Genomic DNA, 72,089 nt, shown 5'->3' on the forward strand with positions numbered 1-72,089 from the left:
TGGCTCCACCAGAGGGGTTATAGTTTTCCACATCCGTAGCAGGAACGTATTTGCTACAATGAACAAAGATATACAAATCGGAAAACAATGTACAAATTATACACCACCAAGTTAAAATTCACATTTGCTGTAACACCAAGCTTTGTCCACTAGGCTTTAAAAAAAGAAAAAAAAAAATCATAATAGCCCGTGCCCTTTGAGAACAATCATTTTATATATAAGATGGGTTTTCCACCTTTGGGTATAGTACAGAACCCTCTCCACTAGCTTGCAGATCATTACTAAAAGGAGGCACCTTGCTTTGACCTCTGCCAATAAGCTGTACTAGCCACGTTTCCTTGTATGACTCAACCTTAACTTCTGAATTGCACTGCTTTCACTGGGATTCAAAGGCCAGAGAGATATTGTGCCAGCCAAGCATGTCTGAGAGTCCTAACAGAAATAGCTTTCCAAATGGGTCAGTGTTTTCCACATTATAACTTAAGGTAGGAACCCACTTGAAACGTTAGTAAAAATGCACTGTATCTGTAAATGTAACAGGGAACACTAGCAGACGAATGTACTTGGCTTTGATGTTACCTTCTTCAAGCCAAAAGTGCATTTTCAACCTACTGTGGCTAGGGAGACTGACTCCAAGTACTGTATTAATATTTAATCTTGTTATGTTTTGAGGTTTTTAGCTATATTAATAAAAATGTACTGTAGAAGAAGGTAGTAGGTATAGTACATGCATTTTGATGGAGAGGAAATTAAAAAAGACAAGTAATATACAAATAAAAATGCAAGGTTCAAAGAAAGGAATGTAATACTGTACATACAGTACACAGCTACAACAGCTTACATAGATCCAACCATCATATACTGAACTAGAAACAAAGATAAAAAAAATACATTATGTAGATCTAATATGCAAATACAAGCAAATTATATGTGCAATATTTTTATACTACTTTTAGAAGATATACAGCATAAAAAAGATTTATGGGTTATGTATTCATTACTCAATTACCAATTGGGGATTTAATCTAGGATATAACATTTTTGTTACGTCATGCACATTACTAAATGGGAAGTAACCAACTGGGACATAATAAAAAGTAAAACACCAAGGATTGCATAAAGTTAATTCCTAGTCACCATTAGATATAAGAGTTCAATTATTATAAAAGATGAAAGGAAAAGTGGTGGTTATGCTTTCAACCTTTAACCTACACCAGATAAAAATTAAAGCTGGTGTCCTACTGGTTGTATAGGCCTTCCCTTCATTTCAATACATAAGCAACTGTGTCTATCAGTGTACTTTAATCAAATTAAAGGAGAACTCAAATATTATACACTAACTACATGCGCTTTTTACAAAGCTCAGCTTTTACTCATAGCTGATATTACAATTTTGATTGGGTGCTGGCAATTGAATCATACGCAAGCTTTTATATTTCTTCGGGACTCCATGATGAGATTCTCCAATCAACATTCAAGTCCAACTCAACAGTTGTAGCCTTTTAAAAGCCAAAGGATAATGGGGATCTCCCTTGATACATTCTAAATCCATGTGGAAGAGAGAGGGAGAGAAGGAGAGAGAGAGAAAAGGAAGGAGAGAGAGAAAGGGAATGAGAGCGAGCACTGTGTTTGGCTTTGGGGCTGAGGGCTTAGGCAACCTACAGGGAAGATAGATCTTCATTATTGTAGAGCTTCCAAGAGATACAAGAACCTGGTGCACAATTCAACCCAATAATGGCCACCAAAACTGAAACGGTCGTTAAAAGGTAAAGCTGGCCTAGAATAACAATAATAATAACATGATTTATAATAACTATGTTTGCAATAAATGAGTGAATGAATGAATGAATAAATAAATATATCTCTCATGATACTGTGGCAAGGGACATATTCTTGAGGTTTTACAGAGAAAGCAGCAGCAACTGTTTAAAACAACAAACATACACACACATTTTACACAGACCCTGTTTATTTCTAGAAGTAACAACTTAGTAGTAGTTTGTAAAGAGCTCAACTGACACACCATGATTACAAATTAACATTTATTGCAAAAAAATGCAAAGCTAACAGTTAAAACCAAAACTAAAACAAAATTCTAAAATGTATTTGGGCTGTCATACAACTTTAAAGTTAGAGAAACACGAGCTGACTCTTTTCATTGGGTGTGATAAACAAATCCAACTGAAATGGCATACTGGTTAGGAAACAAAGAAATTTCTACAGAAAGAGTTTGGCAACAGAAGTTAAAAATGTACCAACACCACAATAGCATCCTAAATAAACCTAAACTAAATTAAAGATAACCACGCAACCCTCAAACATTGGTCAAGTACTGGGGCTAGAAGGACTATGATTTGGTAGGATTAGAATAGCACCGCAAGGAAAAACTTACACAATATCACTAATGTTAACTGTTAAGTACATTTCCAAGTCACACAAATGTATATTTACAACATAATAAGCACCAAAATTACTAGCATGTTTGTGGGGTACCTTGTACTAAATTAGGCCTCAGATAGCACTACAATATAAGCATATATTGCTCCTCAGCCTGTTCCCTAATCCCCAAGAGGTGATAAGGTGGAAGATCACAAAAACCTCTTTAATTAAAGTACTGGCTTCAAATGCTGCCACTGGCCAAACTATCACCTCTGGTAACCATTTTCAGTCCATAGGAAACACTTGGACCACCTAACCTACAATTCCAAACTTGGCATGTTAAAATTTAAAGAAAATGCTCATTCCTTTAAACAAACACACTTCATAAGAATTATTATAGAACATCACATAAAAAAGCGGAGTAATCAAAATGATAAAATATTATTTCCATCCTCTATGAGAGCTGCAGCTCTCATACAGTGAATGGATTCTGTTGTTTACCCTCCCTTTCCTCTACCCTTGTCAGTTTACACTACGACTTGCATTCTGTGGACAACATACAAGGTATTCTGTGAAAGGAGAAGAGGAAAGGAGGGGTGGATTAAGACAGGATACCTTAATTGTATGCTCTCATTCCTGCAGTGCTGGAAGTACTGTACTTCCCAGCATGAGGAAAGGATATACATTTTTTTTTTTTACATACCACATAGCAAAAACCATTCTGCCTGGAATTCTGTTCTAAGGTATCCTATTTAACATATTTAAAAGATTTTAGATTTGCCTTTTAAGTAACGATCTGTTACCCCCACTGTCCCCTTGGAATGGTTTTGCAGATCAATGATTTTACTTGAACCAATTATTATAAAATTACTATATCTCACAAGTCACTTCCCATAGATAAAGTAAGCTGAGGGATGGGATCTATTATCCAGAATACCTGTATTTATGACTTTACTTGAAGCAATTATTATAAAACGACTATATCTTACAAGTCACTTCCGATTTATAAAGTAAGCTGGGGGATGGGATCCATTATCCAGAATACCTGTGCAAAATGTTGACAATCTTTCTCAAAAGTTCACCAAATCACACCAGGGGCTTATTTAGTAGAAAAGTAAAGAAAATGGAGAATACTTTCAGGGGCTTTGAAACATACATGCCTGTGAGCCCGTATTATTACCAATTAGCTTTTTCTATGCCTTGGACACTGTAATATTTAGATATTTCCAAAAGTGCCATATCAAAAGACATTATTCATTATCAGTTGATTTCCCATTTTTAATCTATGGAGCAATAAAGGTTTCCTACTTAAAGATATTAATGACCCTGTAGTTGGGATTCCATTTCTCATAATAAAAAACAAAAAACAAAAAAAAGAATGAGAGACAGAACAAGAGAGAGGATATGAGGGAACGAGAGGGAACAAGAAAACATATGAGAGTGCACGAATGAGAACATGCGCGAACGAGAACGCAAATGAGAGAGAGAGAGGAGAGAGAGAAGGAGCTAGAGAGAGAGAGAGAGAAGGAGCTAGAGAGAGAGAAGGAGAGAGAGAGAGAGAGAGAGAGAGGGAGCTAGAGAGAGAGAAGGAGAGAGAGAGAGAGAGAGAGAAGGAGAGAGAGAGAGAGAGAGAGAAGGAGAGAGAGAGAGAGAGAGAGGAGGTAGAGAGAGAGAAGGAGAGAGGAGGTAGAGAGAGAGAGAAGGAGAGAGGGGGGAGGTAGAGAGAGAGAGAAGGAGAGAGGGGGGAGAGAGAGAGAGAGAAGGAGAGAGGGGGGAGAGAGAGAGAGAGAAGGAGAGAGGGGGGAGAGAGGGAGGGAGAGAGGGAGGGAGAGAGGGAGGGAGAGAGGGAGGGAGAGAGGGAGGGAGAGAGGGAGGGAGGGAGGGAGAGAGGGAGGGAGAGAGGGAGGGAGGGAGAGAGGGAAGGAGAGAGGGAGGGAGAGAGGGAAGGAGAGAGGGAGGGAGAGAGGGAAGGAGGGAGAGAGGGAGGGAGAGAGGGAAGGAGGGAGAGAGGGAAGGAGAGAGAGAGGGAGAGAGGGAAGGAGAGAGAGAGGGAGAGAGGGAAGGAGAGAGAGAAGGGGAGAGAGAAGGGGAGAGAGAAGGGGAGAGAGAAGGGGAGAGAGAAGGGGAGAGAGAAGGGGAGAGAGAAGGGGGGAGAGAGAGAGAGAGAGAGAGAGAGAGAGAGAGAGAGAGAGAGAGAGAGAGAGAGAGAAGGAGCTAGAGAAGGAGCTAGAGAAGGAGCTAGAGAGGGAACGAGAGCAAACGAGAACATGAGACGAGAGAGAGAAAGAACGAGAACGAAAGAGACAGAAAGAACGAGAGAAAAAGAGAACGAGAGAGAGAGAGAAAAAGAGAACGAGAGAGAGAGAAAAAGAGAACGAGAGAGAGAGAGAGAAAAAGAGAACGAGAGAGAGAGAAAAAGAGAACGAGAGAGAGAGAGAAAAAGAGAACGAGAGAGAGAGAGAAGAAGAGAACGAGAGAGAGAGAGAAAAAGAGAACGAGAGAGAGAGAGAAAAAGAGAACGAGAGAGAGAAAAAGAGAACGAGAGAGAGAAAAAGAACAAGAGAGAGAATGAGATTTTACTTTTCCTACCTAACTAGCACCGCAATGCTAGTGCAGGTACTCAAAGCTTTCAATCCAAACCCTGTTACAAATTGAAACATCCCAGTAGCTATAAAAAAAAAAAAAGCCAAAAAGGTTGTGTAAAGAAGAACTCTGTATAAATCTATGAGGAGATTATAGAAGTACTTTACATTTTTTGTTTCATTTTTGTGTAGTAAGGACAGCTAATTATATTTTAAAACCCCTAATACAACATATTACACAAAAAGTAAATTAAACATAATATTTATATAGGACCATTTAAGGACCCCAGAAATTAGAAATACAAAGAATACCAAGCAATGCCTTATAAGGCCCCTTCACATGGGCTTTTTGATTGGGTCTGCCTGTCAGTGTATTGGACGGACCTAATTGGAAGCTCCATGCAGATATATGGACAGATGGATGTAAACGGACTTGTGTCCATTTATACCTACTTCCTAACCCATTCAGGTCCAGAAAAAAAAAAATAAAATAAAAAAGGATAAGCACTGCATCCTTTTTCATATTTCCAGACCTAAACATGACAGAACAAAGGTAGCCAGATGTAAACTGACACCAGAGTCCATTTATATCTGGCCACCCTTAGCTATCATGTGTCTGCTGGATACAGACAGATGTAAAAAAACTAACATCCACCCGAGGATCTGCTCACTGATCCCCTGCTCATCAGAAAGGATCTTGCTTCATGCTAAAAAGTCCTAAGTGTCCGTACTGGTATTCTAAACAAACAGGTCTGGTTGCATAGGGATTAGAATTGGCAAATCCTGCATACAGCTCACTGGCATGGGCTAGCAGAACTAGACAACTGAAGCAATATGCCTTACACCAGAAATTTCTGTCGAAATATGGTCCTGCATTTTTCTTTAATTGTTACGGTGTGCAAACATATACTGTATGCGTATCGTAAATTTAAGAGCTACAAATATCAACTGCATGTGGAATATATATATAAAATCTATCCACATGCAGTTGATATTTGTAGCTCTAAAATTTACGATACGCATACAGTATATGTCTGCACACCGTAACAAAGAAAAATACAGGACCATATTTCGACAGAAATTTCTGGTATAGGGCATATTGCTTCAGTTGTCGTGTGTGTGTGTCAGTTTTACTATTACTACTACGGCAAGTAAAAGTTTTTTTTAAATAAAAAAGGTAGATAAGGTCTTCAAGTCCCATATAAGTATATGGGACATTAGTGTGCAGGCAACCCAACTTATTTGAGGTAAGCACCTTGGGGTCAGCTTATGATAGTTAGGTGGGCAGGGGGTGGGGCATAAAATATTAAAAAAAAAAAAAAAAACTAAAAAGATATTCTAGACATTTGCTTTAATTAAAAGTTAATATTTCAGTCAGGTTTCTATTTTTGTCCCTAACCCCAGGGTGTGCAGTTGTCTCTGGGACAAGAAGGCACAGACAAAAAAACAAAAACCGGTCAGAAGTTACCTACTCCATTCCAAAAAAAAAAAATTGGTCTCCGCACTGGGAATAAAGTGATGGGGAATCTCCCTAACAGGGATACAGACCGCTATAAAAATCTAACCCTTCTCTGTTTTACGTAAAACATACCTTTCAGTTGGATTTCAGCTTTAGAATAAGCAAAGAATTTGTACATTCACTATCAGCCAAGCAAATCCCGGAAACATATTTTGTAAATCAGGTGCCAGACAACTAGGATATACAAACAGGAAAAACACAAGCTTTACCTTTTGTTAGCAGAAAAACGATTATGTGGTTTGAATTCAATTATGCTCCATTAGAAAACCTAGTTACCATCTAACATCAGATACATTAAAGCTTGCTTTTTATTTCTTGTCCTCAAATAACACCACTCTGCTCTCCTACAAATCAACAAACAAAAAAAATACTACAGCAGTTCTTACACCTTTTGATGTTTTCAGCTGAACCATTTTTAGGCCAGGATGCAAATCATACAATGGTTCTTTATCTTTACTCTGTGGGCTTTATTTACAAAAACTGGAGAGTGCAAAATCTGCTGTAGCTCTGCATAGAAACCAATCAGCTTGCATTTTTTTTGTCAAAGCTTAATTGAATAAACTGAAGTTAGAAACTGATTGGCTACCTTGCATAGTTGCACCAGATTCTGAGCACTCCAGTTTTAGTAAATCTCTCCCTATCTGTACCTCTCTTACACGTGCAAATGAATCACCATCTCACTTCTGCATTCGCAGGTGTTTGTTTTGTTAAAGCGTATATAAACCCCAATCTACAAAAGTAAATATATAGCAGCTTATTAGCCCTTGGTGCGGTAGCTGCGTTCATTTTCCCTTTTCAAGTTGCTTTTAATTTTCTCCTGGTAATTTTGCAAATAACATTTCTCTGGGTTGCTAAATTACTCCTCCACTGTATCTATGAAGGAAGCCATGGTTGTCACCCTAGGCGGATCTCCTAATATGGACTACAAACATGTCTGTACATCTTCAGTTCCATTACATGGGGAACATGGCATACAATGGTAATTTACAGAAGATACAGTAGCTAGAAAGAAAGATATTCTTTTGTGCAATTCACAGAAAATTATAAGGATGCTGAATTTCTGGCAAGATTACCAGGTATTTTCTATGCTTGCTGAAAAATTTCTTAGCTTAAAAAAAGAAAAACCAAGCTAGCCAGCTCATCTAAGGACTGTAAACTACATTATTTTGCATTGCTTGTCTTGGGTTTAGTTATCCGTTAATCCACACATTCATACTGGACACATTTGGAATGGGATAGGAGATACATTTTTTTTTTTTTAAATATTACAATAATTTCTTTTTTTTACCACACAGTAATGCCTAGTACACATGATGAGAATATCAGTTGAATGATCGTCCTTTTCTTGCATGCTAGTCTCATATCAAAAACGAATAGATTACTAAAGTTAAGAAAATTCTAGTAAAGACAGATTACAATTTCTAAAGTGATGTAATGTATTCTTTTGTTTCCAAGCATGTGCGGTCTTGGTCACTTTATTTTTTTGTACAAATACTATACTAATTACACGAAAATCATTAGTTCTGTTATCTTACAAGAAAAAATGTTGTGCTTGGATATTTTCGCATGAATGGTCGTGACCGGCTCTCAAATGCTGTGTACTAACAATTAGATTATCGGATGATCGCTCCGAAAGCTTTTTTTATTTTCGGCCAATTTCTCATCACGTGTACTAGGCATAAGTGAAACATTCTTACAACAGAACACAGTTTAAAAATGTTACTCCTAGAATTTTGGTCACTGTTGCTGGTGAAAATCAAAGCATGCAACGTGTATGCTGAAATGTTAGACAGTACTTTAACAGTGCTACATTTTATTTAAAATAAATTTCTGTGGAATCAAGGTCACAAAAAAGGTACAACTCACGTGTCCCAGCATTTAGTGTTGCTAAACGGCAAAGAGCACAAAGGAAAAACCTCTCCACGCTTTTTTGGATGTCATTTCAGCAACCACATATAACCGTTATGCATGGTCATGGCTACCCGCTATGTGAGGTGTGGGAGTGACCAATGATCCACCCTGTCAGAGGGACTTCGGTTCACCTCTTCCCAAAACCCCAGAGGAGATTGGCAAATGCCGGAAGCCGGAGTGCTCGGTCTTGCAAACCTGCTGGTATTAGTGCAAAGGAAGTATTCTACTGGTGTGTACCAGATAGTGCCTCTGGCCTAGTCTATAGCCATACATCTGTGACAAGCAGTAAAAGGCGCATACCCCCACTGGGGTCATATGAGTGCAGGTTTGTTTTAGTAGAAGTTTTGATTGCAATAGTGGTGCACTTTTCTTGTGTTCACTTTCTAGACTGCAATGAGAAAATCTATTTTAGGTTTCAGTGACATCAATTTTCAAATATATTTGGAACCTGTACTCAATAAGTAGTATCATTACAATTATTTTTACATTGTCCTGCCTCATGAGACAAAAAGCATGTAGTACCAGATGCTACCTAAAGTATTTATGAAATCCGACCTGCCTTCCTCCCCTTCCCCGAGTCCGTTTGGACAACAGCCAGGAAGGAGACAGATCCCTCATAATGGCAGCTTCACTCGGCTGAGAGCACTTTTCCCACACAAGCTGTGGCAAGAGGAATGCAGAGAGACAGGAGGCAAACACCTCCCTTCTCTCTCCTTCTGCATTCCTCCTGTCTCAGGAGACTGTCCAGACAAGCTGTCATTATGTTGCATTGATCCCTTTCCTAGCGGTTGTTGAACCAGCCACGCGGGAAAGAGAGGGGGCAGGTCAGACCTCATAACTAGACTTAGGAAACACCAAAACTACATGAGACTAAGTAATAAATGTACTTTACTTTGTCCCATGGGAGACAGAACACTGTATAAAATGTAATGACAATTCTTCTTTAAAGGTGCCTCTATGTCATATCATCTTTACCCAATTTAAAAAAATATTCAACCTGGGAAGTTGAAGCAATGGACATACGAAGATCAATATTATTTGGAGACCACCATACATCTACAAAACACAACCCTTACATCATTCTTGAGCCTGACATGAAAACAACCCCTATAACACAACCCTAAATCTTTATCCAAGATCAAACTAACTATACCTGTAAACCATAGCCTTACCCTAGCAATAATCCTAAGGTTTAACTTAGCCAAAACCCTTAATCTACTAATTCAACTTAGTCTTTGCAGAGCAAACTTCCTTTCAACAACACAAGTGAAAAAGTGGACCTGGAAAACATTGTGCAAGATCCTCAGCCCTCCTACATGAACCAGCCTGGCCTCAGGATAGGAAACCGTCTCTTCTTTCCAGAATCTGGTTAGAAGATCTGAAGCACACCAGCCAGATGGACATAGGGAACCATAGAGAACTGGGTATTTTATATACACCCAACGTGTATCGTCCTGGGGGGGGGTCTCTTTATGGCGGCGTCTCCTTACAGTAAAGCTGATGTGTGCTAGGTATGGAAAGACTACAAGGAATCATCAGATATTCTTGATCTGAACCGGAACGTGAAGGGTACCGAGACATGCACCAAGCGATACCCTCAATGTTCAAGTTCAGATCAAGAATATCTGATTATTTCTTGTAGTCTTTCCATACCCAGCACACATTGAACACTATCTGTCGTGATTGACACCATAAGTTTACAGATTCAGATTGGAAGGACTTTATTGTGTATTATTCTGTTGGTTATACTGTGACACATTTAGATATAATTTATCTTGTTTTATTCACTGATATGCTACATCACCCACTTTGATAGTTTCCTTATGCACTGCACTATTTTCTATTTACTTTGGTATTAAGATTTTGTCGCCATCTTTTTGTACTAGCTGCTTCCATATCTATAGCGCTCGCTGTTTACTTTTGAATTTGAATATGAAACACAGTTTGATTTAAAAAACTGCTTCAAAAGGGAATAGTTCCTGATATAATAAAATTGAAACCCCTCACCCGCACACTTGTTCTGGGTTAGTGATCCATTAAATAGAGAAGCTGGAGACAGAGATGAAAGCCAGGGAAGTTCTCAAAGTTAATAATGGAAGCACCCATATTTCTATCATGATAAATTCACTTTATTATTCATGTGTGTTAATACAAACAGATACTTCCAAAAGAAAAACAGATTAAAAAACAAAGTGTTAAGTTAAAGATGATTAAAAAACCCCCACTATACCACTTCCAAATAAAAGTAGTGCTCTCTAACATACGTTTACAGGGAATTGACACGTCCTTCCCTTCACAGTCAGTTATATTCTTACTAGGTGGCGATTGTAAGGCTGACCATAGACAGGCAAAAGTCTTTCTATCTATAACAGAAAAAAAGTGGATGAGATATCAACTTATCCACAGTCATACTGGGACCCCACTCCTAAATATCTTGTATTGCACTGGAATGTTTATTGACAGTCCAATACTGAACCAACCTTCACTGATACACACTGGTGCTCTCATCCCTCTACTTCCTTGTATATTTGTTACTAAGACACAAAATTATAACACATAGCACTAAGCTTGGATTTGAAAATAAAGCTTTATATGAATGAGGACATATAATACTGTAAAATATATGCTTAATAAAAAGGCCTTTTAATGTTGAGATACTTATCGACTGCCTGCAAACAGTGATTTCCGTACTGACTCCATCTCCTCAAACTCCTCCTCTCAGCACCTCTGTAGTTCAGAAGAGGTGAAATGTGTGACACAGACAGCAGTGCCTATTCACAGGACACAGTGAATGTGCGTCACAGGATTCAAGGAAGTAAATGTGTGGGGAACTTCATTAAAATGAATATACAGTATAATTTTTCATTTTGACCATAGTTATGCTTTAAGGTACAAAGCTTGGTAACCTCCCTATACCCAGCCTATGACTTTCCAGTGAAGGAGCAACATTCGGACGAGGTCATATCTTTGTTAATTGTCAGCATTAAAGTACATTAAAGTGGTTGTAAACCTCTGACATGAAATATGAACAGAGCAAATTCCTCCATGCTGTGTACTTGTTTGAATACAGAGCACCACATACCATTTTTCTCTGATGCCCTGTTCCTCTGCTATCAGCACAAGTCACTTCTGACACCAAGAGGTAAAAAAGTGACGGGGAGGGAGCTCCAGCATACAGCCTGTTAATGACACTCTACAGAGTAACTTTAGCTCCCTGCCCCCTACTTTCTAAGAACTCAGACAAGCTGTATAAATTCTGGACGCGAATAGAAAAAAAAAGCAGATAAAACAGGTACAACATATGAAGGAGGATTTGCGTTCTGTATATCACCTAAGGCCAGTCACTTCACTGGGTATATATAAGGGTTTACAACCACTTTAAGAACATTTGGTTGGTCCCCAGAGCTGCCACCCCCCTCTGCCAGAGGGTTAGTGTACAGGGGATTACAAGAAACTGAAATCAAGTCATATTCAGCTACTTACATTAGTTTGGTATGCATTTTTAAAGGAAATATATAACTGCAATCATAAGGGTAGAGTTCAGTTTTAAGCTGAATTTGATCCTTTACATATTTGTGCAGGCATTAAGAATATTGCACATGATTTTGGTGTACTTTCTTAAAAGATACCATTCTGAATATTTAAACTGTTACATGTGAAACGTAACAGTTAAAACACCTAATTTACAAAAATAACAAATTCAGAATAAAAGACAATGTACTGGAACCTCATGCAAATGTGTAAATGTAAATTTTTTTCTCAAAAATAAGTATTTTCCCCTGAAAAATATCATTACATGCAGGAGGAATTTCTACTAAGTAGCCTTGGTTATCTGCTGTGAAATCTTGAAAACTTCCCACTATTAATGCAGCTAGCATTCATGGCTATGCATCCTCATTCATTGTAAGAAAACCCCTAATTGCTATGGCTGTAAATTCAATCCAGTCTTTCTACAAGATCACCCGGGATACTTTCAAAACCCATTCTGGTATCCTTGTGAAGTTATAGACACTATAATGCATGTTAATACCCTTTGAGCCTTTTGATTCTCTAGTACGATGAGCTAGAATGCTCCAATATTACAGTCCACTCTCAGTCCAACACTAGGAAATGTGGTCAGGGTCTTGAGTTTTAAAAGAAGTATGATCAAAGATTGTTTGCTAGTACTTATGTTGGTCAAAGTGGTGCATTTAACTGTGCACTTTTGTGGGCCAGAATCAGCTGATAGTGGGGTAAAGTCCGCTGTCGACTGATGTCACAGAGCAGCTCCAGGCTCTAGATGTATCCTGACAATGTTGGGGTCTACCTAGATGCCTAACCAGCAGCTGTCTTAACCTGGTTAGCCACTGAGAGCCTGATGCAGCTGCTCCCACCCCTTATTCTAGCCCAATGCTGCAGTGAGTGCTGGAGTTGCAGAGCAGAGAGCAGTGAATGACAGTCACTGCTCTGTTCACAGAGTGGATCTGAGAACTGAGCAATCAGCACTGTGATTGCTCAGCTCTTCCGCTTAGAAACATCGGGGGAGAGCTGCAGCCATTAGGCAAGCATGTGTGTGTTAGTTTTTTTTTTGTTTTTTTTTAAATCCCACACGCCTTTAAGGGCACATGAATATGTGCATTTTTGTGCCTCTCTGTAGGAGCATTGTCACAGTCCTTCTGCTCTACCACTACACACACTACTTTTATGAATCTTCCTATAGTTTTAATTAACTGAAATTACCACAGCTAATGGCTTGCATTTAAAATGTCAAAAAGTACAAAATGGAAGAAATTAGCAATTGTCTGTGTATCAAATTGGACAGGAAATTGCCCTTCTACCAAGGTGTATAAAGTGATACCCAGTTCAAGTAAGGTCATTGGCGTGATGAATGAATGGTCTTGGTCATAATAGGAAATGTTATGTAAGGCTGTGTTTTGTCCCATAGTGATATAGCTGCGTAAATATGGGGGAAAAAAAAAATCAAATTGGAGTTATGGTTGCATATGGGCCTATCCACACCAGCAGGCACGCATTCAGGTGGCCATAAAGTACACCCACGCTATGCTATATGAGGCATTGTAGTGCTTGGTCTATTTTTTTTTTTTTTTTAAACTTTACCAAACTGGATATATTTAATAATAACATGGCAGTGCATTGCGATGCATTATAACATGTCAACACGCTGTGCAAAAAAATTTAACATGCACTACATTTTCCAGCACACACTAACACAGCACTATGGCGTGTACTGAACTGATGGGATATAATGCAAATGTCGGGCAACACTGTCAAACGCTTTTTCTATGTAGCGTACTTTGACATTATCTAAAATTTTAACTAAAATCTTCTAGCTTCAGACACATTTTATATTATTTCAAAATTGTAGATTATATTTTTATAATTTAAACTAGAAATACATTTATATTTTTAAAACGTTTTGTTTTATGGTAAAAGAATAACTATAATATTTCTCTACAAAAGAAATACCATAATAAACACAAGAAGATATTTGTATAACATCCACAATCATAAAAGCAACAAATAAAGACAAACATATTGCACATTTTCTCAAGATCAGTGACACTTATTAGACCGAAGTAAATCAGAAGCCAGATACTCAAAATGATAGTCACGTGGAAAATTAAGCATTCTGACTACAACTGTCAGCGCCAAAAAAAAAAAAAAAAAAAATGCAATCACAAAAATAATGTGAAGCTGTTAGATTATGCTTTGTAGAAGAATAAGTTCCCCAGCGAGGCAAACAAAATGGTACAAATATCTTTTTTCCTGCCATACCCCCTAGAGCAACTTCCCTTTACAAGGGTACTACAGAAGAAATGAAGTTACATATTGTAAATCCTTTTCCTCCTTCATATTTAGCTAGCCTAAAAATGCCAGACATATGGCTGTGGTCAGCTGGGAAGTGATTTTTTTTTTTTTTTTTAACGTGCTTTTGAAAGCTAAACCAAGAAATATGCCTTGAGCTCAACATGGGGTTGAACAGAAATTAGGCCACCCAGGGATACATGTTACAGAGCTTTCTGAGAATTGCTCCGACATGCTTGAAGGGTACAGCAATTCCTATTCCTCTCACCCTGGGTTGGAAATGCATTTCTCAGCTATTAACAAACAGTAAGCATTTCCAATAACACAGGTGTGACGGAACCAAGCAGAGTGTAAGTCAGTCAACGGACTAACAAAAGTGCAAAGTGCAGTAATCAGTAGCAACTAAGCTTTACATTACATCTGCTTAGACCATTCAAAATAAAAATGTTTGCCTATGTCTTGCTGCACATGCTTTTAACCTAATATAAAACCTATAGTTCAGCTCAAATAAAAAGGTGGTAAAAGAACCTAAAATTGAATGGTAGGAAAAGTATCTCATGAATACTGAGACACATTTTTTTTTTGCCTTTGTCTCGCTTTGTTAATTTTTGAAAGGTTCAATGTACTTTTTATGCTTAAAGTTTAGTGTAAAAAAAAAAAAAAAAAAAACTATTTTGCTTCTATTGCTGAAGCATCACGGTTAATGAAGTACGGTATGCCCCATGACTATCAGGCATCTGGACCCTATTGAAATCTTCTGTACAGTGATAAGTCCTCTTCCTGCTGCTGAACCTTTGGCATAGACGGAGTTACAGTGGTTGCAAAGGCTCAAGGTTTTTTACCTTCATACATTCTATGCATGAAGGTAAAAAACCTTCTCTGTGCAGCAGCCCCCCTCTCCCCCCCCATACTCACCTAAGCCCCCTCTCGATTCCAGCTATGTGCACTGGACTCTTTGCAATCCCAGCACTGCCTCACCTCATTGGCCTTGCCCTTTTGCACCACCTACACCACTCAAATGGCCCAGCATTTTGATGGTCGGTTTCACTGGTCAACAAAGTAGTATAGGAGCTGGGACTGGATGGGGTCAAGTCTTCCACAAAGAAGACAGGTTTTGAGTAATGTAGGGTTCACAGGGATCGGATCCACATGTTGTGGAGATGTCCCACTCTACACAGATATTGGGATACTGTTGTGCATACTTTTAATCAGGCATTTGAGAAAACTCTTACTTTAGACCCAGTGCAATGTGTGATTGGCATTTTGGATGATGTAGTATCTGACGCCTTCATTAAACAGGCAGTTTCTAGAGCCCAGCTTCAAGCACAGAGTTCTTTTGTGACATTGGAAAAGTTCTTCCCCTCCATCCATCCCCTCTCTTCAGCATGAAAAAGTTATCTACCAACATAGGGGCTGTGCAGCCAAGTTTGACAGATTCTAGGATGGATGACTAGCGGTGCCTGGTTTGGCACCTGTAGATTTGATTATGCCCAGGCTGCTGGGCTAGCAGCTGTTGCTAATCAGTTTTCTTTCCTTTATTGTGTACCCATTGAACTATGGTATTCACAACTTACATTTCTGGTTCATGGGATTTATCATGATACGGGACCATGCCTTGATATGCATGCCGCCATCAGGCTGTGCAAAGAATTTATATATATATATATATATATATATATATATATATATATATATATATATATATAGACTGGTTGGTATTTGCACATCAAACCATGTCCAAAATTTGGGCATCGGGGGTGTTCTATAGCTAAACTGAGGTGCCTGCTATGTGGCAGCATTGCTATTTCAGAAGCCTTAATGCTTCAAGTATGCTTTAATGCAGCTAAGCTGGGATTTAAATTAGGAAGACCTTTCATTTTCAAAAATTATGTTATGGCAAACCAAGTGTAGTAAATACATTTCCATTTTTTACCATCTTTAAACTAATTGTACAGAGACCTCCTCAGCACACTCCATATTAAATGATCCTTAAGAACTATAACCTGGAATTCATACTATAAATCACTGAGCATAAAATTAAAATGTATTTGTTAAACTCTTAAGTTCCTTACTTAGTTATGTGTTTATGATAACCAGCTGAATGGAATGCACTAAAACTGGTTCTCTGCCCAGCTGCCAAGCAGCCATAGTCTGTACTTTTACATGTGAAAGGTGGAGCCGCAGCACCAAAAGATCACAGCTGCAGGGGTGTACAGGGGCAGAGAAATAGAAATTTCAACAAACAGATTAAGCAGCCACCAGCACACAGGGCAAGAAGAGCCACATTCAGGATGAATCAGTAAATCTACATAATATTAGATTATGCACACTTCTTGTATTCAGTTGTGACTTGCAGCTTTTATCTTTTATTTGTTCCTTACAGCTGTTTGTTCTAATCTACAGAAGTTTGTAAACAGTAGGAAAGGTTCACTGTAAAATTAAACTGCATGGTCTATTTAATGGATAGATTGGAATGGTCAAGACTATATATGGAGGTACAGAAGGGTTTCAGGCCCCAAATGTTATAGTGCATTATTATGTAACTCCAACTTGTGCATCCGAACACAAAAAGCAGGAACATGCAAGTTTATTCTCTTTTTACATACTTATTGCTGAGCAGTATGTCCTGCCAACAGCACTTTTACTGACCCCTTTACAACCAGAGGTAGGTCAGTTTCATTGCCCCAGTATTTTTAATGATTAGTAAACACATGGGTTTCCGTGTTAAAAGGAACCTATTCACATAAAAATATGTGAGCTGGCATTGCAAGGTGCAAGTGTTGGGGCTATAATCCTATCCTTGCATCACTATATACCAAGGGACTGACACCAATCAAGGATGTAGATAGCTGGAACTTCCAACCTGCATGCCTGTTTCTGTTCTGTGACTCATTAGATATTGAAGCAATGATGAAGATATCATGGTAGCTCCCATAGTTCAAGTTTGTCCTGTTCCTTAAAAACAATGGAATTACTCATGATTTAGAGATTTTAATGCAAAACAAAATATGTATTTGACAGATTTAAAAATTCAACTGAAGGAAGCCACAGTGAAGAGTGTATATTACACTTGGCTTCAACAAAGCCCATAAATACAACTTCCTATATTTCTTTCAAGCCCAATCCATTGATTTCTGCAGGAATTAGATATGTACCCAAGTTCAGAAGGTAATCTTCTGAAACTAAAAGTGCTAAGTATTTCACCTGTGATTCTATGAGAAATAGATCGAAAATATATACTTTCAGAAGTTCTCATTAAAGAAAAATAGTGGACTAAATAAGGAAGATGCTGATCTTGACAACAACCACAAAAAAAAAATTACATACACCTTCAATCTTCAATTCTAAACTCTTCTGTCATTTCAAGATTTTTTTTTTCATATCACAATGTTTTTTCTTTTTAAACCAGGATCTAACTGGTGGCACTTAATTAAAAAAAAAAAAAAAAGACATTGCACATTGGAAAAAAAAATTAAAAATCAGATAGCATATTGTATTCATAAAGCCCTAAATGAATATCAATCAAGGGCTGACTGGTCAAACTGGCAAGAAGACATAGTAAGTCACAGACAAAACAAACTACACAGACAAAAATGACAGTACATTGTGACGCCTGAAGAATACTCAATTGCGTAAGTTACTTTAGAAGTCCACCTAGTTTCATTGTTCTACTCACTTGATAGCTTTATGTCCCAAATGGCAAAAGAAAAAGTATATGTACAATGCATAAAACAGGCATTACCTCAACATATATTCAAAGCCTAATCAAAACTGATATTTCATTTTCACTGACATATTTGTCAGACGTACCAGGGCAAGTTGGCACCTACAACAGTAATTTCAACTACAGGGAAAAGGGTTCAACACTTCTGCACATAATTTACAGCTGTGACGCTATACAGTATAACTGCGAGACCTTGAAGTAAATTATGGTCTTTTAGTAAAGCTCATGTACTAGGATACAGCAAAGAATGCAGGTACATTGATCTTGCTGCTGAAACCCTTTAAAATAGAAGTAGGTAAGCTTATTTAACCAACACCCACCATCTCATAAATGATCAGTTTTGAATGGACGGACCCTTAAGATTCTTCATCGTAACAGTCCAATGAGGATAAATACACCCATACATACACACAAAACTATTCTCAAACCATGATATAAGCTAAATTAAAAAAAAGCAACAATCTTGGCTATGGTTATAAGCTAAACAAGCAGACATTTTATCAAGGTTACAAGCATTTCAGACATTCTCTAAAAATAAAAAAAACATTAAAACAAGTGATTACTTCCAGAGACAAACATATTGAGACTAATGTGAGGATAAAGTGATGATGTGCTTTGGTGCAGACGTCAACATTTTTTATATTAACTGAACATATTTTGTAATTTAATATGAAGGTCACTGAACAAGAATTGGAATGAGAAAAGCCATTTCGCGACAGACAAAAGGAAATGCTATTTGTTGACAAAGGAATTACAGTTACCATGAATGTGGGATATACATGGCCAAAATGACCTGTTGTTACATTCATACACCCAGTTAGCCATGTGAACATGTTCTTCGTTACTACAGGCACAGTGATTAGCAGCAACAGCGTTCAGTGGTACTTACTGTATACCCCACTTATAATCTTTACTAAAGGTAACTCTATAGGTATGCTCAACATGCATAACTATGATATACATACAGTTTGCAATTAACTAAACACTAACGGTGTATAGCTATATATAGATATATTTATAGATATATATGTATTTTTTTTTCTTTAAATAAAAATAAAACTTTTCAGTGCTTGTACACCAACATACAAAGTCAGCAACCCTTGTGCAAAACAATACGCAAGTAAGGGCAGATTTGGTATGGTTCGGTTGTCCATTGTTATGAATGAGAACCCTATGCCACTATTCAGGTGGGACAAAGGTTTTCTATTTAAGCATCCACATTTTCTTTGCTAAGAGATGCTGCATAAACATTTCAGTCAAACGACATCTAATTAAAAGAACACTTGAACATTCATCAGTTTTTTTTCATTGTGACCAAATACGCACGCACACAGGAAAGAAGACAGGGAAAAGAAAGTATTTAAACTTACAGTATAAACAAACTTCCATGGAACAACAGGCCTATACAGAGGTGCACCATTATATATAGAGAGAGATATATTCATATATAAAATAGCTGTGATGGGAGAAGTTTTGTTAAAAGGCATAACTGAACACTCTTTTACCTTTTTAAATTGCTACTTGTTTATCCCATACGTCTTTCGGTGCAGCTATTTGTGTTGGTTTTTTTTAACAGTTTTAAATCTTGAGATGTAGAAATCCTTGGCTGTAAACAGTGTAAACAGTTAACACACACTGTCAGCTTCCATTCTACTCTTTGTCACTGATGGTTCCTGTGTCCGATAAACATTCAGAACTCCAAACAGAAGAGCTCTGCAAACATGTAAATGCATTTCCTATACATTCACAGTAATAAATGCCCTGTAAATAAGCTTGGCAGAACTTTCTTTTTATCAAATCAAAATGCACAGAAAGAAAAAAAAAAGGTTTTAGATAATATTTCTCATGTGTATAATATATCTATACATCTATAAAAGTAGAAATATAGATATACGTAATTAGCTTTGATAGTGCAATTCAAGTCTTACCTAAGGTATCTTAAATGTTGAACTTTGTGCTGATCAAAAACATACTTGAATAGTCTTGGATTATTGAAGCAGCTCCAAGAGAGGCTGGTACGCTTGTAAGAGTATTTGTGTTGTAGATAAACCTAGATACCAGACTCTTGATGTATTATTTTTGTCCAAAGGTATTCTGCTAAAAAATAAAGGAGTTAACAGAAAAAGAAAAATAGGGAAATCTTCTAAAATACTATAGCATTTGTTTCAATAAAAAGCTTCAATTATTCTGTATGGTGTTCCATTGGCATTTGATCTACTCAGGACACTCTTGCTCTTCACTACTGTCCACACGTACATCCATTCTCTTTTCTTTATGGCTATTGTAAATTTTTCTCATTTCTTCTTCATATTTGATAAAATTGTCACCAAACCTCGTCCATACTTTGTAGGGAACTGTAATAGTGTTGCGGTAGGGTGGTCTAACCTCACTTACCCTTAGGAATATGCCATAACGGTTGGAACCAACATCAAAGTAGAACCTTTTGTTGTCCACTCTGAATGAGGTTCCTTCTGGAAGCTCAGGGGGTTCATCTGCACCACCTCTTCGTTCTTCTATGTCACCTTCTCCATAGTCTTCAATAAGTTGAACCAGAGCATCCCTAAATTCAATCATACCTTGGGCTGGCAGAACAATAGTCTGCTCCTGACCCAGACTCTGGCCAAAGTAGCCAATCATTCCAGGGCCTCTGGTCATAGTTTGTCTAATTCTTAAAAAACGTCCACGCTGGTTTTCTTTAAGGTCTAGATAATATTTTCTGTTGTCTCGTTCAATATATTCAGTCTTCAAAACACTGTGTGTTGTAGGTTCTTCTGATCCAACAGAACCTGAAGGTGATACTGGATGTGGTCTCCTCCTGGAATCGTGCTCTTTTTCACTTCCATGGTCACTGCGTTGGGAATGACTGCTTCGAAGACCCAGGTGAGCATAATGCTCAATGAAATCTCCCAGACAATCCTTTAACTCAGCAGCGACAGACAAAGATAAAGTCAATTTGCTTTTTCTGATGTTATCCTGTCGCCCTCTACCAATCCAGACCTCTGCTATCTTCAAAAAACGGCCTCGAGCACTCTGCTTGACATCCAAATAAAATCTCTTTTTCTGAATGTCTACTCTCTTAGATGCCAATTCCTGTATCTCTAAATTTTGTGAGGAGGGGTAGTTGTATTGTTGTGGGTAAATATTTCTGCTCATGCTTGCACCTTCCCTTTGGCCTCTTCCTCGATCCATGTTTATTTTCTCAAACAACTGTAAAAGGAAGCAATAAAGGTATAACAGATTAGAACACTAGGAAATTGAATTCCTTGTAGAAAACCCTGGTATGTGGTTACCTACTACTTAAAGTGGTTGTAAACCCCCCCCAAAAAAATCAAAATTGAAATGACCAGTCTACCGCACACAGCATAGCAGCAGAAGTCATCTGTCCCTAGTCTGGCCAAAAAAGGAGCAGCCAGTCATCTGAAATCCTCTCTGCTTTCCTACAGTGAAAAAACCAGACACATGAAAAAAAAAGTTATGTTGCCACAACCCACTCTCCTGTGACTGACTATTAGGAGTCAGCTGCAGCCTGAGGAAAATGAGAAAACAGTAATCCCCATTAACACTGGGCAGCATTTGAGGCACCGAAGACTGCAGACTTTAAAAGGCTGGAGGGAGCTGAGCAACTGTCAGGATTTACTCAGCGGGACCCTGCTGACACTATGTGCTTATCTCTATTAAGGGAGGAGGAGATACATGCTTCACAGGTCATCACTAACAGGAGCCAAACAACCTCACACAGATTTAACCCCACAGCTCCAGGGGAGGAGCCGAGCAGAAGTATCGCAATTAACCCCTCAATTGTTGGGCACTTTTACTGTAGTGCCCTGCTTTCAGATAGTTACACAGTAAAAGTGGCCAGTCATTGAGGGGTTAATTGTGATCCTCCTGCTTGGCTTTCTCGTTGGCAGCTGTGGGGTTAAACCTGTGTGAGGCCATTTGCCCCATTAGTTGATAATGATGACCTGTGAAAGCATGCATCCCCCCTCCTCCCCTGTTAGTAGAGATAAGCACATAGTGTCGGCATGGTCCGCTGAGTAATTCCCGGCTATTATGGGAATGATCTGTGTGGATGGCTATGGGACACACGCCCCCTTCTCTCATGCACATGCATGAGACTCCTAATTAGTCTGTCAGTCGCTGGAGAGGGGGTGTGACGAAAATTTTTTTTCATGTGTGGGGTTTTTTTATCGTAGGTAAGCAGAGAGAATTTCAGATGACTTGCTACTCCTTTCTTGGCCAGACTATGGACAAATGACTTCTACTGTTATGCTGTGTGAGGTAGACTGGTCATTTCAATTTAGATTTTTTGGGGTTTTAGAACACCTTTAATATGCATGAAAGCAACTTCAAGGGAAATGAGCTTTTATACATTTTTCAAGTCTGATATGTTTTCATACATGAAAGATCAGCTTAATGCAGGCTTATTGATGTGTATTAATATATTTAAAAAAAAAAACAAACTTGCGTACATTGAAAATAACATGTACACAAAGTAGCCATATCTGTTCAATAGATAACACTTAAGATGCTTTGGCTTGGGACCAGTATATTTTGTTTATCAAAAGAAAGAGGTAATTTTTTACTTAAATAATATTGTGATAGGATAGCCTGGCCCACAGTTGTTGACCAATGCAGGGGGCATTTACACCATCTGTTGCAAAACTTCAATATCCCAATGACTGAAAATATTTCTGTAGTAAGGGCAGTAGTAAGTATATACTACAGAATTTAATTCGGGGTGGGAGTACCTTAGTTTTACTTTTTCTTATTTAGTTATTGGGAAACAGTATGTGTGTGTTAAAAGGGCCACGCATTAAAAGAAATGGAGTAATATTAGAAATATGGAGAGAGATTTACTAAAATTGGTGCACTCAGAATCTGGTGCAGCTGTGCATGACAGCCAATAAGCTTCTAACTTCAGTTTAGTCAGTTAAGCTTTGACAATAAAACCTGGAAGCAGATTGGTTACTATGTACAGCTGCACCAGTTTTTGCACTCTCCAGTTTTAGTAAATAACCTGCCTGGTCTCCAAATAAAACACCTTCCCCATAAAGTACTTCAAAACAGTCAACAATTTTGGAGACTAAGAATAGTGGAGCAGAAGTGAATCCAACTTAATTGATTGGTATAACCAACATCTCTGTTTTGCCCCCTTCTTGCATGACATCATATCCCTAATTTTCACATGAATTAAAAACGTCACACACTTAAAATACAGCACTAAGAGGAACCATGTGCCCTTATAATTTAACCTACTAGGAAATGTGAATGCACACAGACTCACCTGTGCTCAAGCAAAGATATCATCAAGGTCTTTCAGTACCTCTTCAACATCAGAGTTGCAGCTCCTATAAAAGAATAACATTAACAGAAAAAACATAAATACCACACATTTACTTCACACAAATAAAATATGCTATGAAAAAATATTTCTATAAAAGAAACCTATCAGAGAAATACGTTGCCATTGCTGAATTCACCTTGTAGAAATGTTAATTTACTGGCTGTCATACCAATGATTTAGCATTATGTTGAGTTTAGTTTTGCTTTAACTGCCACTCCCCACAGCTGCACTTAAAACGATGTTAAAGGTTCGGGTGGAGATCGGGCTAAAATAGGTATAAGAGGGCTGGGGGGGATCCTAGACACAGAAGGTTTTTTACCTTAATTCAGAGAATACATTAAGCTGAAAAGCCTTGAGGATTTATAACCATTAAGGCAAGTGTCAACAGGCTCCTGTTCTTGCCAGAATTGCTTTTATCTCTCCATAGAAGTCTAAAGGAACGCAAAAGCAGCTGGAAGTAGGTGAAATACAGGTCATAGGGAAGTGAACTGCAGGTCAAATGCACCTGCAATAATCTCAGAAGAATCCCACAGTGATATCAAAGGCACTCTGCATTTGCTGCCCAAAGTCCTTCACCATCAGCCCCACTCACCTTTCTTTTGTTCCTTTGACACTGGTTGCTTAGGTAAAACTCAGTTGCTATTTGGAACTTACACAGGGCTAAGGACTCTCTCACCACCACCATGTAAAAGTGCTGGGTGCCTGAGCTGCAAATCACCAAGCACCAGCACTGTAACACAAAGTCCATCAACGCTAGCCCCACTCACCTTTCTTTTGCTCCTTTGACACTGGTTGCTTACGCAAAACTCTCAGTTGCTAATTGGAGCTTACAGAGAGCTAGGGACTCTCTTACTTCCAAAGCCTGTGTCCAAAAAAACTGTGTGAAAGGAACTCCATAAGCAAAACATTCACGGGTCAGTTGCAACTGACAAACCACTAGTGACCAATATTAATGCTCAGAAGAAGAGAGAGTGGTGCAACACCCATAAATTGTGGACTAGAGATCAATGGAAGACTCTAATGTGGTCGATCTTCAGACTGTTCCCAACCACTGGATGTGTTTACATGTGGCAAACACTGTACCCAGCTTAAGGTCAAGACTGTCTTGTGCTAACAGTAAAGCATGGTGGTGGCACAATCAGGATTTGGGCAGCCATATTTTGGTATTCTGCAGGCCCCATCACCTTGAAAAGGTAGAGTCACTGCTAGTGACTATGAACACATTTTGCACAACCATGTGCAATCCATGGTGCAGACAGTTTCCCAAAGACAGTACAATTTACCCACACGACAATGCTCCGATTCATGCAGTTGGTGTTGTCAAAGCGTGGTTTAAGGAGCATGCAGATGACGTCTTGCACCTTCTCTGGGTGTCGCACCTCAATTTCATAGAGCCACTATGGTCAATTTTGTTGAACAAGGTTCGGGCTCATTTTCCAACTCCGGCATCTCTATGAGAACTGGAATGATTTTTGTATTGAGTGGAGTGGTATCAGATTCCATTATCCACCATCTATGACTTATTTTTGTCAATTCTCAAGAGAATTCAGGCCATCTAGGATGCCAAAAGGTGGTCCATCACCATAGTAGGTAATGATTTTGTCCTTTTATTTGATGTTTCCATATGTTTGTCCAACCCCTGTAGCAGCGTTGACTGTAAAGGGATTGCATGATGTCTGCTTATTCACTAGTATTTTCTGTCAACAGAAGTGGCAGGTTGAATGTATTGTTTCCACAAAGACCACACTATGTTCATATATTAATTATAAAAGGGCTCGGCAAATCACAGGCACCAAGTCGCCATGGCGACCAGAAATGGTGTCCTTGCGCCTGGGTTCACACACTGCCTCCCATAGAGACTTCAATGGGAAGTCGCACCTCCCAGAGACTTCAATGCGAAAAACGCCTCCTATAGACAACAGTGCAAAAATGCCTCCCATAAACTTCAATGCGAAAACTCTTGTCAATAGCAATCCTTTGCGAACACTTACAATGGGTTAAATATGTATCAAATACATCACCATTTTTCTCAGTAAATGTATTTTTAAAGATGCTATTGAGATGAAATTTTCACCACATGTCAATAACAACCCATGCAACCCATACACACAAAGAAACCAAAACAAATATGTTCAGAATTTAAGTTTTGTGTAAAAAAAAAAAAAAAAAAAAAAAAAAAAAAGTATTATATGGAATAACACAGAGAAAGTATTGAACACATGAAGAAAGGGAGGTGCAAAAAAGGCATGGAAAGCCAAGACACCAGCTAAAATCTATCAGCAATTTATTTATTTCAGGTACTTATATAGCGCCATCAATTTACGCAGCACTTTTACATACAGTGGGGCATAAAAGTATTTAGCCAGCCACCAATTGTGCAAGTTCTCCCACTTAAAAAGATGAGAGAGGCCTGTAATTGGCATCATAGGTAGACCTCAACTATGAGAGAAAAAATTAGAAAAAAAATCCAGACAATCACATTGGCTGATTTGGAAAGAATGTATTTGCAAATTATGGTGGAAAATAAGTATTTGGTCAATATCAAAGTTCATCTCAATACTTTGTTACAGTTGCAAGAAAAAGTATGTGAACCCCTTGAGATTACGTGGCGTTTTGCATGAATTGGGCATAAAATGTGCTCTGAACGTCATCTAAGTCACAACAATAGAAGAACACAGTCTGCTGAACATAATACTACACAAACAGTAGATGTTGCCATGGTTTAATTGCACATAACATGTAAACATTCACAGTGCAGGGAGGAAAAAGTATGTGAACCTTTGGACTTAATAACTGGTTGACCCTCCTTTGGCAGCAATAACCTCAACCAAACGTTTCCTGTAGTTGCAGATCAGACCTGCACAACGATCTGGAGTCATTTTGGACCACTCCTGTTCACAAAACTGTTTCAGTGTAGCAATATTCTTGGGATGTCTGGTGTGAATCGCTCTCTTAAGGTCATGCCACAGCATTTCAATCGGGTTGAGGTCAGGACTCTGACTGGGCCACTCCAGAAGGCGTATTCTGTGCTGTTGCAGCCATTGTTTTGTTGAATTACTTGTATGCTTTGGGTCATTGTCCTGTTGCATCACCCATCCTCTGCGGAGCTTCAGTTGGTCGTACGTTTTCCTGCAAAATGTCTTGATAAACTCTGGAATTCATTTTCCCATCAATGACAACAATACGTTCAGGCCCTGAGGCAGCAAAGCAGCCCCAAATCATGATGCTCCCTCCGCCATGTTTTACAGTGGGGATGAGGTTTTGATGTTGGTGTGCTGTGCCTTTTTTTCTCCACACATAGTGTTGTGTGTTCTTCCCAAACAACTCAATCTTGGTTTCATCCGTCCACAGTATATTTTGCCAGTAGTGCTGTGGAACATCCAGGTGCTCTTTTGCAAACTTCAAACATGCTGCAATATTCTTTTTGGACAGCAATGACTTCCTCCGTGGTGTCCTCCCATGTACTCCATTCTTGTTTAATGTTTTCCTTATTGTAGATGTGTCAACAAAAATGTTAGCATGTGCCAGAGATTTCTGTAGGTCTTTAGCTGACACTCTGGGATTCTTCTTTACCTCATGCAGCATTCTGCGCTGTGCTCTTGCAGTAATTTTTACAGGACAACCACGCCTAGGGAGAGTAGCAACAGTGCTAAACGTTCTCCTTTTGTAGACAGTCTGTCTTACTATGGACGCAGGAACATCAAGGCTTTTGGAGATACTTTTGTAACCCTTTCCAGCTTCATGCAAGTCAACAATTCTTGATCGTAGGTCTTCTGAGAGCTCTTTTCTGCGAGGCATGGTTCACATCAGACAGTGCTTCTTGAAACCAGTAAACCCAAAACAGGTGTGTGTTTTTTAAGGGCAGGACAGCTGTCAGCAGCACATACAAAATCATCACACTGATTGGAGTCAAGGTTGGCTCACTCCTGGCTCCAATTAGCTCTGGGAGAAGTCATTAAGCTAGGGCCTCACATACTTTTTCCTCCCTGCACTGTGACTGTTTACATGTTATGTGCAATTAAACCATGGCAACATCTAATGTTTGTGTAGTATTATGTTCAGCAGACTGTGTTCTTCTATTGTTGTGACTTAAATGACGTTCAGAGCACATTTTATGCCCAATTCATGCAAAACTCCACGTAATCCCAAGGGGTTCACATACTTTTTCTTGCAACTGTATGTATCCTTTGTTGGCAATGACAGAGGTCAAACGTTTCCTGTAAGTCTTCACAAGGTTGGCGCACACTGTTGCTGGTATGTTGGCCGATTCCTCCATGCAGATCTCCTCTAGAGCAGTGATGTTTTGGGGCTGTCACTGGGCAACACGGACTTTCAACTCCCTCCAAAGGTTTTCTATGGGGTTGAGATCTGGAGACTGGCTAGGCCACTCCAGGACCTTGAAATGCTTCTTATGAAGCCACTCCTTTGTTGCCCGGGCGGTATGTTTGGGATCATTGTCATGTTGGAAGACCCAGCCACGTTTCATCTTCAATGCCCTTGCTGATGGAAGGAGGTTTGCACTCAAAATCTCACGATACATGGCCCCATTCATTCTGTCCTGTACGTGGATCAGTCGTCCTGGTCCCTTTGTGGAGAAACAGCCCCAAAGCACGATGTTGCCACCCCCATGCTTCACAGTAGGTATGGTGTTCTTTGGATGCAACTCAGCATTCTCTCTCCTCCAAACACGATGAGTTGTGTTTCTACCAAACAGTTCTATTTTGGTTTCATCTGACCATATGACATTCTCCCAATCCTCTTCTGGATCATCCAAATGCTCTCAAGCAAACTTCAGACGGACGAGGACATGTACTGGCTTAAGCAGGGGGACACGTCTGGCACTGCAGGATCTAAGTCCCTGGCGGCGTAGTGTGTTACTGATGGTAGCCTTTGTTACGTTGGTCCCAGCTCTCTGCAGGTCATTCACTAGGTCCCCCTGTGTGGTCCTGGGATTTTTGCTCACTGTTCTTGTGATCATTTTGACCCCACGGGGTGAGATCTTGCGTGAAGCCCCAGATCGAGGGAGATTATCAGTGGTCTTGTATGTCTTCCATTTTCTAATTATTGCTCCCACAGTTGATTTGTTCACACGAAGCTGCTTGCCTATTGCAGATTCAGTCTTCTCAGCCTGGTGCAGGTCTACAATTTTGTTTCTGGTGTCCTTTGACAGCTCTCTGGTCTTCACCATATTGGAGTTTGGAGTGTGACTGTTTGAGGTTGTGGACAGGTGTCTTTTATACTGATAACAAGTTCAAACAGGTGCCATTGATACAGGTAATGAGTGCAGGACAGAGGAGCCTCTTAAAGAAGAAGGTACAGGTCTGTGAGAGCCAGAAATCTTGCTTGTTTGTAGGTGACCAAATACTTATTTTCCACCATAATTTGCAAATAAATGCCTTCCAAATTAGCCAATGTGATTGTCTGGATTTTTTTTCTCATTTTGTCTCTCATAGTTGAGGTCTACCTATAATGCCAATTACAGGCCTCTCTCATCTTTTTAAGTGGGAGAACTTGCACAATTGGTGACTGACTAAATACTTTTTTGCCCCGCTGTACATCTTGACCCCATATCTGGCACACTAGAGAGAAATTGAATGCAAGGCGGCCAAAAAAATTAATGAGGGACTCATCAACGCAGATGTTTTGCTGGGGAGTATAGACATCTACAAATTTTTGGTTAAGGTGATTTACGAGGGGCCACATTTTGTGGAGCCGGTCAAAATTCAGGGTCACCCCGAGGACGAGAGTGTTTAAGTGGGAGAACTTGCACAATTGGTGGCTGACTAAATACTTTTTTTGCCCCACTGTACATATTGTACATTCACATCAGTCCCTAACCCTCAAGAGGCGTACAATCTAAGGTCCCTAACCTACATTCACACATACACATACTAGGACCAATTTAGACAGGAGCCAATTAACCTACCAGCATGTCTTTGGAGTGTGGAAGGAAACCGGAGTACCCGGAGGAAACCCACGCAGGCACAGGGAGAACATGCAAACTCCAGGCAGGTGGTGTCGTGGTTGGGATTTGAGCCAACGACCCTAGTACTGCCAGGCAGAAGTGCTAACCATTTAGCCACTGTGCTGCCCAGTAATTAGAAAGCAATCCTCATCAATGCCCACCAGTGAAGGAGAAAAAATATCTGTTTGCAAAATTTTATAATAGAAACAAAAATAAAACACCCAGTGGTGATTAAATACCACCAAGAGAAAGCTCTATTTGTGTGAAAAAAATTATAAAAAGTTCATATGGGTACAGTTTTGCATGACCGTGCAATTGTCAAAGTGCGACAGTGCTACAAGCTGAAAATTGGCCTGGGCACTAAGGGGGTAAAAGTGCCCAGTAGGCAAGTCGTTAAAAAAAAAACAAAGCAAACAAAAAAAACAATATATACCCAATTTTTTTGTAAAATATGAAAGATGATGTTACGCTGAGTAAATAGATACCCAACATGTTATGTTTTAAAATTGCACATGCTCGAGCAATGGCATCAAACTATGGTACTTAAAAATCTCCATGGGTGACGATTTAAACATTACTACACGTTACCAGTGTAATGTTACAGAGGAGGTCTACTGCTCCAATTATTGCTCTTGCTCTGACGTTCATGGCGACACCTCACGTGTGGTTTGAACATTGTGTACATATGTGGGCGTGGCCTGTGTATGCATTCATCACTATGCACAAGCACAGAGGGACAGGGACACTTTTGAAAAAAAAATTAAATTTGTTTTTTTTGTACACTGTCCCTTTAAAAAAAAATAAAAATTTTTTTGAATCACTTTTATTCCTATCACAAGGAATGCATGCATTCATTGTGATAGAAATCAGTAGTGACAGGTCCTCTTTATGGAGAGGTAGGGCTGAGAACCACCAAGCAGTGGCGGGCTGATAGGGGTGTTTTCAGCTGAACCGTTTCAGCCATGGATTTCGGTGCATCTCTACTTATGATTTTTTCCCTAAGCAGCCTGGAAACCATTGTACCCGTGATCAATGGATAAGGGGGGCAATGTCGGGCTTTCAGTCTGTACCTTCATATGGGCTGCCTGTTTACAAGTTGCAGGGCTTGTAAATGAACTACAAGAGCACTCATCAGCATTTCATTCAGAATACAAGCTGTCAGCCGCAATAGCTGACGGCAGTTGTAGTTCATTCACTCACAGGATCCTGTGAATGAATGACAAGACCATGTGGGTAGAGCCCCGCTGTTTATAAATTGTGACAGCGGATTCGGGGAGAAGATCCTCTGCCCGCTGTCAAAATGAGAGTCCGACTGAAGCAAGCGACAGCAGGAGCTGGAAATTCTAAATACAGGTGGAACATGTGACACGAAAAGGTGTACTATTTTAAGGAATGGAATTTAGCACACAAATGGAATTTAGTACTCTGTGAGAACAGAAGGGAAGTCCTCCATAGTAAAATGTGTGCCCATTGCTACTGCAATTTCTGGCATTTCATCTAACATGTTTGGATAGGCTGTACACAGGACACAGTTATACTAAAGAGCTTCTCCATTTCTAGCTGCTTGACTATTGCAACAGACTGACATTCATTATTTTCAAACAACTGTCTTTTGTTTATCTGGAAAAAAAATCCTGAGCATTGCAGGAATGAGGGAAACTATTTTGGGCCTACTGATAGCTTCTGAGTGGGATTTGAACTATTAACATCAAGTTTAACGTTTACTGGGTAGATGCAGAGCCCTGTACAGCATGAAGAGCCTTATATCTTCATGTAGGCAGCCAATAAAAGTAAATGGATGTGCTCAAGCTCTGCCTCCGAGGCCATGCACCTGTACCTGCCTTCTTATTAACCACTTGCCTACCAGGCACTTATACCCCCTTATTTACCAGGCCAATTTTCAGCTTTCAGCGCTGCCGCACTTTGACAATTGCGCAGTCATGCAACATTGTACCCATATGAAATTTTGATCATTTTTTTCTCACAAATAGAGCTTTCTTTTTGTGGTATCGCCGCTGGGCGCTTTACTTTTTGCGCTATAAATAAAAAAAGTGCAAAAAAATTTGAAAAAAAAAAAAAAGTTTCTTTGTTTCTATTATAAAATTTTTCAAACAGGTATTTTTTCTCCTTCACTGATGTACGTTGATGAGGCAGCACTGATGGGCACTGATAGGCAGCACTAAAGGGCACTGATAGGCAGCACTAATGAGGTGGCACGGATAGGCGGCACTAATAGGTGACACTGATGATGGGTACTGATAGACGGCACTGACTGGCATCACTGCTGGGCACAGACTGGCGGCACTGACTGGCACAACCCCTGGGCACTGACTGGTGGCACTGACTGGCAGCACTGCTGGGCTGCACTGGTGGGCAGCACTGGTGGGTGGGCACAGGTGGGTGGCACTGGTGGGCACAGGTGGGTGGACACAGGTGGGTGGCACTGCTGGGCACAGGTGTGTGACATTGCAGAGTGGCACAGGTGGGTGCACTGCTGGGCACAGGTGGGCGGAACTTGCGGGTGGCACTGCTGGGCACCGATCATCAGTGCCCTGATGATCGGTGCCGATCCCCGCTCTGACAACTGCCGGTTCTCGGCAGTACTTTCCTCACGATCTGACAGCGTGAGGAAAGTGCAGCCGAGAACCGGCACTTGCATTTCCCTCTGATCAGCGTGTCATTGGACACCGCTGATCACGTGGTAAAAGGCCGCTGTGATCGGCCTTTTACCACATCACGTGATCAGCTGTGTCCGTAGGACAGCGATCACGGAGATCGCCGGGTGCGCGCCCAGGAGAGAGCGTTCTGGGGGGACGTCATATGACGTCCACTCAGAACTGGTCGGCCGCAGTTTAGCCGTCATTAGGCTATCTGCGGTCGGCAACTAGTTAAACGTGGCTGTGTATGAATCCATACAGGCGATGCATATGTATTCACTCATATAGGCAGCTACACGCTAATACAAAAAATACACAGCTCTTTATGTTGTACAGGGTCTGATGTATAAGATGCCGTGTCAACATAATATACAGTAATGATAAACATAGAAAAGAATTAATATCATATGGCTAAAGTAGCATTTTTAATAATTATTTAGCCACAACACATAATTTAGTCTTGAAAAGACTAGCTTTCCATTTTATCACATTGTCAATTGTACTGAAAAACCAAACAACCTGCCAATAAATGGGACAGCATTTACAATGATGATTAACCGCTAGCCTACAGGGCACTTATACCCCCTTCCTGCCCAGGCCAATTTCCAGCTGTTGCACTTTGAATGACAATTGCGCGGTCATGCAACACTGTACCCATATGAAATTTTTATAATTTTTTTGTGACAGATAGAGCTTTACTTTGGTGGTATTTAATCACCTCTAGGTTTTTTTTTTCTTAAACAAACCAAAAACCACTGAAAATTTTGAAAAAAAACAAACAAAAAAAAGTTTCTTAGTTTTTGTTATAAAATTTTGTAAATAAGTGATTTTTCTCCTTCACTGATGTGCGCTAATGAGGCTGCACGGATGGGCACTGATAGGCTGCACTGATGGACACTGATAGCTGGCACTGATGGGCATTGACAGGCATCACTGATGGGCACTGAAAGGCAGCACTCATATGGCACTGATAGGTGGCACTGACTGGCACTGATAGGCGGCACTGACGGGCACTGATAGGCGGCACTGAAAGGTAGCTCAGATGGACACTGATATGTGGCATTGCTGTGGCACTTATGGGCACTGAAATGTGGCACTGATGGACACTGGTAGGTGGCATGGATGAGCACTGAGAGCTGGCACTGATGGACACCGACAGGTAGCACTGCTGGGGCTACACAGATCATCAGGGCACACTGATCATCAATGTCCCCTCCGAGGAATGCAGTTTACCGGCTCTCCTCTCCTCACGAGCTGTCAGCGTGGCAGCTTGAGAGGAGAGAAATGCCGATAACTGGCATTTCCCTGTTTACATGTGTTCAGCTGTGATTGGACACAGCTGATCACATGACCAAGCCGACATCTTCGGCTCTTTCCATTGATCGGTGATCTGCTGTGTCCGAGGGACACAGCGCACTGACGACTGCCGCACGCTCCCGGAGCCGCGCATGTGCGTTAGAATGGGAGGACGTCATATGATGTCCTCCCAGAACGAGAGAACTGCCTTGCGTCCGTCATTTTACTATATGGCGGGAGGGAGGCGGTTAATAGACCTTGACAACTCACCACTTCAGCCCCGGAAGGTTTCCCTCCTTCCTGACCAGCCCATTTTTTTCTATTTGGCACTGTGCTATTTCAACTGGTAATTGCATGGTCATGCAACGCTCTACCCAAACAAAACGTATGTAGTTTTTCATACAAATAGAGCTTTCTTTTGGTGGTAGTTAACCCCTTCACGCCAATGTAACACAAATATGTGGCCTCACAGAACTGGGCTTTTTTCACGGGGCTGCATATTTGCATACCTGTCTTTGTGCTGGGAGCACGCTGTACAGCACGCTCCCAGCACAAAGACCAGGGTGTCACTCAGAGCCCTGGGTCCCGCTCTAACAATCGGGACCTGGGACTTCCGAATGAAGGTCACATGATCGCTGTGATAGCCTCTGATTGGCTCTCACAGTGATCAGTCACATCCCCCTTGTTTTTCTTTTCTCTCTGAATGGAGGAGAGAGCTACATTGTACATCTCTCTCTCTCCTTGCATAGAAAAACAAAACAAAACCCAAAACAACCAATTGTTTTAAAAAAAAAAAAAAAAAAAAGATAAAATAATAAAATAAAAAATACAGAAAAAATACCTAGATCAAGGTTTGATCCATTTCAATGCCAGGGTTAGTATTTGGGTCAGGGTCAAAGGTCTGGATTTTTAAAAAAAAATTGGTATCAGTGTGTTTTAGGTAAAAAACAAAACAAAAATAAAATTCGCACTATTGTTTCTGGGCTGTACTGTGGGTACAAAAAACAAATAACATGAACATATATGGTATTGCTACGATCATCATGATCTGGAAAATTTATTTTGGGTTGTTCTTTGGTGGTAGGTTATGGTAGTAACAAACACACAGCTAAATTAAAACTTTTTTTTTTTTTTACTATTTTGGGCCAGTTTTCCTTTAATAATAATAAAAAAACAACAGGAGATATCCATTACCATTTACCACCAATTTGTTCTGAAAGAAAAAAAAAAAAAAAGCAAGCTATAATTCACCTGGATGTACAAAGTAGTTCTGATGATATGTACGGTTTTACTAACATGTCAAAGTTGCAAAATTGTGCTCAGATTTGTTTTACCCTTAAGCATGAAGAGGTTAATCACCACTGGGTATTTTATTTTTTTGTGAAAAAATACTGAAAAAACCTGATATTTTCTACTTTTTGTTATAAAAAATATCCAATAAATGTATTCATACATTTTAGGCCAAAATGTATTCTGCTACATGTCTTTGGTAAAAAAAATCCCAATACGTGTATATTAGTTTGTGCGAAAGTTATAGTGTCCACAAACTATGTTATATACAGCAGGTAAAATAAGTGTTGAACACGTCACCGTTTTTCTAGGTAAATATATTTCTAAAGGTGCTATGAACATGAAATTTTCACCACATTTCGGTAACAACCCATGTAATCCATACATACAAAGAAACCAAAACAAATATGTTCAGAAATTAAGTTATGTGTAATAAAATGGAATGACACAGGGAAAAAGTATTGTACACTAACTGAAATTAAATTTTGTACAAAATCCTTTGTTGGTATTTTACCTGCTGTACATTGGAATTTCTGCAGCTTTTACTTTCTGACTGCGTACCACATTTCTTGAGGTGCTTAAATGCAAGGGCAGTAAACCCCCTCAAATGACCCCTTTTTGGAAAGCAGACACCCCTAATTTGATGAGAGGTATGTTGCATCCATGGAAGATTTTATTTTTTGTCACGTTTTTGGAAAATGACAATTTTTCTTCACACAAAGTTGTCACTTAAATGATATATTGCTTACACATGCCATGGGTATTTGTGGAATAACTCCCCAAAACACGTTTTGCTATTACTCCCAAGTATGGGGATACCACATGTGAGAAACTTTTTGGCAGCCTAGCCACCAACAAGACCCCAAAATCCAATGACCACCTTCAGGCTTTCAAAAGGGTATATTTCCTTATGTCACTTCCTCACTGCTTATCACAGTTCTGGAGGCCCTGAAATGCCAGGATAGTACAAACACCCCTCCAAATGACTCCTTTTTGGAAAGTAGACACCCCAAGGAATTTGATAAGAGGAATGGTGAGAATTTTTCTGATATTTTTTGTCACAGTGTTTTGAAAAAGAAAAGCAAGGTTATAACCTGTTAACTGTATTTCCAGGAATCTTCCAGGACAGCTACTTGAGATAGGCTCCGGCTACCTAAAACAGGAAACACATGATCCACATTAGTTTTGAAAAGCACCCTCACTGCCATGATCCCTCAGTAATAGGAAATCATGAAAGACCTGGAAATACAGTTAAAAGGTAATAACCTTGTTTTCCCCAGTCATCTTCCAGGACAGCTACTTGAGAGAATAGGTTAGTATCTGCTTAGGGTGGGTCCTGCATGTGAGATCTTTCTCCCAAAAGACTGGTCTTCTTTGGACAGAAGTTCCAATGGACAATACCTTGCAAAGGTGAGGAAGCTAGACCAGGTGGCCGCTTGGCAGATCTGGCTAGAAGAGGCACCAGATTTTTCGGCCCAAGAAGCTGCCAAGGCTTTTGTGGAGTGTGCTTTGATACCCCCAGGAAGATCACGTAACTGACTTCTGTAGCTTTCTTCTATGGCTTGCTTCATCCATCTTGCTATAGTATTCTTTGAGGCCTTATTGCCCTTCTTGGACTCGTTGAATAGAATAAACATGTTGGTTGATTTTCTCCAATCTTTTGTTCTCTTGATATAAGTGATTAAGCATCTTCTTACATCTAATTTGCTGAGATTTGTTTCCTTCTGACTTTTGGGTTTCCCATAAATGAAGGGAGAATGATCTCCTTTGATGTGTAAAAATCCGACGCTATCTTGGGAAGAAACGCTGGATCAAGAGTAAGCAAAATTCTATATTAAAAAAAAAAAAAAAAAAAAAAAGAAAAAAAAAAGAAGAACAGTATGGCTCTGCCACCGAAAAAGGCTTGTATGCCTCCTACCCTTTTGGCAGAAACTATAGCTACTAGTAGAACAGTTTTAACGTCAGAATCTTAATGGAGCATTCATCCACAGGTTCGAATGGAGCTTTTTGAAAACTTTAAGGACTGTACCCAGATCCCATGATGGAAATTTCGCCCTTAGCAGAGTTCTCTTTCTAGACAGATTTCAGAAACCACTTTATCAAGGGGATCTCAGCCAAGTGTACTTCCAGGAGACTGGAAAGGGCTGCTACCTGTACTTGCTGCCAGATTAAAGTCAGCTCAAACTTGTAAGAATTCTAGAACTGAATTTTTTTTATTATTTAAATATTTATTAATAATTTTCACAGAAATAACAATAAACAATTTCATCTCAATCATCATAAATATACGATTATTTCTTATAATTTCAATTATCCCCCTCTTAAAACCTGGACCCCTCCCCCCACTCTGCATTTCCTTGACTTGTATCCAAAGCAAGCATATCCTACCCAATTTTTCTCTATAACGTTCTACTTTTCACTTTCTCATACTTATTACAAAGTTTTCCCATTTTTCCCATTTCGCGAGATATATCTCCAGCTTATCTTCCTGTATATAATATGTCTTCTCCATCTCCCTAGTCCAGTTTACTCTCTCTATCCACTCCTCCTCTTTCGGTGTTTCTTTTTTCTTCCAATATTTGGGGATCAGGCTTTTTGCTGCGTTCAAATAGTACCCTAAACCTAATTTCTTATATTTACTGACATCTCTGAACTGTGTAACAGGCACAACCCAGGATCTAACCCGATGTTTATTTCAATGATGTTCTCTATTAAATATATTATTTTTTTCCAGAATATTTGAATCTTTGGACATTCCCACCAAATATGATAAACTGTCCCCACTTCCCCACACTCTCGCCAACACCACTGTGATTTCTCCGCACTCATCTTACCCTCCACATTCGGAACAATGTGCCATCTTGTCAAACATTTATAATTTATTTCTACATCCCTCAAACTTATAATTCTGTGAACTAATCTATTTATTTTCTTCCGTTTTCCTTCATCTAATACCACCCCCATATCTCTTTCCCAATTCACAATGTGCAATGGTTTAGTGTTTGTGTCTAGATCTGTGAGAATTCCATATACTTTAGCTATTCCATGTTTCCCATCACCCCGTGAATCCAACAACCTTTCAAACAAATTCCAATCCTTTTTCGTTCTCAGGGGTTTTGGGAGATTTCCCCAAAAACGTTTTAGTTGATAACGCCACTCATCTAGCCTAGTGAAGATATTTCCCTTTTCCAACTCTTTAAAGGTCTTCAGTTTCCCATCCCCCATTATATCTCTGAGTTGGACATCCTCCTTTATAAACCATCTACCTGTTATCTCTTCTCTACCTGGTGGAAAAAATTCTGTGTTTCTTAGTGGCATAAGTATAGAATTAAATTCCCATTTCATATATTTGTGTATTTTATCCCATTCCCTTAATACATTTACAGTGTACAAACTTAAATCCTCCTTCAATCCTCTATATTGTGTTGGTAGCCATATTATTCTATTCAAATTGGTTCCACTAAGTGTATTCTCTATTTTTACCCAACTTTTCCCCTCTAAATTAAACGTCCAATCAAAAATTCTCCCTAATATTACTGCTTTATAATATCTCTTTATATCTGGAACTCCCAGACCACCTTTCTCTTTATCTCTACTTAGTATTTCGTGGGACACCCTCGGTTTTTTCTTCCTCCAGATATATCCCGTTATCATTCTTTTTATTACTTTAAAAAAAGCTTCCGGGAGTTTAATTGGTATCATTTGGAATCTGTATAAGATTTTTGGTAGAATTATCATTTTTACCAGGTTTATACGTCCTAACCACGATGGGATTCCTCTCTCTAATGCTTTTAATTCCCCCTTTACTTCATTTAATAAAGAAATATAGTTTCGCTTATACAAGTTTTTATACGACGCGCTAAGCCTTACTCCCAAATATTTTATATCGCTTTCTTTCCAAATAAAGGGAAATTCTTCTTGTATTTTTTCTTGTTCACTCTTTGGGATGTTTATATTTAAGATCTCAGTTTTTGTTGGATTGATTTTTAAATTTGATAATTCTCCATATTCCTTCAGCAGTTTCATTAGATTTGGGAGTGTTGTCCTGGGATTCCCCACATAAAACAGCAGATCATCAGCAAAAGCTGCCACTTTATGTTCTACACTTCCTATCTGAATTCCCCTTATATCTCCATTTTTCCTTATTGTTGATAAAAGAGGCTCTAATGACAAAACATATAATAAGGGGGACAAAGGGCAGCCCTGCCTTGTTCCATTTGACATCCCAATGGGCTCTGTTTTTTCCCCATTTACTATTACCACTGCAGAGGGTTTACTGTACAGTTTTCTAATCCATTCCCTCATTTTACCTCCAATTCCCAGGTCTTCTAGGGTGTCCATCATGAAGCCCCAGTCTACTCTATCAAAGGCCTTTTCTGCGTCAATTGAAAGGGCCACCACCGGTACCTCCCCTTTTTTACTTCTCTGTATCAGCATCAGGGATCTCAGCCCATTGTCCCTGCCCTCTCTTCCTGGGACAAAGCCCATCTGATCTCCATGTATCCATTCAGGCATAAGCTCCTTCAACCTATTCGCTAGGACCTTTGCATATATCTTAGTGTCTAAATTCAACAGTGAGATGGGCCTATAACTCGAACATTGCGAGGCATCTTTCCCTTCTTTATGTAACAGTACCACATGAGCCTGTAAAGATTCTCCCCTCATGTCCATCTCTCCTCCCAGGGCGTTCATATATTTTTCCAATTTGGGGTTTAATATTTCACTAAATTTTTTATAGTACCCTGCTGTATAACCATCTGGTCCTGGGCTCTTCCCCATCTCCATGCTTACTACTACCTTTATCTCTTCTTGTGTAATCTCTGCTTCAAGGGAATTTAGTTGGTCCTCTTATTTTCGGTAATCCCGCATTTTTTAGATAAATCTTCCTTTTTTCCCTTTTTACCTTCCTGTAATAGTCCACAAACATCTTTGCGATCTCTTTATTTGAGTGGACCAATTCTCCCTTGGGGCTTTTTATTTTATCTATATAATTCCTATTTTTTTTTTTCCTTAAGGTTCTCATTAGATATTTTCCTGGCCTATCTCCCCATTTATAGTTTTCACTTAACACTTTGTTATACACTCTCCTTCTCTCCTCTTCCATCAGAGTTTCCAGTTCCTCTTTCTTTTTTATTATCTTCTGCTAAATTTCTTTTAGCATTCTATTTTTGTGTATCTGTTCTAGCTCCGATATATCCTTTAAGAACCCACTAATTTCTTCTCTTCTTTCTCTTTTCTTTCTTGCCCCAATTGCAATCAGAATTCCTCTTATATATGACTTGTGAGCCTCCCATACTGTTGCCTTAGACACATCCTCTGTCTCATTCTCTCTAAAGAATCTCTCAATTTCCTTCCCAATCCTCTGTGCAATATCCTTGTCCATGAGAAGTGCTTCATTCAACCTCCAACCTACCCCTTCTGTTCTCCTCTTTCCCCATCCCATCCTCAATACAACAGGGGCATGATCCGAAAAAGTCATTACTCCTATATCTGCTTTAACCATTGAGTCTATGAAGTGATGTTCTATCAATACATAGTCCAACCTTGAGTACATCTGATGTGCATTTGAAAAGAATGTGTAGTCTCTATCTTTCATATGCAAGATTCTCCATGCATCTACCAATTGGCATTCATGGATCACCTTCTTTAATAGTCTCAAAGATCTACTCCCCTCTCGCTGCACATTAGAAGTTCTATCATTTTGTGGATCCATACAAAAATTAAAATCGCCAGCCACTATTATACACCCCTCTTTAAAATCCATCAACTTTTTTAACACACCCTTCAGGTACTCCTCTGGTTTTTTATTTGGACAATATATATTAGCTACTGTGCACTCCACCTCTTGTATTTTACCCTTCAAAAACAAATATCTCCCTTCTGGGTCCACTTTTCTGTCCTTCAGTTCAAATCTTATATTTTTTCTGAACCCTATTGCCACCCCTTTAGCTCTCTTAATCGGGGAATCTGCATAATACCATGTTGGGTAATCTCTAGATTTCAGCTTCACCTTAGATTCTATCTCAAGATGTGTCTCCTGCAAAAAAACCACCGAAACTGCTTGATGATGTAATTCCTTAAATAACCTAAATCTCTTCCCAGGACAATTTAACCCCTTTACATTATAAGTGATGACTTGTAAATCTTCCATCCTTTTTATATCCTTTTTTCCCTTCTAACTAGAGATCACATAACTATTCTCCTTCTCTTTACCCTTGCTTTTAATACCTCTCTCTATCCTGCAGAGTATTACCCTTATCATCCATTTCCCTCCCACCCTCAGCTCTCCCCATCCCCCACCCTCCCTAACCCTCCCCCCCGCCAACTCCTCCCTCCCCTCCCTCCCGCCTCCCCCCCCCCCCCAGGCCTCTTATGCCTTTGGATCATATTCCACTTTTGATCCCTCTATAGGGGTTCGACTCTGCCCATGACCGCTTACCTCCCCCCCCCCTCCTCCCCAATGTCCCCTTATCTATTGATTCTCTATTTCCCCTTTTAACCAACTGCCACTTTCCTGACCCACAAATGTCCAGCTCTCCCTCCTCCACTTCCCAACCAGGTATCACTTGTCTCTGCAGTCCAAATTTATCACAAAATTCTTCCATATCCTCCGGGAATCTTAAGATAGCTGTAGTTCCATCCCTCCACCCAATTAAACTTAAGTCACGGCCCCATCTGTATTTCACACTTTGTTTTTTCATCTCTTCTAGTAGGGGTTTCAGTGATCTCTTCCTTCTCAGAGTCTCTGCTGTCAAATCTGCAAAAATTTGGATATTTTCCCCTCCATATGTAATATTTGTTCTTCCTTTAATCTTTTTCCATATCTCTTCTCTATCTCCATAGTTATGGAATTTAACAATTACATCTCTTGGTTTTTCTACCCCTTTTCCTTGTTGATACTTCCCAATCCTATATACTTCGTCCAGTTTAAACATCTCCTCGTCCGATTTATCCATTATGAAGTTCAAGATTTTACCAGATAGCTCTTTTAGATCTTCCCCCTGTGTCAGTTCCGGAACTCCTCTTACTCTGATATTATTTCTCCTTTCTCTATTTTCTTGTTCTTCCATCCTATAGAGCAATCTCTTATGTTCTTTTCTATCTTCAAATTATCCATTTCTCTAATTTTGGGATGGTCTGAGCTTGGGCTTGTACCTTCTCCTCTATTTCCTCCACCCTAGTTAACAATTGTCCCAGATCTTCCCGGATCATCCCCATCTCTTGCTTTTTTGAATTTTCCAAACCTTTAAACATCTCCGCCATTTCTTTTTTATTAGGTGTTTGCATATCTCTTTCCAACTCTCTCGGTTCAATACCTTCCATTTGATTATTGTATACTGGGCCCAGGGAAAGTCTCGGACTATTATCCATACTTATTTCCAAATCACTTTTTTCACTTATTCCCTGAGTTCTTTCTGGGGTAACATTTCCTTGTGACACATACTTCTTAATCGTGCCAGTTTGGGTGTTCTTAGGCCCGCTCCCTTTGATATTTTCACCTTTCATCTTCAGCTCTTCCAGGCCCTCCCCAGGGGGCCACTATTTCCTTACTTCCACTTAGCTGCTATATATATATATATATATATATATATATATATATATATATATATATATATATATATATATATATATATATATATATATATATATATATATATATATATATATATATAGTGTCTTGTTACAAACACAAGGAGATCCAATGCACAAATCCCATATATGTGAGAAGAAAGAAAATAAAAAAAAACAAAGAAACCAGCAAATATATCCAGTGTATATGGAGAGTTATGTATAAGGAGTTCAAGGAGACCTGCAGAGAGGTCCCATTAATCACTCACCCTCCACGTTGGGGTATACTGGTCTCTCCTATCTTCTCTTAGTGGGATTCTTATGAGATTCTCTTTAAACCTTGTCTTCCTTTCCGTATTCTCCTGGGTTATAGATGGTGATATGGTTGGATATGGTATGGAGGTGTTGGTATGGAGGTGTTGGTATAAGAGCAATCAGAGCAATATAGAGGCAATATGAGGATGGTAGTATAGGTATGGAGGTACTATGGAGGCAATATAGCGATGCTGTTATAGGTATGAAGGTAGTATGGAGGCAATGTGGAGACGTTGTTAAGGTATGGAGGTAGTATGTCAACACTATGGAGACGATGGTATGGGTCTGGATATAATTTGGAGCCAGTGTGGAGTTTGTATTATAGATATGTAGACGGAATGCCGGCGTTTCCCCCTTTCTTCAATCGCCCGACTGACTTGGACGCCGGCATTTTCCCCCACTCCCAGAGCTCCTCCGCGGTAGCCCACATGTCTACTCAGCTGTGCCGCCGTCTCCCAGGCAACCCTGCTCTTCGTCCGGAGCTGTCGCAGTAATCACCAGGGGATCAGGAGCTCAGACGTCTCCCTATGAACTCGCCGCCACGCCGTCTCCGAGACCCCTCTCCAGTTGTGGAACACTGCGCTCACTCTCCGATGCAGCCAGTCACGGTAGATGGAACATCTCAGGGTAGATGGGACGTCTCAGGGAGGATACACGGGGGGAGGTTGCGAGGAGTGCTTAAACCACACTCTCCCGTGCCGCCATGCTCAGGCTCCACCCCCCAGTCCAGAACTGAATTGATCAGCGAGTTGCCAGACTGGTTTTTGCCTTCCTCCAAGCTGAGAACTTCAATATCCTCTTGTCTAAGAATTGTTGGAGCCCGTCCCACTTTGATAGGACATAATTCTGAAGCGGCCTTAAGTGCAACTGGGCCCACTGTACCGCTGGAATTGCAGTCGTCATCCAGCCCACAAGTCTCATAGCTTCCCTTATGGAGCAATCCAAGGACATCAGGAACTCCATTGATCCTTGCTGCAAATGCTTGAATTTTTCTTCTGTCAGGAAAGTTCTCGAGTTCTCTGAATTTACATAGCCCAAGTAAATCAGCTTTTTGATAGTTTCTTGGAGGTAAGCTTTTACAATCACTAGCTTCCTCATTGTTGCATCTACCATACTTGCAAAAATTAGCAGATTGGACAGGTAAGGAATTATTTCCAGGCCTTTCAGCCTTAGATTCTTCAGAATTTCCAACAAGACTAAAAAATTTGTGGAGCTGAAGACAGTCTGAAAGGAAGGAGGTTGAACTGGAAGCATACTATCCCTGAAGGGCCTAATACGGCAAATGTACGATTCTTCCCTGATGGGAACATGGAGGTAAGAATCCTTTAGATCTAAAGATGCCATGAAGGATCCCGCTAGAATTAAATCTTTCATTGAATATATCGACTCCATTCTGAGCTTTTTGTATTGGAAGAACTTGTTGATCTGTTTCAGGTTCATTCTGAAATTTCCCAGCGTTTTTTTCCTCAAAAACAAATGAGGATAGAAACCTACTCTGCTCTCTTCCTCTGGAACATAGGAGATTAGACTTTTCTTCAGCATATTCTGTAAAAGAGACAACAGTGCTTCCGCCTTGTTTTGTTGTTTGGGGAGAGCTGTAGCCAAAAATCTTTGAGGGGTATTTCCTGAAAACTCTATGCGATAGCCGTATTTGATGATATCTAGGATGAACCGACTTTTTGTTGCCTAGGTCCACTGTGGAAGGATCTTAATCTTCCTCCCACTCCAAAAGTCATTGAGGCTGCGGCTTGTCCTTGGACTGGGAGGGGTTAAACAAGAAACCTCCTTCCCTCTTTTGAAGGTCCAATTTTTTCTTCTTTCACTCATCTTTGCCTGTCCTCTACATGCTTGCTGTTGGTTTGAGGGACAAAAACAAATCTCTTCCTGACTTGCTTTTTTGGCACCGGGAACCGATTCTTCCTGTCTGCTGATCTTTGGCCTTAGATGCCTGGTCCCTCTGCCAAGTCTTCAGCCAGATTGCCCTTCTTGCGGAGTTTATTAATGCGGTAGATCTGGCCATTAGCTTGATGGTTTCTGCTGATGTGCCTGCCATGAAGGCCACAGCCTTGGTAAGGACCAGAAAGGATTTAAGAATCTGCTCTACTGGAGTGCCCTTTATTAAGTGGGCTTTTAGCTGGAACAGCCATACATCAAGCGTTCGGGCCACACATATCATAGCTAATGCTGGACTAAAATTTTCTCCACTGACCTCCCAACCCTGTTTGAGGTAACCTCCTGTTTTTCTGTCCGTGGGAACCTTTAATGCTCCTCCATCGTCGAATGACAGGTTAGATTTCCTGGATACCTTAGCCAATGAAGCGTCCAACCGAGGGCATTTCTCCAATACCTCTGAGTCTTCCTCCTTGAATGGAAACCTCCTTTTCCTACTGTTAGGCAGAAAAGCTTTCTTTTTAGGCTCCTGCTATTTGTGAAGGATAGTCTCCTTAAGAATGGAATGCACTGGAAAATTATTTGTTACTTCTGGAGTTCCGCATTAAGTCAATCATGTAGTGCACCTTTTCTTTCTCCTCGAAGCCCAATGCATCATGGAATTGCCTTCAGTAGCTCCACTGTCTCTTCTGTGGGAAATAAGAATTTTTGCACCTTATTTTCCTTCACCAATTTTCCCTTCTTCTGAATCTGAACCATCTTCATTTGCGTCTGAGTCATCAAATGAGCCCTGTTTCTCCCTTACTTCCGTAGGGCTAGAAGCAGCCGACGAATACTCCGCAAAAGATGTGCTTGGAATAGCATTGCCATAAAATTGCTCATCCATCAAGGTTCTGAAGGTTTGAAAGGTACGTGCCATTTCCTGATTCAGGCTTCCCATGAAGTCCTTAAATACTACTAGATTCTTTCTGAACTAGTTTGTCCATGCAGTTTTTACATGATACACAGCATTTTCTAGAAAACTCCCCTCCTGCAGACTTCTCTTTTTTTCTCCTCCTGGGGATTTGCCTAAAAAATTAGTACAAAAACCACCCAAGTCAGTAAACTAACTTTAGGAAGGAGAACAAAAAACCTACAGCACCCGGTGATAATGAACACACACCGGATAATACATAACAGCTTAAAAAAAAACACTTGAGCCCATGCCCAAGTCAAGGCAAGCAAAATCCAGCTAGTGCCCCCTTCACCAGCAAGGAAAAAAAAACAAAAACAAAAAGGAGTAACAAGAGGCTCTTCTCTTTCTTTCTGCTTTGATGAATGCCTCCCCTGCCTCCTTAATGGATCCTTAGGAGCGCTGACCCTCTGGTCCGCCTCTGCTCTCGCAGTAAATAGGGGAATAGCTGGGCTCCACCCCCACACTTGTGTTTTCCCTAGGTCCTCAGCAGCGTTGTGGATCCGACGCTGCTCACGCCCACATGACCCTGCCTCAGCCAGGAAAGAACCCCACCAGTAAGATGGCGGTCCCCATGATGCAGGAAGTGGCGCCGTCTTCCTCTGGCCGACATGGGCGGAGCCACAACCCGCCCAGGCTGCACTCAGAACTGCCATCCATTGGGACAATATGGGCTTGAGGAGGGAGTTCCCTGACTACATTACTGATTGGGCTAGCACCTCACCTTCTCCACGAGATAGGTGCACCAACACACAACAAAGAGGGGAGGGGGTCCCTTGAATCCAAAGGCTCACTTGCCAGTATTTCCCCTTAGCACTCCTGTGCATGTTCCTGGGCAACCGCAAACGAGTGGCCCCTGCTCCCTAGCACAAAGGCCTGAACGAAGGTTAAATTAAAAACTTGTTTTGTCTGGCCTGAGGAAACGCATTAAACTGAGGGGTCATGGCAGTGAGGATCTATTTTACTAATGTGGATCACGCGTTTCCTGTTTTAGGTAGGAGGAGCCTATCTTGAGTAGCTGTCCTGGAAGAGGACTGGGAAAAAATACAATGCTCAAAAAAATTAAAGGAACACTTTGAAAACACATCAAAGGACTGAATTCAAAGATACCCCAAAAATCAAAGTAAACAAAGGATGCAGCAGGCTAGTCCATTTTGCTGAAATTTCATTGTAGGAACTCAAAATGGTACCAAACGTGCTTGTATGCATGCCTGACATCGGTGCATGCTCCAAATAAGACGACGGATGGTGTTCTGGGGTGTTTCCTCCCAGATCTGGACTAGGACATCACTGAGCTCCTGGACAGTCTGAGGAGCAACTTGGTGGCATCGGATGAACAGAAACACAATATCCCAGAGGTGTTCTATTGGATTTAGGTCAGACGAGCGTGGGGGCCATTCAATGTTATCAATTTCTTCATCCTCCAGAAGCTGCCTGCATACTCTTGCCACGTGAGGCCGGGCATTGTCGTGCACCAGGAAGAACCCAGGACCCACTGCACCAGCGTAGGGTCTGACAATAGGTCCAAGGATTTCATCCCGATACCTAATAGCAGTCAGGGTGCCATTGTCTAAAGACTGTAGAGGTCTGTGTGTCCCTCCATGGATATGCCTCCCCTAGACCATCACTGACCCACCACAAAAACAGTCATGCTCAGTAATGTTACAGATAGCATAATGTTCTCCGCGGCTTCTCAAGACCCTTTCACGTCTGTCACATGTGCTCAGGGTGAACCTGCTCTTATCTGTGAAAAGCACAGGGCGCCAGTGGCGGAGCTGCCATTTCTGTGTTCAATGGCAAATGCCAATCGAGCTCCATGGTGCCGGGCGGTGAGCCCAGGGCCCATTAGAGGACATCAGGAGCTCAGGCCACCCTCATGAAGTCTGTTTCTGATTGGTCAAAGACATTCACACCAGTGGCCTGCTGGAGGTCATTTTGTAGGGCTCTGGCAGTACTCATCCTGTTTCTCCTTGCACAAAGGAGCAGATACTGGTCCTGCTGATGGGTTAAGGACCTTCTACAGCCCTGTCCAGCTCTCCTAGAGTAACTGCCTGTCTCCTAGAATCTCCTCCATGCTCGAGACTGTGCTGGGAGACACAGCAAACCTTCTGGCCATGGCACGTATTGATGTGCCATCCTGGAGGAGTTGGACTGCCTGTGTAACCTCTGTAGGGTCAAGGTATCACATCATGCTACCAGTAGTGACATTGAACCTAGCCAAATGCAAAACTAGTGAATAACAGTCAGAAAAGAGGAGTAGGGAAAAATGTCAGTGGTCTCCACCTGTAGAACCATTCCTGTTTTGGGGGTTGTCTCATTGCTGCCCATCTAGTGCATCTGTTGTTAATTTCATTAACACCAAAGCAGCTGAAACTGATTAACAACCCCCTCTGCTACTTAAATGACCACATCAGCATCCCAGGAGTTTAATTAACTTGATGCTATACTCTACTCAAAAAAATTGAAGGAACACTTTTTAAGCAGTGTACATTTTTGTTTTCTTTCTTCATTTTCCACTTGTGGCAACAAATGAGATCTGCAAAATACTCACCATGCCCCGTAGCAAACACCTTGGAGTGTCTACTTTCCAAAAAGGGGTAATTTGAGGGGTTGCTTCTAAGATTCTGGCATTTCAGGGCCAACATTAGAAGCATATGTCACAGATCACCCACTCTTCGAATCCCTTGAACACCAAGCCTTTTATAACACCTTTTGATTACATGAAAAAAAACTGTTCTTTTTTTGCTAGAAAATTACTTTGAACCCCCAAACATTATATATATATTTAAAGCAGAGGCCCTAGACAATAAAATGGTGGGTGTTGCAATTTTTTATGTCACACAGTATTTGCGCAGCGATTTTTCTAATTTTTGTTTTTAAAAATACACTTTTTTAAAATTTCTAATGCACAAAAACACAATATATTGGTCAATTGTTCGATAAAATATAAAAGATGATGTTACGCCAAAGAAATAGATACCAAGCCTGACATGCTTTAAAACTGCTCACGTGGTACAACAATGGCCAACTACATACATTTTAAATATTCATACGCGGCGGTTTAAAAGCCTTACAGGTTAGCACTTCAGAATTACACAGGAGGCCTAGTGCTGGAATTACTGCCCTCGATCTGATGTTCGCGGTGATACCTCACATGCATGGTGCAGCCTCACTTTACATACTGATATGGGGCCGATGCTTGCGTTTGCTTTTGTGCGTGAGAACGAGGGATGGGGATAGGAACCATTTGATTTCTTTTTTTTTTTTTTTTTTATTTATTTTGCGGGGGATTTTTCTTCTTTTTTTTAACTTTTACATTGTCCCTTTAATAATTTTTTCTTAACCCTATAATTATCACAGGAAATCTAAACATCCACTGTGATAGCAATAGGCAGTAACAGGTACCTTTTTTTGATAAATCTGTGGTCTATGAGAATCTAGCTCTCTCCTCTGCCCTTAAAGCAAATGATCATACCAAAATTGGTGTGATTAGGTGCTTTCCCAATTTTAAAATGGCGCTGTTTATATTTGACAAAACTGAAATTATGAAATGCTTGCTACTTCCAGTTTCTTAGACCACAGAGTTGATTGGAGCCATTCCAGTCTCCGATCAGCTCTATGGTCAGCTGGTGAAACCACTGGCTGCATTCTTGGGTTCCCTGGTGGAACCGAAAAGCCCGAGAAAACCATGAAATGTGGTGGGGAAGCTTGACACCTCTTTCTGCTGCTTGTAAAAGCAATCCAGTGGCTAATTAGCAGCTAGGACTGCTTTTACATGAAAGTTGACCTCCAGCTGTAAAAAAAAATTAAAAAAAAGAAAGTTTTAAATTCGGAAACCGTGATAGGTTTCCATGAGAATTGTCTGGCAAGAGCTGAATTTTGGTGGGCAGCGATGTATTGTGTGTATAAATTGCTTTGGCCCACAATCATTTGAAGCAAATCTTCAGTTAAAAACAGTGGAGGGGCTAAATGCTATTGCTGGCAGTTAATGGGGCTGATCCTGCTAACACTGCATTTTTGGGGATACTATATTAAGGAGGCACTAATATAGTTCTGTTTGTGATCAATATATTGATCTGTACAAACACTATACTAGTAATTGCGATCAGCGACCTGTAGTGTGAGTGCGATAATGTACGGGCAATCTAATGCTAGCTGACCCTGACACTATCTGATGTCGCTAGTGGCAGCAACACAGTGTTCAGTGAAAAATTCTATATACTGACACTGGTTTAATATTGCTGATGGATGGTGCTGGAAGGACAAATACAATAATAATAATTTTTTTAGCATTGCTAAGGATTATTAACCAAGACACCCAACTAAACAGGCCATAGATGGATCAAATCTCAGCCTGTTCAGCAGGGACTGGTCAAGGTTTGATCCATTTATGGGCAGACTGTTTGCACCCAATTTGATCCATCGATCGACTTGGGTACAGCGAGCATGTCGGATTTTTAGCATATGATTATTGCCAATGGCTACAGCCACTAGCAATGATCATTGTGTTCTCCTGGCAGGGAAGGCTTCCTGTGCCCCCTACCGGGAGAGCACAATAGCTCCGCAGAGGGATTCCCCCCATCAACCCTGTGTTAAGGAAATTGAGCGATGTTCTTTCTTGCAACCCATGGTAACAGGAAAGAAAATCACAATCTATGTCTGCCAAAGTCTTGAACAGAGTTCATCTTTCAATGACCTGTGCTGTCTATGGTGCTCAAAAGCCAAATACCATAAGTTATACAGATTTGCTGATGACTATTAACCATGACACCCAAGTCTTGAGCAGAGCTTATCTTTCCATTTCCTGTGCTGTCCATGGTGCTGGAAAGCTCAATACTATAATAAATTATACAGTTTTGCTTAATGCAGGCCATAGACTGTTCGAAAACCGGCCGATTTTTTGCCCGAAAGAATAATCGGCCGATTTTCGCACTGTTAGTGAGACAATGGCATCGGCCGATTTTCATGGTTCCTCCTCATTTCGTTTATCGGTCATGCTGGAAAATTCATGAAAAACAACCGATTTTCTAAATCATTGGTGGCAACATCGGATTACAGAACGAACAATGTTTCGTTTTTTTGGACGAAAAATCGTTCGGAATTCGAACAGTCTATGGCCTGCATAAGGCAATCTAACCACGACATCCATCTTTTATTTTCATCCTACTGTGTTGACAATTGTGCTGGAAAGCCAAATAAGTGAGGAAGCATTCTTAATGCATAGATAAGCATGACACCCAACTAAATCTTAAACTGGTAGTAAACCTCAGACATGAAATATGAAAAAAGCATTTTACTATATAGCGTGTACTTGTCTCTGTTGAGAGCAACTAACGCTGGCCATACATTATACAATTTTCTTGTACAAAATGTCCTTTAGATTTACCAAAACCATATAATATGAGGTCAAACCTGAACACTTTCAACTTGTATGCAGTCAGTTAAGTCTTTGCACTACATAGTTGAAGATAAATCTAAAGTAAATTGAATAGGAAAATTGTGTAATGTATTTCCAGCTTAAGTGTAATTTCTGTTTGCTTCTTTGTGCCTTTACTATCAGCATGAATCACTTCTGACAAGTTTTCCTGACACCAAGAAAAAAATGGTGATAGGGGAGTGACCTAAAGCAGGCTGACAACCCCAGCTCTGTTCCTGTGAACTGTGCGTAGAGGGGAGTGTCTCTCCCCTCCAATCAGCTCTCAGAGTTCTCCTCACTGAGCTCTGCAGAGTGTAATTTCAGCTCTCTGCCCCCTTTTTCATGAACTTTCAGACAAGCTTTATAAATTCAGCACTTTGAACCGCTGTAGAGAAGAAAAGACTACGGATAAACAGGTACGACATATGCAGGAGGATTTGTTTAATCTGTGTATCACCTGAGACCAGTCACTTTACTGGGTATATGTAAGAAATTAAAACCACTTTAAAGTAGAACTAAACCCATCAAGTTAATGATTTCCAAAAACAGTTAAATTCAAGTTGTGCTGTGAATGATAACGGTTTCAGTTATTAGTGTGCTTATGTTAGCTCTTAAAGCGGAACTAAACCCTCCTATCCTTTTTGGTAAAGGAAACTGCCATCTTATCCTCTGTTTGATCTGCAACTGCCATGGTGATGCACATGTGATCAGTTATAACTCCAGGCATATGATGATGTGACAGTTTGGTTGAGAGCACAAGAAAATGTGACAGTTACTTTTTGGGAAAGTAACTGTTTTAATCAATGGGTTTTGTTCCACTTAATCTGTTAAGCAATCACATGGCTGGGGTTTGTGTCTGTTCAGATCCTAGTTTGACACTACCTGAACGAGCCTACCAGAAAGCTGTCACTGTACTAAGCCAATCATCTGCAGCAGGGGCATTTCCTACCCTGAAGCCACACATATACAATGGATGTGTGTATGTGTGCCTGCAAGGCGGGGAATGCCTTGACCGCTTCTGACTGGCCCAGTGCAGTGACAGCTTCCTGGCTAGCTTGCTCAGAATGGTTTAGACAAGAATCTGAACACACTCAAGCTCATCCCTACTGATCACATTTGCAGCTTCATGGTAACTGCAGACCAAACAGCGGCTAGGATGGCAGTTTCCTTGGCTGTACAGGATAGGAGGGTGTAGTTCTGCTTTAGGCCTTATTCAAACCATATGTGCAGAAAAACTGACATGCAGATTTCACTTGCAGAGACATCAGTTTTCATGCATGCTTCAATGAGTTTTATACACGTTGCAGATTCCTGTGCAGAAAAAATCTGCACATGATGCTAGTGTTGTGGTGTGAACAGGGCACATAGAGAACAATTGATTTTATTGTGCCCTTGCAGAATGCATGCAGAAATCTGCAACGTGTATAAGGGCTTGTTCACACCATGGTGCAGAGATGTCAGTTTTTCTACGCATGTTCTGAAAGGGCACAACAAAATCAACTGTTCTCTATGTGCCCTGGTCACACCACAACACTAGTATCATGTGCAGATTTTTCCAGCGCAGGAATCTGCACTATGTATAAAAATCAATGAGGCACGCATAAAAATTGATGTAAACGGTCTCTGAAAGTGAATCTGCTTGTCAGTTTATCAGTTTTTCTGCATGTATGGTGTGAATGAGGCCTTAAAACTCATTGAAACGCACATGAAAACGGATGTCTCTGCAAGCGAGATCTGCAGGTCAGTTTCCATGCACGTATGATGTGAATGAACCCCAAGGCCGCGTTCACACCATAGTTGCAGAAAAACCGACGTGCAGATTTCACTTGCAGAGACATCATATTTCATGCACGTTTCAATGGGTTTAAGGCCTTGTTCACAACATACATACGGAAAAACTGATGTGCAGATTTCACTTGCAGAGACATCATATTTCATGCACGTTTCAATGGGTTTAAGGCCTTGTTCACAACATACATACGGAAAAACTGATGTGCAGATTTCACTTGTAGAGACATCAGTTTCATGCGCGTTTCAAGAAGTTTAAGGCCTCGTTCACACCATACATACGGGAAAAACTGATGGAAACTGATGTGTAGATTTCACTTGCAGAGATATCAGTTTTCATGCGCGTTTTAATGAGTTCAGTGCCTCGTTCACACCATACATATGGGAAAACTGATGGAAACTGACGTGCAAATTTCACTTGCAGAGATATCAGTTTTCATGTGCGTTTTAATGCGTTTAAGGCCTCATTCATACCATACATATGGGAAAAACTGATGAAATCTGTACATCAGTTTCCAATTGCAGAGAGATCAGTTTTCATGCACGTTTTAATGATTTTAAGGCCTCGTTCACACCATACATACGGGGCAAACTGATGGAAACTGACGTGCAGATTTCACTTGCAGAGATATCAGTTTTCAGGTGCGTTTTAATGAGTTTAAGGCCTTGTTCATACCATACATATGGAAAAACCGATATGCAGATTTCACTTGCAGAGACATTAGTTTTCATGCACGTTTCAATTAGTTTGAGACCTCGTTCACATCATGCATGCAGAAAAAGTGATAGAAAATGACGTGCAGGTTTCACTTCCAGAGACAACAGTTTACATCAATATTCATGCACGCTTCAATGAGTTTTATACACTGCAGATTCCAGCGCAGAGAAAATCTGCACGTGATACTTATGTTATGGTGTGAACAGGGGACATAAAGAACAACTGATTTTGCTGTGCCCTTGCAGAAAAACTGACGTCTCTGCACCATGGTGTGAACGAGCACTAACAGTTTAAAAAAAACAGTTCCCTTTCGGGCATGCCAGGGATAATAACTGTCACACTAGCTTGTACTTTGAACCAAACTGTCAAACCATCAAATGCTGACAGTCATACCTGATCACATGTGCAGCAAAATGGCAGTTGCAGATCCGAGTCTAAGATGGCAGCCTCCTTGTCTGAAAACCATAGGAGGGTTTAGTTTCACTTTCTTGGAAGCTCTGAATTCAAAAGGACATTAACGCATTTAAGAGATTTTATTGGTTGGGTTTGCCATTTCCTTTTACAGAAACAGGGAGGTATATTTGTATGGTACAACAGCCCACAGCAATCACTCTGCCTTACATCAGATGTCTCATCTGCTTACTCAGGATAAACGCACGGTGCGAGTTTGCAACCGCCTGCTAAAAATAGAAAAAAAAAAAAAAAAAAAGAACCGTGGCAATCGAACGCCGTGTTTGTAAATGGATGTGCATTAACTAGATGGCCAGATCCAGCCTAGGTTTTACCCTCTGCACTGAAATTCTATGGCAATAGCTAGGATGTCTGTGTGATTAAATCCATAGCAGCCCACTGGAGGGTGTACAAAGCACAGGAGGGCATGCATCCATGAGGAGGGTCATGCACAGGGTAAGGGAAGGCAGCAATAGCCGGTAAATGTTCCAGCCATCCTTTCCTGACCTTGCAGCTTTCCCTACCGGTATAGCAGAGAGCTACAGACAGGCTGTCAGAGGAGGGGGGGAAGGGTGACAGGTCCCTGAACCATGTCTGTTCCATGCATTGCAGCCATCCACAGCAGGAGAGGCCTCTTACTCACTGTTACATTGCAGGCCTCTCCGCTCCTCCGTTCAGCCTGGACACCAGCGCTCCTCCTGTTTTCATGGCCGTCCAGGAATGATTTCTCCATCTGCGCGTTGGCGCAGAATGACGTCACCAACACGGAGCGGCAAGGTCCTGGAGACAAGCCTGACAGGGCGGAAGCTGTCTACACACTCGGACAGGATTATGGGGGAGTCGGCTTTGACCAATCACAAAGCCGACTAGGGTGAGGGCGGAAGAATTCTCCCTTGTCGGCCTCAGCTGAGCGGGTGACGGCGCGCCGACTGAACGTGCCTAGCTGTGCGGGCTCAGTGTATGGGATATGTGTTGTAGTGGGGGGTTCTTGTGCCCGCCTGTTGTCCTCCCCCCTTCCTGGAAAGTTCTAATAGACATGCAGTGACGTTTGGTAAGTAAGTCAAACTTTTCTGTGCGGTCTCACCTGTCCTGCCATCTGTGAGGAGAATAGAGCGCTAGGGGCGAGCGGGTTCTTCCATCACAGAATGGACTGGAGGGAGCAAACTGAGCCTAGAGCTCACGTGATCCAGAAAGCATTGGCTGCAAACGTGCATGTCTTCATCATATACTGCCTGTATAACCTACAATGTAGGTAATGTCCTAATATCTACACACAGCAAGGAAATTATCCACAGTCCATTCAACTAGAACGAAAGGCAAACCTGTTTTTAGTATTGTACAGAATGTAGGTGGATTAGAACCCCTGTCAGGTTTCTATTGCAGTCTGTGCCCTGTAAGGGAGGTTTCCCCCCTATTTGTTCTGTTTAACCATTATCATTGAGAGTAAAAGAAACACCAAAGGGTGGGTTGTCCCCAAAACAGTAATAGCAGGGAAATCTTCCAGTGGAGACACTAGATCTGGTAAACCTGTTGGACCCCATGGAATTCCCTTAATTTGCAGAGATTTCCTCACTTCCTGTTTTGGCTATGGGACAGGAAGTGAAGAATCTCCCCAATGGGACAAAGATGGCAAAAAATAAACGGACAGGGATTATAACCCTCCCTTACTCTAAAAGCAATAGATGGGAATCTTCCAATGGGGGCACTAGTTCCAATAACAACCAGGTTTTGCTCGCCTTGGAGGGATTTTCTCTCACTTCCTGTTTTGGCTTCAGGACAGTAAGTGAAAGGACACAGATGGCAAAAAATAAACTGACAGGGTTTATAACCCACCCTTAGGCTACGTTCACACTAGCGTTGTGTGCAGGCGGCAGAGAGGCGTTTGGGAAGCGTTTTTACTGCTTCCCAAACGCCTCTGCCAATTCTGCACATTACAGCACATGGTGCTGTTCTAACGGGAGCATTTGCGTTGCGTTGTGTCGCGGCAAAACGGACGCCTCTGGTCGAGTCAGGAGGCGTTAAAGCCCCTATTCTTGTCTATGGTGCCGCTCCGCAAACAGCTGGCGTTTGCGGTGCGGTTGTGGGGCGTTTGCGGAGCGGTAATACACCACTCAAACTGCATTATAGGCGTTTGTGGGGCGTTATTAGCGCTCGGCAAACGCCTAGCAACCCCCGCTAAACCGCGCATGCGGCGTTTGCGGGGCGTTAAAAAACGCTCCGCAAACGCCGGACCAACGCTTGCCAAATGCTATAGGGGTGTTTGGCAAGCGTTGGTAAAACAGCCAAGTGTGAACGAGCCGTAACTCTAACAGTAATAGAGAGCAATCTTCCAATGGGGGCACTAGTTCCAATAACAACCAGGTTTTGCTCACCTTGGAGGGATTTCCTCTCACTTCCTGTTTTGGCTATGGGACAGGAAATGAAGGGAAATCTCCCCAATGGGACACAGATGGCAAAAAACTACTGACAGGGTTTACTCTATTAAAAATGAAAAAAAAAGGTTTTGCCAATAGTTCTACTTTAAAGTAGAACTATAGGCAAAACTTTTTTTTTTCTTTTTTGAATAAAGCAAGGGTGGGTTATAACCCCTGTCAGATTTTTTTCTTTGCCATCTGTGTCCCAATTTCCCTTCACTTCCTGTTCCATAGCCAAACAGAAAGTGAGAAGAATCCATGCAATTAAGGGAATTCCTTGGGCCCCCCTCCAGGGAATTCTAGAACTTGTGTCCCCATTGGTAGATTTCCCCTCTATTACTTTTGTGGGCACAACTCAAAATTTTGGATTTTCTTTCACTTTCATTGATAATGGTAAACAGGACAAATAGAGAGGTTGAATCTCCTTAATGGGGGCACAGGCTGCAATAAAAACTGACAATAATTCTAATCCTTCTCCACTCTGTCCAAAACTAAAAAAAAAAGTTTTGCCTTTAGTTATACTTTAAAGCAGAGTTCCACCCAAAAGTGGAAGCTCTGCCTATCTACTTCCCCCCCTCCCTCTGCTGCCACATGTGGCACCTTTTTTGGGGGGAGCGGGTACCTGGTTTTGACAGGTAACTGCTCCCACTTCTGCCTCAGTTCACCGCCTCTCTTGCATCCCTCTGGGACACTTCACAGGTCCCAGAGGACTGCAACCCATTCACAAAGTGCAGTGCGCTTTGCACATGCGCAGTAGGAAGCCAGCTGTGAAGCCACAAGTCTTCACTGCCGGTTCCCCTTAGGGCTTGTTCTTATTTGACTTTTTCCCAAACGCCCCTATAGCTTTTGACTGGCGTTTGAGAAGTGTTTTTAACGCTCCTCAAATGCTCCCCAAACGCCCTATGTGTGTTTGAGGTGTTTCATAGGCGTTTTCCAAGCATTAAAACCGCACCACAAATGCCTATAAAGAAGTTAATGGTATTAACACCTCACAAACGCCTGCCAAGCATTTGAGGAGCATCACCATAGACATGAGTGGGAGGCATTGAAAGACTTCAACTCCTCCTGACTCGACATGTGCTGCCATGTGTATAATTTTCATAGGCATTTGAGGAGCATTAAAAACGGCCCTCAAATGCTTGCTTACAAAGCTAGTGTGAACGTAGCCTAAGTCAAGATGGTGGCGCCGATTGAAGAATCAGCTTGAAGTGAGGACACCGCTGGATCCCTGGCATGCCCTAATATTAAAAGTCAGCTGCTACAGTATTTGTAGCTACTGACTTTTAATTTTTTTGACGTGGACCGGATCTCAGCTGTAAAGTAGAACTACAGGCAAAACTTTTTTTTTTTTTGTATTGAGTAAACCCTGCCTGTAGTTTTCTGCCATCTGTGTTCCATTGGAGAGATTTCCCTTCACTTCCTGTCCCATAGCCAAAACAGGAAGTGAAAGGAAATCCCTACAAGGTGAGCAAAACCTGGTTGTTATTGGAACTAGTGCCCCCATTGGAAAAGTCCCCTTATTACTGTTCTGGGGATAACTCAAAATGTGGGATTTTTATTCACATTCAGTGATGGTAAACAGGACAAAAAGAGAGGCTGAATCTACCTAATGGGGACACAGCAATAAAAACTGGCTATACACAAGCTAAATAGCCTTAAATCATCATTATACTCAAACTGTGAGCCTTTCTAACTGTCAGCACCGGTGTACCTATGCTTTAGCCACGGGGATACAATTTTGCAGTGGTCATTGGCTCGGGTTTGTATCGTTTATATATTATTATTATAGGTACTTATATAGTGCTGTCAATTTACGCAGCGCTTCACATACATTCACATCAGTCCCTAACCCTCAAGGGGTGTACAATCTAAGGTCCCTAACTTACATTCATACATACACATACTAGGGCCAATTTAGACAGGAGCCATTTCACCTACCAGCATGTCTTTGGACTGTGGGAGGAAACCGGAGTACCCGGAGGAAACCCACGCAGTCACAGGGAGGACATGCAAACTCCAGGCAGATGGTGCCGTGGTCGGGATTCGAACCAGCGACCATTGTACTGCCAGGCAGAAGTGCTAACCATTTAGCCACTGTGCTGCCCATATATATATGTGCCCATATATGTGCTGCTGTTTATATAACCCGTATCGGGTTTCCATATAGCCCCTTTAGCTCATGTGTATCTATATGATGATTGTTATTATGCAGGTTATGAGGTATACAGGTGAACCTCGAAAAATTAGAATATCTTGCAAAAGTTCATTTATTTCAGTAATGCAACTTAAAAGGTGAAACTAATATATGAGAGAGACTCCTTACATACAAAGCAAGATAGTTCAAGCCGTGATTTGTCATAATTGTGATGATTATGGCTTACAGCTCATGAAAACCCCAAATCCACAATCTCAGAAAATTAGAATATTACATGCAATCAATAAAAAAAGGATTGTACATAGAACAATATCGGACCTCTGAAAAGTATAAGCATGCATATGTACTCAGTACTTGGTTTGGGCCCCTTTTGCAGCAATTACTGCCTCAGTGAGGCGTGGCATGGAAGCTATCAGCCTGTGGCACTGCTGAGGTGTTATGGAAGACCAGGATGCTTCAATAGTGGTCTTCAGCTCTTCTGCATTGTTCGGTCTCATGTCTCTCATCTTTCTCTTGGCAATGCCCCATAGATTCTCTATGGGGTTCAGGTCAGGCGAGTTTGCTGGCCAATCAAGCACAGTAATCCCACGGTCATTGATCCAGGTTTTGGTGCTTTTGGCAGTGTGGGCAGGTGCCACGTCCTGCTGGAAAATGAAGTCCGCATCCCCATAAAGCTCGTCTGCGGAAGGAAGCACGAAGTGCTCAAAAATCTCCTGGTAGACGGCTGCGTTGACCCTGGACTTAATGAAGCACAGTGGACCAACACCAGCAGATGACATGGCTCCCCAAATCAACACAGACTGTGGAAACTTCACACTGGACTTCAAGCATCTTGCAGTGTGTGCCTCTCCATTCTTCCTCCATACTCTGTGTCTTTGGTTTCCAAATGAGATGCAAAAGTTGCTCTCATCAGAAAAGAGGACTTTGGACCACTGAGCAACAGACCAGGTCTGCTTTTCTTTAGCCCAGGTAAGACGCTTCTGACGTTGTTTGTTGTTCAGGAGCGGCTTGACAAGAGGAATACGACATTTGAAGCCCATGTCCAGGATCCGTCTGTGTGTGGTGGCTCTTGATGCACTGACTCCAGCCTCAGTCCGCTCCTTATGAAAGTCCCCAACACTTTTGAAGGGCCTTTTCCTGACAATCCTCTCCAGGCTGCGGTCATCCCTGCTGCTTGTGCACCTTTTTCTTCCACACTTTTCCTTTCCCCATAACATTCTATTAATGTTCTTTGATACAGCACTTTGGGAACATCCAACTTCTTTTGCGATTACCTTTTGAGGCTTTCCCTCCTTATGGAGGGTGTCAATGATGGTCTTCTGCACAACTGTCAGGTCAGCAGTCTTTCCCATGATTGTGATTCCTACTGAACCAGACTGAGAGACCATTTAAAGGCTCAGGAACCCTTTGCAGGTGTTATGGCTTAATTAGCTGATTAGAGTGGGACACTTTGAGCCTAGAATATTGTACCTTTTCACAATATTCTAATTTTCTGAGATTGTGGATTTGGGGTTTTCATGAGCTGTAAGCCATAATCATCACAGTTATGACAAATCACGGCTTGAACTATCTTGCTTTGCATGTAATGAGTCTATCTCATATGTTAGTTGCACCTTTTAAGTTGCATTACTGAAATAAATGAACTTTTGCATGATATTCTAATTTTTCGGGTTTCACCTGTACCTGGTGAGTCTGATCCCTGCCATTGCCTTTCCAGCTGAATGCGGGTGAACCCGTTATATGAGGCTCTGGATATCACTGACTCATTCATTATGCTCGTTTAAGATGGATGGTAGCTGTTAAGCGCTTTGTATGAATATGCGTGTGGCCTGGGTCTGATTTTTAAGGAGATAACATTATCTTACCTTATTTTAAAGTGAAGGGAGGATTCTTGGCCTACTGGCCTTATTACCCATTTGTGATCTCAATAAAGCTTTTAATTGTATTTATACCGCTGTTGGTTCTCCTTTAAAACCTCTTTTTTGAGGGGGTCCCACTGATCTTCCAATTATTCTTTGGCTCTGTCTTGGTTTTGAGGACCCCACCATAGAATTTAAGGTGAGTCGGTGATTTAATCAGCAATCTGTGATCTGGCTTCCCCTTGAGGGAGAGGTAATTCTGTTGAAACTGTTTTTATTACTTTATTATTTGACAGTCACTTGAAGCCTATGCATGTTTGTTGGCCGAAAATAAGTTTCTGCTCCGTTTCGGGCGACAAGCTTCACATGGTTATAAAGGCGCAGTTTTCCGCATGCTACTTGCGGTAGGTTCTCATCATGTTTGTGGTGCCATTGAAGGACAATGGCACCCAAACACATGCAGTGTGTTGTGCTGTTATTGCTATGTGTTTTGGAATTAGGGGCAGAATCACATTGATTCTGCCTGTGATTCCAAATCGCAAAGTGTTAATGGAGCTTAAAGCAGAAGCATGGCTAAAGCTCTTTTGGTCCTACTTCATCTATGGATCAATGGAGTGTAGTTCGTTCTGAATTTCTGTGACCTGTATTCAGCTGACAGCAGGCTAAATCCTGATGTCCACTAAAGCCACGGATCTGGTGCAGGTAATACTGTTGGGATCCACCCAGATGACTCTCAGCGAGCTGCTTGAGCCAGCAGCCACTCCCAACCCCTGCACAGCCGGGCACTCCAGTGAGCACTGGAGGGGCAGAGCAAAGATATATATATATATATATATATATATATATATATATATATATATTTTTTTTTTTTTAAATCCTGCACTTTTCTATTAAAGTAGACATCTACCCCCTTTTCTCTGTTGCCATCATCTTCCCCCCCCCCCCAAAAAGAAAAAACACCACTATATTACAATCAGTTAATAAAATGTTTTCAAATCCACTGATGAAAAAATATAGAATTCTCTGCACTTGAGTCCTGTACTCAGGTAGCTCTGTCCCCTTACAGCTGCCATGGAGTTACCTTTGAGTGCACGCACTTTAGGGTGCCAACATGGCCAAAAGTCACCCAAAATTCAGGTAATTTATGGTTAGCTATGGGGCTTGTTGACATCACATTCATTGACTTTACTAATCAAAGCAGACTCAACACAAGGGTGTTCCAGTGAGTGCAGGGGGAGCAAAGAAGAGAGCTGGAGACTGACAGTGACAGCTCTTTGCTCAGAGCGGACCCAAGAACTGAGCGATCAGCAGTGTTTGATTTCTCAGTGCAGAGCCTGCTGGGGAAAGATGCGGCATCAGATCGATGCTGCATCCACCCAGTTGAGTATTTCTCTTTTAAGTAAATTACTTTGGCAAGACACCTGTTTATTGCTTGATTCCTAGTAGATTAAATATAAAGCTAATCCTACTGATAAATGTGCTCTTCTGTACAAAGACATTTTTAGAATGTATTACAATGTTTCTTCTGGAAAACAAGAATACAGTGTTACAATGTCCTACTTTTGTATAAAACCTAAAGAAGGGATTTAGGCATCTGGGAAGTTTGCATCTTCAGGGCATGTTCACTCTTTTGGTAGCTCATTCTGCCCTCCTGAAAGCTATCTGAGGGGAATTCTTTTTAGAGGGTGGGTGACCGACAGCCAGGAGGTAATATGTTGCCTGCTCGCTGTCTGTTTTAACCCTTAAATGCCTGCACCACTACCCTGCTACAGTGCGAATTGCACGCAGTTGGGTTGCAGCCTCATTCACTTGAATGGGTCACGTTCGGCAGCGGTACTGCCCACCGAACATAACAGGACATCATTTTTGCCACAATATGTGCACAGCTCTATTCGATTACCTTTTTTGGTTTACTTTCAGTATCTAAGGGCTCTGTATCCCATGGTACTTTGCTGCCTGCAAGCAGTGATGATGAGTTATGTTTATTGTATTGACTCCATCTTCTGAAACTCCTCTGTAGTTAGAGAGCAGGTTCTGTGAAATGTGTGATACAGCAGTGATAATTCACAGGACATAGCGAATGTGTCACTGTATCAAACGTCAAGATTGTTTAGATTAATAGGCGTAGGCTAGACATATATTATTATTATACAGTACCGTATTTATAAAGCGCCAACAGTTCGCTCAGCGCTGTACATTACAATGGGAGACAGTACACGAGACAGTTCAGTAACAATACAATTCAATACACGAGGGGTTCGAGGGCCCTGCTCCTTGGAGCTTACAATCTAGGAGGGAGGGGATAGTGGTACAGGAGGAGATAGCTGTGGGGGATGGAGTGGTAGGAAGAGTGGAGGATTATTGCAGTGAGTATCCTTTAAGGGCACAGTTCAAAACCGTATTCCTGAAATTAGGGTAATGGTAATGAGCCATTCGATGGATGTCTATAGGAAAAAGGCAAGTATTCATTCTTCTTTCTAGCCTGATGAATGGAACAGAAAAACACCAAGATGTTCATAATTCTCCTCTTGTAATAAAGACCATCACTGTTGCACTTTATGCAGTATGACTGGTCTTGTGTCTGTCCCCCTGTAGTTTTCTGCAGGTAACTTGTAGTAGGTCCCACAGTTCTAACCTCTGCACAGGTTATATGCAGCACAGTAACAATGTCACTAGTAGTTTTAAAAGGCAATAACTGGGATTGCAAAAGCATTTTGTGCTCACAAAGTATATTTACATTTATTGTGGCTAATTAGTAATATATTTAAATGAAAGTTTTTGTCCTCGGTGTTCAGTTTTACATGTTTGTCAAAAGCGATCTTTAAAACAAATTGCATCTCTAATCTGGCTATTATCATTCTTAGGCACAATGTCCTGTTTCTTATGAAAACTAAGAATGCACACTTGTGCTCATTCTTAACGCTATCACTTGACTGTGGAATCTTTGAACTAAGTCTAGAAACTGGGATCCAATCAGCTTAGTTGCTACAATAGAGTTCAATGGAGAAGCTGTTATAACACGTTTTGCCGCATTTTCGTTTTTATTCTGCCCAGCAACTAAAACATTTCCCCTTTAACAAAGAAAAGCTGAAAAAAACCCACAAAATGCTTAAAAAATGCGTGTGAATACACAACGCGAAATGCAAAAAGCATTGCATAAATGGATCAAAATCAAACTGCTTTGGTGTGAACCAGGCCTTAGATGGTATAAGCATTACTTATCCACTTGCCCTCCAGAGGATTTACCCCCTCCCCCCCCTTCCTAACAAGGCCATTTTTTGCTGTTTGGCACTGTGCTATTTCAACTGGTAATTGCGCGGTCATGCAGTGCTTTACCCAAACAAAATTTATGTCCTTTTTTTCGCACAAATAGAGCTTTCTTTTGGTGTTATTTGATTACTTCTGCGGTTTATAATTTTTGCACTATAAACAAAAAAACTGCAAATTTTGAAAAATAAATATATTTTTCACTTTTGGTTATAAGAAATATCCAATAAACTCAGTCATAAATTTAGGCTAAAATGTATTCTGCTACATGTCTTTGGTAAAAAACAAAATCTCAATACATGTATATTGGTTTGTGTGAAAGTTATAGCATCTACAAAAAAAGCTACAATTTCTGGGGAAATTGTGTGAAGTGTTCTTGCCTCCACCACTAGTCTACAATTGGAGTGGGCGGAGTAACTGGGTGGAGTGGCTGGAGTAACTGGGTGGAGTGGCTGGAGTAACTGTGAAAAGCTCAATAGGCGGTGTGAGTTGCAAACAAATGGTCATGTTGTGAAAACTATCAGGACTATGGCTTAGCCGTGGACATTTTTAGTGGCAGCGGGGATAGCTGAACGTTTTGTTATAAGATTTGTGTAGGTGGGCTTGAAAATGAGGGAGTGATGGCAGTTTAGTAATCATGTCCTGATTTTTCAGCTCACACTCTAGCTTTTGTCAGCTCCCACTCTAGTTTTGAACATTCTGCCATTCATTCCTATAGGACCAAATTCACCACAAAAACGACGATATTTTGTGAACCATTCGGCAAAACGTTCCACAAAGTAATAGCACACCAATCGGGAACAATCCGCATGTTTTGGTATATTACAGTCTATGTAGTGTAAAAACTATGGGGGGAGTTAGGGTGGTAAATTTGGCTATAATAATAATATATATGTGGGATTATTTATTTATTTTTCTGACACATAGTTGTCACTTTAATGCATGCATGCCATGGGTATATGTGGAATTACACCCCAAAACACATTCTCCAACTTCTTCCGAGTATGGGGATACTTTTTGGCAGCCTAGCTATATACAAGCCCTCAAAATCCAATGACCACCTCCAGGCTTTCAAAGGGCATAGTTCCTCATATCATTTCCCCACTACCTATCACAGTTTGGAGGCTACAAAATGCCAGGATGGTACAAACAGCCCCCCCTCCCCAAATTACTTTTTTGGAAAGTAGACACCCCACGGAATTTGATGAGTATTTTGGTGAGTATTTTACACATATTTTTGTCACAGGGTTTTTGAAAAAGAAAAAATAAATTTTTTGTTTTCTCTCTTCGTTTTCCAAAAATGTGGCAACAAATGAGATCTGCAAAACACTCACCATGCCTCTTAGCAAATACCTTGGAGTGTCTATTTTCCAAAAGGGTCATTTGGAGGGGTTGCTTCTACTATCCTGGCATTTCAGTTTTTTTTTTGCTAGAAACATTATAGCTTTTTTTTAAAACAGTGGGTGTTGAAATGTTTTACGTCACACAGTATTTGCGCAGTGATTTTTCATGCGCAAATCTTTTGAGGAAAATACACTTATTAGAATTTGAATGCACAAAAACACAATATATTGACCAATTGTTTAATAAAAGATGTTATGCTGAGTAAATAGATACCAAACATGACATGCTTTAAAATTGTGCATGCCTGTGCAATGGCACCCTTCCCTGCACAAATCCCTGCATACCCAAATCACCCTACTAGCACATATCACCCCCAATTCCCCCCACCTAACACAAATCCACCCCCCCTCCCAAATCTCCCTCCTAGCACAATCCTAACCCCCCTCCCCCTCCTAGCACAAATCTTCCGCAATCTTGCCTCCTAACATGTCCCCACCACCAATTACCCTTCCCAGCACAAATCGCCCCTCCATCCCTCCTCCACAAGCTCCCCTTCCCCAAGCCTTACCAGAGGTAATGAAAGGAGTAGCGAGGAAATGCGGGCTCTCTGTGATCTCTCCCTTCTTGTCATAACAGCGATCCTCCATACAGCAGGTTACATAGGATCGCTATTACATCCAACGGTACACAGCCTCATTACCGCCCCCCCCATCTCCTCCAAAGACTGCTCATCTCTTGGAAATGTGGATTGGGGGGGGTGATGAAGCCGTGTACTATCAGATGTAATGGCAATCCTGTGTAACCTACTGTATGGAGGATCGCTGTTATGACAGGAGGGGAGATCACAGAAAGGCCGCATCTCCTCCCCGCTCTCTCCTCTCTGCCACTCCTGTCGGGACCGATCATTTTCGATGCAGCTGACCGTGAGTGCAGGGGTGGGGGAGAAAGTTCAGCGGGCATGGTACAAAGTACGTGGGAGGAGGGGGCACCCGGCCTGGGGGGGCAACTGGAATCTGGGGGGCACAGCCCACCCCAGCACCCTCTTAGATCCGGCCATGATGGCAAGGCACTCACCTGCCCCTGCAAAACTACAACAAATATATGTTGAGCTTCACAAACATTTCCCAGCACACCTACAAGCTAGCCTGCAAACAAACTAAATTGATCCTATCCAACAATTCATGTTAAAACACAGGGTCTTGTTGCACACATTTGCAAATATATGTGGAAGCCGCAGTGCCCACATCAAGGCTCCTCTGTATACTGCCGACCTAATTCTATATTTGAGAGTCTCTAAGTTGGAGTGCATATAACATTTGATAAAATAAGGGCAAGTTTGCCTGGAGGGAGCCCACTCCTCCTTAAAGGCTCAGGGACACACTGGATGCCATACAAGAGCAAAATGACAGCTGGAGGCATCCAATGTGCCCCCCACACCAAAATAGGTTAACAAACTATACATAAAGATTGCAACCACCCTAATTTATAACTAGCTTCTGCAATTAGGTGCTCATGGAAGGGCAGTGCACATCACAAAGAATTCCCAGCACACTTACCATCCAGCCTGCAAACAAACCAAATTGAATGTAACAATTCATGGTAAAACAGAGGGTTTTTTTGCGCACATACAGAAATATCTGTTGAGCTTGCCAGTGAAGTCCACCTAATGCAGCTTCCTATGATGTGTCACAATGAGGCTTCACTGCTCCTGAATTCATGTAGGCTGAGCATGTTTGCACTTCAGTGATATGAAAAAATGTTAGAGAGGGTGTGGCTATCAGCATTGTCACTACTGATTCACACAACTGTAGCTTGTCAGCCATAACCTGGCCACACAAAAATGTTTCCATTTTTTATTATTCAAAGTAAACTTGCCCAGCCGTCTATGTCTCCATGGTTTATTTTGTTGAGAAATCACACCCCCTGGCATTTGTAGCTGAGGCCATCTTGAGTAAGTTTTATGATTAATGTAGCATTCTGCCTCAGTCACAGCAAGTAGATTAATATTTTGTTTACTTTAGTGCGTGTGTCATCACATAGTAACTGGATCAGGGCTTGGTTAGACTCCCATACCAGGAGCCAAGAGCTTAAAATTGTGCTGTCTTTTTTTAAACATTGAGGCCTAAAGTGGTTGTAAACCTCAGACATGAAATAATAACAAAAGGGTTAGCACTTCCGCCTGGCAGTACTAGGGTTGTTAGTTCGAATCCCAACCACGGCACCACCTGCCTGGAATTTGCATGTTCTCCCTGTGCCTGCGTGGGTTTCCTCTGGGTACTCCGGTTTCCTTCCACACTCCAAAGACATGCTGGTAGCTAAATTGGCTCCTGTCTAAATTGTCCCTAGTATGTGTATGTATGAATGTGAGTTAGGGACCTTAGATTGTACACCCCTTGAGGGTTAGGGACTGATGTGAATGTACAATATACAGTACAGTATCTCACATATTGAGTACCCCTCACATATTTGTAAATATTTTATTATATGTTTTCATGTGACAAGACTGAAGAAATGACACTTTGCTACAATGTGACGTAGTGAGTGTACAGCTTGTATAACAGTGTAAATTTGCTGTCCCCTTAAAATAACTCAACACAGACACTAATGTCTAAACTGCTGACAATAAAAGTGAGTACACCCCTAAGTGAAAATGTCCAAATTGGGCCCAATTAGCCATTTTCCCTCCCTGGTGTCATGTGACTCATTAGTGTTACAAGGTCTCAGGTGTGAATGGGGAGCAGGTGTGTTAAATTTGGTGTTATCGCTCTCACTCTCTTACTGGATACTGTATATGTAAATATAAGTTTTATATAATTACCTGAAATAAAGAGAAAAAATAACCCCCTATAGTGTGTACTGGTCTCAATTAAGTGTCATTTCTGTCTGATGCCACATTCCTCTGTAATCAGTATAAGGCACTTCTGACAAGTTTTCCTGACACTAAGAGGTAAAAAGGTGACAAGGAAGGGATCTCCAGCACAGAGCTCCTGATTGACAGCCTTGGTTTTGTTCCTGTGCTGTGTGAAGGGGGGTCCCTTTCCTCCAATCCGCTCTCAAAACTCTCCTCACTGAGCTCTGTTGAGTATAACTTCAGCTCCCCTCCCTTTGCTTTCTGAAAGCTCACACAAGCTGTATAACATCTGCACTTTGCATGGCTGTAGAGGAGAGAGGAATGTAGGTAAACAGGTACAACTTATATAGGAGGATTAATTTCATATCTCTGTATCACCTAAGGCCAGTCGCTTCACTGGGAATAGGAAAGGGTTTACAGCCACTTTAAGAGGACGTTTTGGGAACTCCTGTTCCTGTCACCTTGTAGTTTGGAATTTCTGCTTTCTCAAGTTCTATTGAAGAGATTAAAGTGACATTAACTACTGCCCGGCCTATAGTCAAATGACTATAGGACTCTCGTTTCTCTGGGAGGGCGTCATATGGCGTCCTTCCCAGACTGCGGTTTGCGTGTGCCCGCAGGGCCGCGCTGTGTACCTTAGACACGGCCGATGACAAATCTGTGTATCGGCCCTGTTGCCAGTACCATGTGACCTGCTGTGACCAATCACAGCAGGTCACATGACAGTTGTATACAATGGATGGCTTCCTTTCATGCCATCCATTGTATGCAAGTGTGTCTAGCTGTGAATGGTCACAGTAATCCCATGCACAAGCTGGGCAAATCACAGCCCATCTGTGTCATGTGATTAGCCGTGGCCAATCACAGCTAATCAGAACAAAAGCTGAATGAATTGATTTCATTCAGTTAAATGTTTGCTTATAGCAAACAAATTCTTTGCTATAAGCAATCAAATTGTGTTAAAAAAAAACACTAATCACTATGGTAACATTATACTACTTTGGTTATAGCGTAATATGAAAAAAAATCTTAAGAGAGAAAATTAAATACCACAAAAAGAAAACTCTAGTTGTGTGAACAAAATGACATAATTTTAGTTTGGGTACAGTGTTGCATGACCACGCAATTGTCATTCAAAGTGTGAGAGCGCTGAAAGCTGAAAATTGACTTGGGCAGGAAGGGGGTAAAAGTGAACGGTATTGAAGTGGTTAAACTTTTTTTTAAATTAAAATAATAACCATGTTCTACTTACCTGCTCTATGCAATAGTTTTGTGCAGAGCATCCCCAATCCTCCTCTTCTTGGGTCCCCCGCTGGTGATCTTGAGCTTACCAGTTCTTATACAGTATGTGATGTCAACATTAGTTTTTTTTTTTAGGCTTTCTTTCCTTTATTTTCATCTGGTGATCCAGCCAGTAAGTCTGTTATTTTTTTTTTAAAAAAAGAAAACTCTCCTGCAGATGTAGCAATTGGAGTGTTGAGACAAACTATTTACCATTGATGGGTACTTACAATGATCAGCTTTTATGTTTTATTTTGTTAAAACCTTTATCCCAAAAAGAAAGAAACTGCTATAACTGCTTGTGTAATTACAGTGTTAGATGGAGTTTGGCTTTAATTGGTGTATCTTAATCTGGTAGTACGTCTAACACTCCACTCTCTCCAGACTGACAATTCTGCTGTCCAAAGATGCTCCCTGTGCTCCTTCATCCAGAAGGGAGACATTCTAATACAAGAGGTGTGTTACGGGCCAGATCACCAGGTGAATACAGAGGGTAAAAGTCTAAAAAAAACCAAAAAAAACTGATGCAGCCATCACATCTAATGATTGGTAAATATTATATTTTTGGTTTTGCGTTTAATACCGCTCTTATGTTTCACAAACATTTTTTTTGCAGGTGTTGCTTTTACCTTGTATTTTTATATGAAAATGAGTGGAGAACAAAGAAAGCTTCCCAGCTGGATGTCTGACAAGGGTGCAAGTGGCCCCAGTGAAGTGAAAAAGGCAAGTGGGGATTAATTTACAATTCATTTTTAGTCACAAAATGTTTTCAAATAGGTAGGTACCAGAGCATACCAGAAAGTAGCTAATATTCTTGCACTACAATCCACTGTCTAAAACAGTCGCTTCTTGATTTGTGTACTTCCCCAAAAGCCCATGTCACCTAATGTCCCATAGACCGAAATGTTTATTAAGTCACTATTGTCGGGGTACTTTTCTGATTTGTAAGATAGATGATGTGTGCAAGGAAGCTTTCACCACAGCCTAAAATGTAACATCTATTGGGATGAAGTGTACAATAAACATGTGAATCCTAAGAGATAACATTTTCTTTCAGCAGCAGTCTTCTTATGATATTGTATGTGCATTTACTCTATTATTTACCTGAAAAAAGCCTCCCTTGTGTAGACATCCAAAAACCCTGAGACTGCTGCTTGGTGCTGCCATCTTAAATGGGATATCTGCAGAACCAACAGTCTTAGAGCCCTTGCTCAAGTGACATTTGATTGTATTACCTTTCACTCTTTACCTAGCAGCTACATAAAAGGGTATATAGGCAGATGAGGGGAGGGACAAAGGAGCTGGGCCAGGGCAGACTGTAATTAGACACTGCTAGAAGAGAAGAGGGCCATGAGCTGGAAGGATGAGGGAGAAGGGGACTGTGACTATGCTAGGGAATCGACTCTTCCTGGAGGTTTTGAATTCACTTTTGCTGTCTGTCTCCCATGTAGGATTTTTTTCCTTGTATCTTGTCCTGTAGACACATCAGGAAGTGAGTGAAAATCCTTTTTTAGACCGTTGTCACTGCAGCAGATAGTCAGTCATAATCTTATAGGAATGATTGAAACAAACCAAAAAAGTATGTGTATAAAAAAACATGCACATGCATCCACTAAGTGCACACAGGTACTGCCATAAGCCTGACATACAGCTCATAATCTGGAGTCCAAAGTGTCTTTACAAGATGAAGATAGTAGAAATGATAATTCTGCAAGTCTCCCATTAACTCAGCTATTTATCCAGTTGCAGGATCGTAGAGGATTAAAAGCACAGCTCTTGCAGCAGCTCCTCTGGAAATCAGGGTAATGTTAGGCTGACAAGAAATGGATAACAGAGGGCACAAACTAAGTGCAGTAGTTTGAATCCTTTAATAAATGTGTAAATATAAGAAGTGGCCACTCATAATATCAAAGAAGCATATAAACAATCATGCCTCCTGAAAGTGTCACTCCATTCCACAAGTGAGTCCTAAGCTAGTGCTGCTCAGAAACTGGGAATCACCAATGCCTGAAGACTAACTGTCAGATCTCTTAGCAGCACTGTGGACAGCTCATCTGTGACATCACACGTACGGGAAAAGAAGTGAGTGTGATAAAGAGAATGAGCCCTAGAAACACATTACCACTCCCACTTCTCTCTAAAATAAATGAAATCTTCACAACTAATTTTATTTTTGTGAGTCATGCATGCTGCGCTGCTTGAGTGAGTACATTCTCCGAACTGTGGGAGAGCTGCACAAAACACATGGGCAGAGGCTGCAAAGATGGAACATATCACTGGCATCCAGCAAATTGACAACCAGCTCAGCCAGCAACCAGCACAGCCAGCAAGCACAGCCAGAGTAGCTAGAAAAGGAAGTGAGAGTGAGTTATCTTTGGGTATAAGCAAAAATGACAGATTACATAGCTTCCAGCTCCCTCATTTGGAGGGTTTTTTCAGGAAAGCTGTTAGCCAAACTTGAATGTGACACTTTCACCACAGGCTCATTTTCAGGGATTCCAGTTAATGCAGTATTATCACAGACTGACTGCACCCACTATTCGTCACAATGCACCATGTTTAGGCTCCATTCACACCTAGCAGGTGTGATGAAATTTGTATGTGTTTTTGCTTAATTCCGTCAGCCCATTCATTTCAATGGGCTATCCTACTCTGGAGAAATAAGCAAAATAATGTCATGACCCTCTTCAAAAATTGAATTGTACCAAACTGCATAGGCGCGTTTTCGCATGTTAGTAACGTGTGAGGGCATCATTAAGAAGTAATGGCATAAGTGCACGTGTGCCAAAGGGCTGCATGTTTCTGTGGTTCACGGGAAAGCTCTCAAATTGGTGCGTGTTTCCACAATGCACAACATGTAAATATAGCCTTAGCCCAGCCCCGATTTTTATTAATTACATTTTCAAAAGTTCCTATATATGAGCATTATTTATGTCTTGGCTTTGTTGCTTAATCTGTTTTAATGGCATGTCAGCACAAGTCTGATCATTAGAGGAGAGCAGGCTGAGTTCCCAGTACAGAGAACTGACCACGCTTTGCTCTCCTGCCTAGTGTAGTCAGTTTTTAATAGGAAAGAAGATGGCCTAGCAGGAAGACCAGGGATTTCACACAAAGAAAGCAATACAAAGAGAGCAGGATAATTTTTCATGCAAGTACATGGTACAGCAGGCACATATCAGGAATATGAAATGTTGGCTTTTCATATTGGCCCAATGATGTGATTAGCGCATCTGAAGAGAAAAAAAATATCTGCTGCAGCAAAAGGCTTGGCTGGGAAGTGGTTTAATGCAGTACTTTTACAAGTTTAGACTTGGATGGTATTAGAGTCATTGGAGATACTTGAGTTTC

At 41.0% G+C, this 72,089-nt stretch overlaps 2 protein-coding genes across 2 annotated transcripts in view; one reads left to right on the top strand and one right to left on the bottom strand.

Annotated features, from left to right (window-relative positions):
* Positions 1-17,171: 17,171 nt before the first annotated feature.
* Positions 17,172-54,376, bottom strand: PURG (purine rich element binding protein G). The gene is made up of 3 exons (XM_089670597.1): positions 54,214-54,376; positions 23,205-23,268; positions 17,172-21,127 (listed from the first exon to the last, which is right to left on the bottom strand). Exon 3 carries the CDS (start codon positions 21,107-21,109, stop codon positions 20,135-20,137), a length of 975 nt encoding a protein of 324 aa, XP_089526723.1. The 5' UTR covers positions 21,110-21,127; positions 23,205-23,268; positions 54,214-54,376; the 3' UTR covers positions 17,172-20,134.
* Positions 54,377-69,389: 15,013 nt separating this feature from the next.
* The window catches only part of WRN (WRN RecQ like helicase), a 139,848-nt gene continuing 137,148 nt past the window's right edge, over positions 69,390-72,089 (top strand). The window contains exon 1 of the mRNA XM_089670601.1: positions 69,390-69,464. Coding sequence (XP_089526727.1) covers positions 69,390-69,464 — 75 coding nt within the window. The remainder of the gene's footprint in view (positions 69,465-72,089) is intronic.

Source organism: Staurois parvus, unplaced genomic scaffold (genome assembly GCF_062004578.1).
Source record: "Staurois parvus isolate SC_StPar_1 unplaced genomic scaffold, SC_StPar_1.0 ptg000091l, whole genome shotgun sequence".
NCBI lineage: Eukaryota > Metazoa > Chordata > Amphibia > Anura > Ranidae > Staurois > Staurois parvus.

Excerpts from the sequence above, each read along its gene's own strand:
- PURG (XM_089670597.1), bottom strand. The coding sequence starts at position 21,109 with ATGGATCGAGGAAGAGGCCAAAGGGAAGGTGCAAGCATGAGCAGAAAT.